The sequence below is a fragment of the Tamandua tetradactyla genome, chromosome 5 (assembly GCF_023851605.1).
Source record: "Tamandua tetradactyla isolate mTamTet1 chromosome 5, mTamTet1.pri, whole genome shotgun sequence".
NCBI lineage: Eukaryota > Metazoa > Chordata > Mammalia > Pilosa > Myrmecophagidae > Tamandua > Tamandua tetradactyla.
Genome location: NC_135331.1, coordinates 61,679,363 through 61,751,451, shown reverse-complemented (window position 1 = coordinate 61,751,451; position 72,089 = coordinate 61,679,363). Strand labels below are relative to the sequence as shown.

Genomic DNA, 72,089 nt, shown 5'->3' with positions numbered 1-72,089 from the left:
GTCACATATTGCTCTCAAAAATAATGAGCTAAGAATTCAGAGTTCTAATTTCACAATTTTAATTTTCCTAATCAATTATATCTTTTACTGTAGAGAAAATTGAACCACATCAGTAACCATTTCATAATTATATCACTCTAGGTTCAAAATTCAGAGGGTGTGCAACTAAATCTGGGTAAGATGAGATACTACAAGTAATACTTTAAATTTTTGTTGATATTTTAATTCCCTTATTCTATTGAACCTATTACTTGTCAACTGCAAGACATTGTTATTTTAATTATGAAGAAAGAACAAAAAGTCCATCAATTACAATAGTTCTAAGGGTTAAATTTGTTTGTCAATTTGACTAGGTTATGGTGTCCAGTTTTTTTGATCAAGGAAACACTGGTCTGATTGTTCTGTGAAGGTATGCCATGTATTTAAATAATTACTCAGTTGATTGCCTCTATGACTGACTGTATCTACATTTAACAAAGGAGAGTGCCTTCAACAATGAGAGAAGTCTCATCTAATAAGTTAAAGGCCATGAAGGGAGAACTGTTCATTTCAGCATTCAGAAAGAACTTCTATCTTTACTTCAACCAGACAGATTTTCCTGGGGAATTCACTGAAACTTTTATGGAGTTCCCAGTTTGTGGCCTGTCCTGTGGAATTTGGACTTGCCAATCCCCATCATTCTTTGAGCCAATTCTTATCATAAATCTCATAATACTTACAAAATATATTTCTTCTATTGGTTCTAATTCCCTTGAGAACCTGGCTAATAATATAGTAAAATATCACTGATTATAGAATATATTCTGATTTCAAAGTCAAATCATGAGAAAAATGTGTGACTTAAAGTTGATGAAATACAATTTCATGAGTGAGTAAGGCTATGCTCAAGCATTATACAAAAAGTTCTCCCTTATTGGTTAAAAATCAAACAACTCCTGTTGAAATGTGTTATCCATATTCTACAATTAAAGATATGCACAATTTACTTCAATAAAAAATCAAAACAATTATTTCTAGTAAACTAGTGAGTATCCTTTCAATGTTATGATACTAGGATGATATTTAAGCTTTATGTTTGAAATACTCAATTTTCTTAAATTGATATCCTTTACAGTGATGCAAAATTAAGTATGAAAATAGAAAAGTAGGTAAGTAGTAAATAAATACGTACATAAATGCCAGTCTGTCAATATCTACTGAAATGACAAAGGGCATACTTCAGTAGTAGGTGATTGTGATATACAAGAATGGAAGGAATTGACATTCACATCTTTAACACATATTAAATGAAAATGGAAAAGAGGAAAGCAATTTATTCTCAAAATAAACATTATAATGTAGATATTGAAGTTGTCTTATTTTTTTTCCCTTCAGGGTTGAGCAATCTCAATTATATGCTTGTCAGATCAAACATTAATTTAATTTACTTCAGCACATTATATTTCCACAAAATCATTTGCTCTATGTATTTTCATTTATTTAATGATTATCTAGTCAAAATAGTTTGTATATATCTGAATGCCTCTTGAACATGATTCTGGAAATATTCAATTACACCTAAAAAAATGAAGTGCACTGTTTATTGAAAACTATTACTTTTAGGGACTAGTTAGAAGTATATACAAAAACCTTAAATAGAAAAATCACTTTTTTGGGGGTCAGGGGCATGGACAGGCTGTGTGAATCAAACCCAGGTCTCCGACATGGCAGGTGAGAATTCTAACACTGAGCCACCATTGCACCACCTGAGAATCAATTTTTAAATCTGGTCATTTAATTAATATATTAGTTTCAAGTTTTGATTAGTACTTTTTTTTTGTTTATTGTAACAACATACTATGAGCCATATCTTTAATCAAATTGACTCAATGAGTAAGAGAAAAGAGCTGATAGAATGGAATGTGGTACCTATTCATTTTCTTTCTACAAAATATACCTCACGTGAATTCCAAAATTTTGTAGAAAAGAATGGGAGCAGAATTAGAAATTTTTGGTCCAGATGATCCTTTTTATCCCTAATTGGCCCTTTCTCTATTCTTGTTTCATCAAAGCTATTGATACTACACGTAAGAATTGACTCACAGCATTGTGTTGATAATTTTGCATCTGTACATATCTCTCTGATAAAATAGGAAAAGCAGTTGCTTCTATGTAGAATTTCCAGTTGCAATTTTGGAAATGTTTTAAATATCCACTTCTATATTTCATCTTTTTATCCTCATCTGAACAAATATCCATATTTATACCATGGAAAATTGAAATTGTGACTTCCTATGCTCAATAAATCGTATATAAGTTTCTTGAGAATGGAAGTAAAATATAACACAAGACTAGCAAAATGGAATTAAACTTTATCTTCCTTTCAGAAGTGACTTCATAACACTTCCTCCCCTCACATCAGTTTTCCTCAACTTAATTGAATTCTCAATTTTAGCTCTCTTCTAGGCACTGCATGGTGTACATTAAACAAATCAGAGTTGCTTATACTTTAAAAAGTCTAATTTTTTTATTAAAAAGGTTAAATATAATGTGTAATAATGTATACATTATTATATGTATAAAATACATATTATTTATACATATACATATAATATACATATTATATATACATATGTATATATAATAATGCTCATGTATAATAATGAGCAAAAATACCGGACAGTACATAATCAAAGACTGGGAAATAGTATATATTTGCAGGCAAGTGACAAGGAAGCTGGAAGATGAGGAGGTCCTTGAGAAGCTAACAGATGATTCATCCAAATCCCTTCCCAACATGCTCATTGTCATTCTGCCTTTCCTTGGGACTGCTCCACAGACACAGATCTTCACAAGATCTTCCAACGATAGCAAGATGTTGCATGAAGTCATGGAGCATCAAGAAGAAGTATGCAGAGGCCTGAAGTAGCATCCTGGATGCACTTGGTCTGAGGAGGAACAGGTTAAATCCATTCTCTCATATCCCTCAGCACCTTCAATGTTATACTTCGTTATAGAGAGAAGGCTGTGGATAGAGGGAACTGCACTGACCTATCTGTATAGTAATGTCTCATTCCCATTTTACACTGCTCTTGAACCCCTCTCCTTCCAATGATAGGTGAATTGATAAAGACTCTTCCAGATCAATAGAAATGGCAAAAGTTAAGGGCAAAAAATGAGTTGGGGCCCTACAAATGTTGCAGTGGACGTTTGTGTCCTTGTCAGTAAAGACTGTACCTTTAATAACACTATATCACAGATGACTTTTTTTGTGAAAAATAATGTATATGAAAAAAAAACCCATGGGCCACGGTGGCTCAGCAGGCAAGAATGCTTGCCTGCAATGCCAGAGGACCTGGGTTCAATTCCCAGTGCCTGCCCATGTGAAAAAAAAAAAAAAAACAATACATTTCAAAGCATATCACAACAATTAGTTGTAGAACAGATTTTAGAGTTTGGTATGGGTTACAATTCCACAATTTTAAGTTTTATTTCTAGCTGCTCTAAGATACTGGAGACTAAAAGAAATATCAATATAATGATTCAGCAATAATACTCATTTGTTAAACCCTATCTTCTCTGCATAATTCCACCTTCACCTTTGACCTTTCTCTCACTCATAAGGGGTATTTGGGCTATGGCCATTCTAACCTCTCCATGTTGAAAGGGGCTGTCAATAATATGGGGTTGGGAGATGAATCTAGCTCATGTTCTGGAGAGTATGGCTCCTCTAGATTTCAAGACTTAGCTTGTCCAGGGACCGATCTGGAGGTTGTAGGTTTCTGGAAAGTTACCCTAGTGCATGGAACCCTTGTAGAATCTTATATATTGCCCTAGGTGTTCTTTAGGATTGGCTGAAATGGTTTTGGTTGGGGTTTGGCAAGTTATGATAAGTAGCAATGTCTAACTGAAACTTGCATAAAAGTGACCTCCAGAGTAACTTCTCAACTCTATTTGAACTCTATCAGCCACTGATACCTTATATTTATTACACTTTTACCCCCTTTTGATCAGGATGGCATTGTTGATTGTGTCCTGAAGGAAGAAGGATATGCGATATCGGTTCTCACTTCCAGGCTCTGCCACACACATTGTTAATCTTTTATCTTATTAGGACAAAGTTCGTATACCCATTGATTTCATTATGTTAGAGACGCATGATTAAAGCTCAACTTTCACAATCTTTGGACTATGCAGGTCTTAATTTTTCAGCTCAATTCTGAAATTAAGAAAAATTTGCATATTATTCTGGAGGGTTTGCTTTAACTTTGAAACAGTAGATCAATATTTATGATTAATATTAATCACATCTTGCACTGTAAAAATGGAGTATAGGGATTTTCCAGTATTAAAAGTAGAGTTCAGGAATCATACTTAGCACGTATTTGTGACAGGTAATTCCATCAAAGGTAGTAAATAAGGACAAAAAATCCATTCAGTACTACAGAGAATTTCAGCCTCAGTATAAAATTATGAAGGTCCTGAATAATGGTGATAACACATGAAACAGATGAAATCTCAACAAAAGGGAAGGTAAAGTAGAGAAGAGAGACCCCAAAGGGCCCTGGTAATGAACATTTATATATTTATAAGGCATTTAATAAAGTTTGCTATTAGTTAACAATGCCAAGGATTTCTTGAGAACATACCATGACTTTGATCTTGTAATAGAAAATGCCTTTCCAAATAAGATTGCAATGAAATTACAAAGCATGACTATAATTAATTCTGACAACAATTTAAAATGTACAAAACATTTCAGATAGTATTTGTTGGTGAGCACTGTATTGGTATTTTTGCAGGAAGTCTGTACTTCAGATTATTGATGATGGCTACAAGCCTCCATGGCATTACTTCTTTCCACCTCATTACTGAACTTTCATTTTATCACAAAGCTAGAGGAGTAGTTTTATTGATCGACCAACTATAACTTCACATATTTGGTGACATATTCTTCAATGTAATATTTTTAAATTAATTACTTTAAGAGAGAAGTTGTGGATTTACAGAATAATTTTACATAAAATACAGGATTCCCCACCACTCTACCACCAATACTAACATTGGTATGGGAAAAGATTTTACAATTGATGATAACAATATTTTCTAGTATAATTCTACTATTTTTAACAGTAGTTGCATTTGTTAAATTGATGGAAAATTATTCAAGTTATCATTATAACTACTGTCCTTAGTTTGTGTAGGAATATTTTCTCACATATTCCTGACATTATTATTGTTATTATTAATATTTTCATGTATATCATTATTTTCTTACTCAGCTACCCATACACTGGATAAAGAAAGTGCTAGTCATAAGATTTTTACAATCACATACTTACATCATGAAAACTATTTAATTACATATTCATTACCAAAGATCAAGGCTACTGCATTACAGTTCAACAGCTTCAGGTATTTTCTTCTAACTATTCAAATACACCAGAAATTAAAAAGAAATAATATATAATGGGTCAGGAGTCATAATCTTTTGTTTAATCCTAATTTTTCTAGTAAACCTCTGTCTCATTTGATCATTCTCTCAATCTTCAGGGACATTTAGGCAATGACCATTTTAACTTCTTCATGCTGAAAGGGGTGTTGACCTTATGGGGTGGAGGAATGAAGCTGATGTTCTTGGAGAGATGGGTACCTATGTGTTTCAGGGCCTATCTGGCATAGGAACAATCAGGAGGCCTAAAGTTTCTGAAAAAATAAACTTACTTAGTAAAACTTTTATAGAATAGCGTTTATCGAATCATATACAAAACTATGGTATTCTTGAGGGTTTTCAGGAATACTTGTTGATTGGGGATTGGCATACTGTGGCAATTTGCAATATCTGGTTGAAGATTGCATAGGATTAACCTCCAGAATGACCTCTTGACTAATTTAAAATCTCTTAGCTATGGAAACTTGCATTCTTTTCATTTATTTTCTCCCTCTTTGTCAACAAAACATTCTCACTCCCAGGATGCCAGGGGCAGGTACATTCCTGGGAGTTATGGCCCACATTTCCACACCACTGTGAGTTATATCTCATGTAAGGGGCAGGGTGATGAGTTTATGTGCAGATGTTGTACATCTGAGCAACAAAAGAGGCTCTCTGGGGGTGACACTTACTCATACTTATAAGTGGGCTTTGCTTTGCCACTGCAAGAATATGTTTCATAAGGGCAAGCCTCAAGATGTTTTGAGGGCTTGGCTTATTAAATTGGGAGTCCCTAATGCCTGAGGGAATATCAGGAATTCAGTGGGGAAATTTGATAGTTCCACATTTTTCCCCATTTCCTCAAGAGGATTTTGCAAACACTTGTTTTATTTTTTGCTCAAAATACTCTAGAAAGTATCAGGATATTACATCAACCTACACAGAATAACGAGATTAATTTCCTATCCTAGGTTCCATTTAATTAGGTTGTTTAAATAAACTCAGCAGACAGGTTAAATTAGTGTGTGTTCTAGCTTGCTAGCTGTCAGAATGCAATATACCAGAAATGGAATGGCTTTTAAAAGGGGGAATTTAATAAGTTGCTAGTTTACAGCTCTAAGGCCGAGAAAATGTCCCAATTAAAACAAATCCATAGAAATGTCCAGTCAAAGACATCCAGGGAGATACCTTGGTTCAAGAAGACCGATGAAGTTCAGAGTCTCTCTCTCAAGTGAGAAGGCACATGGCAAACAGTCAGGGCTTCTCTCTCAGCTGGAAGGGCACATGGCAAACACAGCGTCATCTGCTAGCATCTTTTCCTGGCTTCCTGTTTCATGAAGCTCCCCGGGAGGCATTTTCCTTCTTCATCTCCAAAGGTCACTGGCTAGTGGACTCTCTGCTTCGTGGTGCTGCAGCATTCTCTGCTCTCTCTGAATCTCTCTCCCCAAAATGTTTCCTCTTTTATAGGACTTCAGAAACTAATCAAGACCCACTCAAATGGGTGGAGACATGTCGTCACCTAATCCAACTTAACAACCATTCTTGACTAAATCACATCAACCAGGGAGATGATCTCATTACAGTTTCAAAAATATAGTATTGAATAGGGATTATTCTACCTTTATGAAATGAGATTTGTATTAAAACATGGCTTTTCTTAGGGGACATGCTTCTTTTCAAACCAGCACAGTGTGCTACAGAAAACTATAATTTTTTGACCAAATAAATATCTCTTCCTTTAGCTTCACATTAAAATTTGATTATATTGAGTGAAATAAGCCAGAAATGAAAAGACAAATATTGTATCATCTGTAGAATACAATTTTATCCTTTACCCTGTACTCTAATTTACCTTAACCTAAACAGATCTGCCTAATTTGTAGTTCTAACTGAAGTCTGATCACTTTTTCATCTTCTTTTTAACAGTTCCTATATGGAAGAATGTTGCCTTTTAGAGCTTCTAAGCTCTAACTCTGAGACTCAGGTGTCACATAGGATGCCTAAAGATCCAGGGAACTATGAGGTTATACACAAAGAGCACAGCATCTCAGAATTTAGAAATAGCAGTTAAAACTTAGAAACAAATGTGACTGCTATAAGAACTTACAATCTAGGAACCTTTACAACAAGCCTTATTGAATATTCTACACTCATTAATTATCTATTGCCCAATATCTTCCCACTTGCTATGCCCTGATAATCTATGCTCTCAAATTCAACTCTCATAACTTTCCTCATTATAGTTACTTTATATTAGTTAGATGATACAATATTTGTCTTTTCACTTTTGACTTATTTCACTCAACATGATGTCTTCACTCATCTATTTGCATTCCTCAGAACTTCATTCCTTCCAGTAGCCACTCAATATTGCATTGTTTATGTACATCACAGCTCATTCTTCCATTTATCAGTTATCAACCCACATAGGTCACCTCCTTCCATTGGCAATAATGAATAATGTTGCCATAAACACGGGTGTGCAAATGTGTAACCAGTATCAGGGTTTGCTGGGGTTGAAACCCAGAAGGTTGCTAGCCTTTCTCAAGAAGGCTCTTAACTCTATGCTTTTCCTATCTTGCCCAGCAGATGGCCCTTGTCAGCCTGCTGCTCCCCACAGGCCTAAAGTTACTGTGCCTTTAATTCTCAGTAGATCCAGTCCCTGCCAGGGGCGTGGTTGAGACAGAGGCTGATGCTGATGGCTGGCTTAAAGTGTTTCTGTTTTCCAGCTTTTGGGGCCTGACTTCTCTAAATAACAGTCACTGTCTGTGCTTTGCCTTGTCTCTCTCTATTTTGGGAGGGGTTGGAAGAGCCACTCTTCAACCCCCTGTTTCCTGCATGCTGGAAATCTTAAAGATCTATCAAGCAGCTTCCCTTTCTCCTCTTCCAGGAGCATGTTAGAGACAGGCTGTGCTCCACTTTTTGTAGGTTGAAACTGTTGCACATTTGACACAGGCCAGGATCTGCTTTCTGTAGGTTGAGACTATTGCTGATATCCCAGACCCTTGGGTCTAAATTTTCTGAATTAGAATCGTCACTTGGGCTGCACACTACAACCCCACTTTTCATAGGGAACGTGCTTTAGGTTACTTATCTCCTCCACCTGATCAATTACATTGTCTCTTAGTCACTCCTTAGGTCCACCCTTACCTAGGGCAGACCTGAAAATCAAGAATACCTACTACTTTCTATAATGTGCTCCTAAAAAAAAAGTCCTTCTCAAAGCCAGTCCCCACCTTCCTGGGTTCTTCAACTAAAAGCTAGAGTTGGTACCTGGCTCTATGTGACCCTTTTCTTTGGTTACAGCCCTTTTCCAGTATTCTGAGTTTAATCAACTCCAGAAACCTCTGTTTTGTTTTGTTTCTTACTTTCATCAGCCTTGCTTTCATTTTACTCGAATTGGTATTGCCATATTTAGGTCTGCCAGTTTCTTTCTTGTTTGCATTGTCAATTTATCTGTGCTTCGAGCTGGTATCGGGCAGTCCAAATTTGTCAATCAAATCTGCAATTGGATCTTGATTGAGCTCTTCTTCCCTTGCTTCTAGTAGAGAGTCTTCTGTTTCCCACCAGGAAGAGACCCTGAGTCAGCCTGCTGTGCCAACGGGAGAGGGTTACCTGCCTCCACAGCATGGAAGAATTTATACTTATAGCTTGGTGATGCCATCTTGACCCTTGCATTCATTCCAGGCTGGTTTATGATGTACATTTGGTCATGGAATTCCCCTAAACAATTGTTCTAGATGGTTCCTGACTATTTACTAGCAGCCCTAGAGGTCAGACTAAATCCCACACTTCCATAGTTCGCCACCTTGCCCCCTTATGTAATCTTAACAAGCCTGGATTCTGTTAAAGTCTCCATTCCCTTATTTTTGTTTGGTTCCTTTTTTTTGGAAATTGAGATCTGGATTTGTCTTTGAAAGTAATGAAAAATATGAGACATGACAAATATAAAGAGTGAGACTTTGAAAGATATTAGAGTGATAATGTCTAAGATTTGGATATAGCCTTTGCATGGTAGTAGACAAAGCAGGAAAACAATTGATATTTGTTTTCCTCAAATATCAATTAGCTAAAGTGAAGTTAGGTTGTGGTAACAAGCTGTAAAAATCTCATAGCTTAGGTTATTCAACTATGTTGTCATCTCACACATAATTCAACTCTACTCCAGAAACTCTCTCTTAAACACTGTGAATCCTGGAAAAAAAGAATGGAGAATGTACTAAACTATGCCTTGGCCTTTAGCATTTTTTCCTGGAAGACATTTCTGCCTACCTTTTCTTTTCTAAAGCAAGTTACATGTCATAAGCTGATATTGAAGGGGTGTAGATATATAATTTTCCTTTGGAGCAGGGAATAAAGTGTTTACAAACAATAATCCAATCAATCACAGCCCATTCTATGGGTCTTAAATATACCTTCATCCCCTTCTCGCAGGGAAAATATAAAATGAAATAACACAAAATTTCTACCTAACCACTAAATAGAGGTTCTCCTGTTGCTCTGAGGAACTGAATATAAATATTTTAAAAAACACTTAAAAACTCATTTTCCACAACACATACAGCTAAAAAGACAATGTTAAGAGAAACAGGATAAATAAGAAAAGGTGCCTGTTGCAAAGGGAAAGAATGGAAGGTCACTAACATGGTAATTATAAGATCCCTTGGTCAGTAAAGGTGTTGGGACTTGGGAATATTTTTTATGTCCCATTTCTGCTCCATGGAAATAGTTACCTATAAATCGTCCTGTATTCTTAGCTCTTCCTTAAAGGATATATTTCCAAATATATTTCTTGGTCACCTGAATGTCTTTCATGGGGACTGCACACATTTGTCATTAGGCATTAACGGTTGTTAGGCATTTGTCTTAGGTAGTAACAGTTGAGGTCCAAGGTGTGTGTTAAGTCCTGAAGAGGCACAGTCTCCATCAGAGCAGTCAGGAGGCTCTTGTGGAAGTATACCTCTCTTCAAAATGAACTGAGATCCTTATCTATCAGATTCTATCATTTCTGCATTCCAATAGCTACACCCACGATTGTCTTGGAAACATGCCTGTCTCCCTCCAGCCTTAATTCAGTGGATGTTTAGTCATACAAGAGCCACGTCCTTTGTCACTTTTACTTGAACCATTTTATAAAACTGGAAAGATTCATTGCTAACTGGTTTAATTGCTTTTGATATTTTTGCCATGAATTAAATTGACCTGTTTTTGCTCAAAGTTCTTCTTGGTTTTATATTTTACAGGATGGAGAGGAGATTCATTTCCATCTTCCAACCTTCCACATTTCTCTAATTTTTCAAATTCCAATTTTCTTTGATTTTTTTCTTTGTTGCAATTTGTTTGCTCTTTTCTTTCTTGTTATTCCTTGGCAAATGCAACCTAGACACAGTCCTACTATCTTGTTCCCCAACTTCTTTGAATAAAGTAAAAAAACAAAACAAAACAAACTTATTCAGAATATCGTCTCTCTTCCAAGTAATAAAAAGTAGCATTTTTGCAAAGTGTTTTGCCACTGTGTAATACAAATTGCAGTCCTTCCAGCCTCCAATAACAGTTTCTTTACCATCCACCACCCAACTATGAAACTAAAACCATATATTTGTTTTTAGACACTATTTGTTTCAATTAGCCCACATATATTGTGTCGGTTTTAAAATATTACGTACCCCCGGAAAAGCCGTGTTTGAATTCTAATCAATCATGTAGAGGCAGCCATTTCTTTTCTCCTAATTTAATAACACAGGTTGGAATCTTTTGATTAGATTATCTTCATGGAGATGTGGCACATCCAATTGTGGATATTGAATTTTTATTAGATGGAGATATAACTCCACCTATTTTGGTGGGTCTTGATTAGATTACTAGAGTCTTTAAAAGGGGAAACATTTTGGAGAAATGACAGAAAGGACAGAGCTTAGAGTAAAGGTAGAAGCCTCAGAGCCAACAGAAACTTAGCAGCAGAGCTGACACAAATGCAGACATGTGGAGAATAGAAACACTCCTGTTTGGAGATGCTTGGCGACCAGCAGACATTGCCATGAGATGCTAAGCAAGCCAGAACCTGGAGGGAGTCAAGGGAAGCCAAAAGATGAAAACCAGCCCTGGAGAAGTAAAGTGCATAACTCCACATGAAGAAAAGCTGAAAGCAACAGAGGCCAGGAGAGAAGGACCAGCCAGGAGAGGTGGATGTCAGCCACATGACTACCCAACTGACAGAGGTGTTCCTTTTCTTGAGCGAAAGTAACTTTTTGTTGTTTCTTTCATTTGCACTTTTACTTCCTTAGAACTATAAACTTGTAATTTATTAAATTCCTCTTTTAAAATCCATTTGAGTTCTAGTATATCGCGTTCCAGCAGCTTGCAAACTAACACATATATAATCTACTTACTGCTTTATTAGAATCTACACTTTCCCAAATGAAGTAAAAACATTTCCTTATGTAATCCAACATAACAATAACTCAGCAGAGTGTGTTTGCCTTGCTATTTTCTTGGCACATCTTTTCCCTCAGAGTTCTTAAAACACTGACTGGTCAATGCCCTGGTTTATTATCATCTTAATCTCACACCAACATTTAAAAGAGTGTTAAATTTGTCAATAGATTGTGTGCTAATGACTCGAGGGAAAGTCTAAATTTGTGCATACAATAAAGAATAAAACACAGTTTAATGAAATGGTGTGCACCTTAATTTTGAAAACTTAAAAATAAGGTTGGAGATACTTTAAATATATTTTAAAATTAATTTTTTTATTTTGAATTCAAGATTTTAGAAATCCATGAGACAGATATTTAGTTTGCTTCTCTTAATTAGTTTTCTAACTACTTATTAATATAAGACCATACCATCTGTCTACTTTGTAAAATAATTTCATATTAAATGAATTAATTGATTCTTGTATTAGAACTATAAATGTACAAGTATTTAAAAGTAAAGGATGTCCCACATTTTACTCTCTGATGCCAATAGAAAATATATATCTCTCATAGTTTTCTCCTGCCCACGATAAAACAACATACCAATATTAGCTAAAACATAAAGAAATCTATCTACCTATCTATAGGTTTATTTATATAACTTTAAGTTTATACATATACATATGTATATATGTAAACCAACTCATTTAATTTCACAACAATCCTCTGAGTTAGAAATTGTTATTATTACTGCTCCAGTTGAATGGATGAGTTAAATTGAGGCACAGAAAATTCAGTTTTGTGCACATAAATAAATAAGAAAGTCTGGATTTTGAAAGCAGACTGTTTGGCTCAAGAATTTGTGTTTTTAACCAAGCCATTATCCTGCATTGCCATTTAAATATATTAATAGACAACATATTATTTTCCTATAATCATGAAAAAATTAAGTGAACAATAATCAAGTGACAGTTATACATACACCACAGATCTTTACTTTTTATATCACCTAATTATCCCAAAACCTAACAGAGCATTTTGGTCTTTGTTTGTATCCAATAAATGAAGATTACATGAATCCATGTATGAAGGATTACAATATAAGGAAAAAATGCATTAATGATTTTTAACATTTTTCATTTCCTGTATCTGATATTTTTAGGAAAACTTGTTTGTTTGTGTTAGGATTGTTTATAATGAAGTAAATGAGACATTAAAGTAATGAAAAGCTGATATTTCAAACTCAGAAGTTGTCCTGAATGGAAAAAAAAGAACTGATTTTTTTTTTATTGCTTAAAATAAATGAATTCAATTGAATTTTGTAATTTGCATAGTTAATTTTGACAAAATAACTAGAAATTATTTTTTTGGATCTCCTGTGAATTTGATATTTTAACCTAAGTAAAATTATTGTTGTAATTGTCTTGTAAAGCTCATCCAGTTATCTGACTAATAATGACTTTGTTTCAGATTGAAAAGTGTCAGTAGGTAGCAACAGAAAATGACAGATTGATACAATGAATAATTAAATGACTCCAAAAGACTCTGGTTTGCTTTGAATCATCCATCTATGGTGCCGCATTATTCAGAAATGAATGAAATTCTATAAATGAATAATGGTTTAAGTGCACTCAATTGTTATTGCACAAGCATTTCCCCTTCCATGTAATCAGAAAAATTGATGTGGCTAAAGCTAGACTCATGTTCTTCCTTTAAAGTTACACTGAACAGATGCTGAAAACAAAGAAGCTAAAAAAAAGCTTTTTGCAGTATACAATGTATCAAGTAAATTAATGACAATCCTTAAGCTTTCCAAGCCTGATGTTATGAATATGATAAATCGAATACTTTAGGGTTTGTAAGGTTGTGTGTATCTGGATAAAGCCACTATTAAATATGATAAAACTGATTATGTTAGGCATAATATATAATTTATACACAAAAGGATTTTAAACAAGTACAAAATTCATCCTTTTTTCATGGTTAATTAAAAGACAAAAAAGCAAATAAGAAGTCAGACAGATCCCAATTAAGTGCAATTTAGGACAAAAACCTGGAGCATTTTCTATAATGTTGACACGATTCATCAAATGTCTATGAGAAACCTAATCTTTGTGAGACCGTACAAGGTACAGGCGATACAGAAGTAAAAAGTAAACAATTTATCATTGAGGAATTTACTATCTCAGAGAGTCTGAAAAATTAAAAAATAAATACATGCAGCACAGTGAGATTATGCGTACATGGTCAGATTGTGTGTAAGGTACCACAAAAGCATAAGGAGATCCAACTTTTCTGGCTTTTGGAAGAAAAGGGTGGTCACTGGATTATGGTAACTGTGTATCTGTGCATTTAGCCTACCTAATCTTCAGGTTTATTTGGGTATCTTCCTGTGGTTCTGCGACACTGTCAGTTACTATGTTTCTCTATACCTATGAGTGAGCCTGTGCCCCAGGGAGGCCATGAGTGTACCTCCATCAGTGGCCATTGTATTGGGGTCTGGGATGGCCAGACCTGCCCAGGTGTTCTCTGGGATTGAAATTGATATATGGACATTGGGAAGAGTTTACATTACTAAAATCTCGAGGGTGTGAATCTGCGTTTGAACATAGGCATATCACTTACAGAGGATGAAACCTAGTGGAGGCCAACAAAGCCAAACAGTCCAGAGGGAGAGATTTCTGATTACATTGGTTAAGCCCTTACTTTCATTCATGAATGGAACCAAGAAGGAACAAGTTGTAAAAGAAAATCGACAAAGTTCTAAAAATTTGAGCCTCTGATTCTACATGTACTAAATTCAGCTACACATCTGAAAGTATATGATAAAATGATACTTCATCCTGTTTTTATGAGCTAGCTCAGGCTGTGATTAAATTACTTGGAACTGAAATTGCATTGGCAAACCTTACGGATAAAGATTAAAAAGATAGTGAGGAAAATTTTGGACAGATGGAGATATTTAAGCTAAATACTGAAAGATGTGTAGGAGTGAATGAACTGATGATGGTGGAGTGGGGGTGGGGTGGTTGCGGTGTTCTCTATAACTGAATAAAAATGAAAGTCCTGGCAAATGAGCAAATCAGAAAAAGTACAGTGCATCCAGGAATGTGTGAATATGGCTAAAGCAACTGAGGCACGTGGCGGTATTCCAGGAAAAAGTGGGTAGTCAGGGTCCCACTCTGAGACAACTGTAATATTTTGAGGATTTAGGTTTTATGTTGAAATTATTGGAAAGATCTTAAAGGATTTAGACAGAGGGTTTAAGTTATGAAAATTGTTATTTTACATTGATATCACTGGAGCATGATGGGGAGGGATATTGGACACGGGAACTACTCACAAGTCTGATGTAATTCAGGTGAGAAATAACAAAGGCTTAAACTAGAACATTTGTCAAGATGTTTTGGTAGGGAGATTCCGTTAGTGCCGGCACTCTTTGTAGATTGAGAAGAGCTCATCAATGAGTCTAGTATGATTGGCTTGGGCAATGGAGTAGCTGATAATGCCATTATACTGAGATAAGTATAACCAGAATGATATAGATAGATAGATAGACAGATATGTTTAATATATACATATGCTATATATATCACATATATAATGAAATAATATGAAAGAATAATATATATTATGTATAATGAAGTGTTATGTATTACGTATATAATGAAAAATTGGACATTTCAAGTGACATATATATAGATAGATATGTTTAATATATATATATGCTATATATATCACATATATAATGAAATAATGTGAAAGAATAATATATATATTATATATAATGAAGTGTTATGTATTATGTATATAATGAAAAATTGGATATTTCAAGCTATATATAGATAGATATGTTTAATATATATATATATGCTATGAAAGGATAACATATACATTATATAAAATGAAGTGCTATATATTGTGTATATAATGAAAAATTGGACATTTCAAGTGATATATATGTAGATAGATATGTTTAATATATATGCTATATATATCACACATATAATGAAACAATATGAAAGAATAATATATATATTATATATAATGAAGTGTTATATATTATTTATATGATGAAAAATTGGACATTTCAAGTGATATATCAGCTAAAATGAAATTTATGTTTCCGTGATTCCTTTAGCCACCCACCATAGCAAACCCTATATTTCCCCATTCTAAACAAATTTGGCATTTCTCAAACGTTTACACCTCAGTTAGCACACTTTCGACCTCTTTTTCCCCTAAATTTTCCCCTTTGCTCTCTTCCATTGGGTATTCCATAACATTGAGCATGGCTTCTATTTTGGGATGTAAAAACTTCCTGCCAGGTTCAGATATTGTGATTTCCTAGCATATATAACTTTTTTCTGCCAGTCATCTCTTTTGCTTCCTCTGAAGAATGCTGAATCTTTCCAGAGTTTGCCAACCCTCATTGAACACTTCTGTTACTGCCAATGCTCTGGAGTTCTCTGGGTATTGATTGAAACAATGATTTTGTAAAAAAAACCGTGCTCTATTTAGTGCAGAAGTAGAGGCCGATTATTCTCCCTCATGAACTTTCTTCCTTCACTTGCTCATCAAAAGAGGGTTGCTTATAGCACTGATGTCTTACAAAAGACTTTCCGTTTGTACTTACCTAGCTCCCTTTTCCCCAAACCTGGGTTATGATACAGTTTTGGATATCAGCCACTAATTTGCACCCTTTTAATGTTGGGGACATCCTTAGTTAATCAGCTGATCTGCTTGAATTTCTCTGCTTTAAAGACTAATTCTCATATATGCCCCTCAAACAAGTGAACTGACTTTGTCAATTTGCCAGAGGAGCCCACAACTCTCTAAATATACCATTGAATCGATGGGAAGACTGACTTTTATGTGTTTCCATGTTACATAAAATCATGCAAAGTACTTTTCCCCAAGTGGCCTGAAGGCATTCCTGATAAATGAGTTAAAGACAACTTGAATGCTTAGATGATTAAACTCTTAGATCACTGCAGATATGACTGTGGCTTTTGTAGGTTTAAAAATGCCATAGAATCCTAGATAGTACTTTTCCCAGAGGAGATCTGAATAAATTCCTGATAAATTTGGTTTTATTTTAATACAATAATTTTGTTTTCTTAAATTATTTAACGAGAGTTGTATGAACTTCTCCTTGCAGGATTTCTCCTATATTTTAAACACCAAATATGAGTACACAATGAGGATTTTATTTTGAAAATTATTGAGAATGACAGGGTAAGTCACCCTGCATAGTCTATTGATTTAGCTCATAAATATTAAGTGCATACTATCTTAAAAGCACTCTTCAAGCACTGGGAACAGAGCAAGTGAACAAAACAATAATTTATGAAGAATTATTGTTATTATTGCTAATAATTATTATTTATTATTGTTATTTGTTACTATAACAATTAATAATTGTTATTATTGTTAATTTGTGAAGAATTATTTTAATCACTGAAAATGGTTAATGAATAAGAAAGATACGAAATTTCATTCATAAATTTTTCCAGCTGTGAGGAAGGTGGGCTTTTAAATTGTAAATTAGTTATCACAAGGCAGTATAACATTCTGGAATCATTCATGATTTTGCAAAGATAATTGCAAATATCTAGAAACAGAAAAAATATGTCAATCTAAATTGGATACAGTTTTTGATAAGATCACTGTGCAAATAGATTCAAATAATGCTGTATATATAGTGCACATGTTATTCAGGACTATTTAGTAATATTTTATACCATATTTTAGGTATTGACGGAGAATTGTGATCTGATGGGATTTTACTAATTTAAAAAATTACACTTATAGGGTACCAATTAAAGATTTAAAATAAATTTGAACATTGCATTATAGTGTCCCTTTTGTTCTGGTTTAGATTTCTAATTTTAATATTTGGCAAATAAAATTACTTTCAATCTAGAAAGCAGAATGAATATGTTGGACATGAAAATCAATTGAAAGAATAGAAATATGTGTATTATTAAGAATTTTTAGTTTAATGAATGAAAATAAGACTATAAATATTATATGGAATTTTGAATATAACAGAATTCCTCCACGTCCTGTTTGTGGTGGTGGTTACATAAATCCGTACATGAGTTAAAATTTGAAGCTGCACACCAAAAAACTGAATTTTGCTTTATGTAAATTAATGAAAGTATAAATAATAAATTAAAAATATCTTTAAATTAAAAAAAATAGACTAAGTCCTCTGCAGCTACACTTTACTAATTGTTTTTCAAATTTAGTCTTTAGAGGCTTTAATGAATAGGCATATTTTGTTTGAGGAAGCGTTAACACTTACACTTTCAAATACTTTGTGAGTGAAAAAGGAACATACAATTTTAAAGATGATCCTGAAACTGTATGAACATTGAATTTAGCCCAAGTGATGAGATTTTAGTATAAGCCGATTTACCTTTATAGATGTTGAAGTTGCTATATTGTGGTAACTCACTTGTCGGTTATAGCAGATTGACCTGAAGCATATTTTATCTATACGGTAGTGCTAATCTGAATGAAATACCTAGTGACTAAAGAAAAATAATTTCATTTTGCTTACAAAACCAATTTCCCATAATTTATAGCTGCTACCATAAATAATAAATAGATGGAGTTCTTTATTCTCTAAATTGTCTAGATAATCTTCTCTTTCTGAATATCCAAATGAAGATACGCATACCAAATAAACATTCAATAATGTTTTCAATATTAAATAAATGTTGCTTATTGTTACACAACATGTTTTATTTTAGTTAAACATTTCTTCTAAAGTAGTATAAACTGTTCCAACTCAATTTTCCTAATGAATTTCCAGGCCAAAACTAATATATCCTAAATTTTCTTGATTTTCCATTGTATAATGAACTGAATATTGGAAATGGATATTTCCGGCTTTATATTTCCAGACAGTTATCAATTTCTAACTATAGATAATTTTCGTATGGCAAACAAAGTTCATAAAACTTCAATATACTATTTTTATATTTGATCCCCAAGAATGATTTGTGGAAGAAATTCAAGAATACTATTTCCTTTCTTAATCAAATTGCATTCTTTGTTTGCCCCCTTACTTTGAAACAGTAATTTGGCTCCTGTATTCTTGGAGCCTTGGAAAACATCAATCACTTTTGCAGTTGTAGTAGGCATAGCGTTCTAAGATAATACAGTTTAAAGCACAATCCTTCTCCTATAATTCAATTTTTTCATTAGACAACATTTTTAGGATACACTAAGAAGTTGTTAAATTGATTTCAGTTGGAATGGGAGTCGAGTTCAGAGCCTCTCAATTAAGCATTAGGGGTTTCTTCTGGAAACTACTCAGGTATTAAAGAAAATTACATTTCTGCACTATAGAGTCACAATATTCAACCTGGCTGCCCAGTGACAATTGGTATCTTCTTGGCCTACTTTTGACATTTATTTTCCTCTAGCTTATATTTAGAATAGAGAGAATTTAGTTGTATTTGAGGGAAGGAGCCAATGGGAAAGGCTGTGAAAAACCCTGGCATGTGCGTGGAGTGGCATACAATATCCAGAGTACACAGGGAGATGAGCCAAACATTTCCTAGACATAGATGATTTTTGCAGTGGTATGCTGACTTATTTATCCCATCAAAGCTGGTTATACATTTCCATATCTGTGTCATGGTGTGGGTGGTCTTATGTTGAAGAGTTAACTGGTGGAATTAGTTGCTTGTGACTTATACATATGTGAAACACTTACAGATCCTATTGCACGTAAAGGCATTTAGTGGAAACCCAGACTTGAATCAAACTGCTGGTTTCCTTAAAGGAGCCAGTCCTGGAGGTTAACATTATGCAGTATATAGAAAGTTTCCCAGAGTCCTGACTAGGTATTGCTACCTTTTCCCATGGTGTTGGATAAAACTTTCCCACTCCTTTTTGTCAGAAGGGTCTCCTTTCTAGCATACAGCTCTCTCCATTCACTTTTGTCTCTATACTATTTCCTTCCCAAAGGCTACTCTTGGGATTTATTCTCATATTAGCTGGCTGTGCTGGGCACAGTCTAGGAGAGATGGCCACCTAAGTGACTTCATATCCCTTGATTTCCTACTCTTTTCTATGGAACATAATTGGAAATCTTTTCTCATTTTTACTTTGGTTACTTTTCTTGTTTTTAATTCTGATAATCTGGTGGATACAATTTTCTGCCTTAAGATGTAGATCATTGTCAAGAAAGTTCAAATTTGAAATAGGCTTTGGCATAAGATTACTCATGCCCTGACACAGCTCCATAAGTGTGATGCTTTGGGGCTGAATGCATCCCAAAGAAGATCATGTTTTTAAAGGTAACCCATTCCTGTGGGTGTGACCCATTTTGAGAACGTTCTTAACTTGAGATATGAACCGCCTCATTCAGAGTGGATCTTAATCCTTTATAAGAGGATAAAATACAGAGAGAAGACACAAAAAAAGGCCCCAGAGATGCTAAGAGAGACAGAAGACAGTGAAAGGACACAAAAGTTGAGAGACAAAGCCATGGAAGCAAGAAGCTGAAAGTGACAGAACCTAGAAGAGAAGGGAGAGACTAGCAGACAATGCCATGTGCCTGGCCATGTGCCAGAGGAGCTGAGGATTGCAGATACCAGTCTTTGGGGAGGAAGTTTCACTTGTCAATGCCTTGATTTGGACATTTTCATGGTCTAAGAACTGTACGTTTGTAAATTAATAAATTCCCATTGTTAGAAGCCAGCCCATTTCTGGTATATTGCATTTCATCAACTTCAGCAAACTGAAACAATAAGCGTAAAAATATCTCCCAAATTACTGTAAGCAAGCCTGTGTTCCTCTTTATAGATTCTCCTGAAAACAGTCTTCCCAAACTGCCATCCTTGCACCAGCAGCAGCAGCATCCATGCAAATGCAGGTCCTTGCTCTGGACCTACTGAAGCCGAAATGTCAAGTCTGGGGCTCAACAAACGGAGTTTTCGTAAGCCAGCCAGGTGATTCTGATACAAACTCAAATTTGAGACCCTCTCTACTAGGATGTCAAAGAGAATACTGATATAAATAGCATACATTTTATAAGAAAGATAGAGAGTTCAATTAAAATCACCATAATTATTGGGAAATGCAAGCAACTACTAGGGCCTAAGGGACCAATTCATTAATTCAAAGATATTCATTAAGCCTCTGTGATGTTCAAGCCACTAGGACTGTGAGATAAGTATATAGTCATGAGAAAAGTAGATATGTTGCCTGTGCTCTTGATTATAACACAGTGGAGAAGAGCTACACCAAGTACAAATACCTTATAAGAATTTTTTATGTATAAGCAGTACAGGGTACCATGAAAGAGTTTATGATAAAAATGTAATTTAGACTCATGGGTCAAAGAATGGCTTTCTGAGGAATTCATACTCCAATGTGACTTGTGAAGGGGACCACAACTTCTCAGGCAATGGAGCAGGGTAAAGGTAGAAGAGAGCATTCTAGGCTAAAGGAACAGATGAATCCCTGAGAAAGCCCTGAGTTGGAAAGGATGTGGGTCTGTTTGGACAAACGTGATGTACATGTGCTGTGGAGCACTGTCTAGCCTCTCCATCAAGAGGAGACCCATGCCCAGCCATCTTGCCCCAAATTGGGTCAAGTCTGAGGGGCCATCTGAGCCCCAGAGTTTCCAGTGAGACCATCAGAGCTTTGGTTGCAACTGCAGATCCTTTCAATGTCTCTCTCTGTGCAAGCCCACTTCCTTCACGTCCTTGCATTTCCAGTAGGACTCCATAATGAACCTCCTGCACACGTGTCTTTATTCCAGAGTCTGTGATCAGGGAGCCAAACCCAAGACCGTGAAAGGGACATTGAGACTGAAGGATCATCTCACAGTAGCAGAGAGCAGTGTGAGATGGACCAGGACATTCAGGTAGAAGAAAGATGCAAGCTTATGTTAAGGAGAATGGATTTTGTTCTGAATGCAATAAAATGCAGTTAATCCAAATATGATTTTAAAGGCTTTCTCTGGTGACTGTATGGCAATAGAATGGAAAAATATTTTGCATGCCTGTTGATGTAAAATAAAGGAATTGGCATGTTTTCCTTCCCCCGATGATATTCTGCTTTTATCCTATATTCTCTTACACATTTAGACTTCTCTCTATTGGCTTTCATTAAACAAGAATAAAATTATTTCATAAAATGAGGTAGATATTTTAAGTTTTCTGGAAGAAGGCCTGAGTTTTTTTTAACTCTCAGGAGTAACTAACATGATTCTGAATACATGGTAAATGCTCAGTATTGAAGTTTAAATAAAAATTTACCTTGGGCACAAGGATTGCAAGAAAGGCATTGGCTCTCCCCAGTCTCATCTGAACTCATTATTTCTGAGTGTTCCCTGCGGCAGCCTGCAGTCAGTTCTTTAGCTTTGGCAAGCACAAGGACTGGATATATCAACACACTAAGAATAGGTCTAACTCCTGAGAGCAGACTAACATTAACTAAGCCTCTAGAGACAGATGTTCAAGTCCTGACCTTAAGGATGAATCAGCACATTTTCATCTTTCTGTAAGCCACACCAGAGGCCGAAATACAACTAAGATGCTGTCTGTTCATGTGTTAGACTAAAAGACAAATTACAATCAGAAATATGTTTGATAAGCACAGAATCAGGACAAAGCAAGCCACTATGAAATTAGAATGTTTGAAGGCATCATTCTACAGTTTGATTCATTCACATCCAAAATGTGTGTTTTTCTGCCATTAAGACTAGACAGTAAGTATCCTGGCGCTTACATGAGCATGCCCCAAATTGTCTTTCCTGATGTTTCCAGAGGGAAGCAGACCCTTCATCAAAGAAACATAATTTTTATTACCTAATGGAATTACTTTAATGAGATTTTAATCAACCCTTGTTAGAATCATTTTTCTAACCATTTTCTAATCATTTCTCCAGAATGATTTTTCTCCTGTCTTTGCCCTGATTCTTTTTAAAAATTTAATAGTTTAGCTCAAAATGAATACTCTTACCTCCATTATGTAAAGGAGGCATCTGATTAGTTGGTAGGGTCTCATTTTTATCAATTTTCACCACTGGCGCATTAACTAGTATAAGAATTCTGATTGTATAATAAAAAGTACTTTTTGAAATGACTACATTGTGTGGACTAATGAAAGATAACTTGATAATTAATTCTTAAATAGGTCAAAAGTGGAAGTGAAGAAAATAACTTTTCTATACAATAATAATATTTATTGAATGCTAATTATCTGAATTTATTTGTTAAGACAGCACAGAACAACTTCTGCTATGACATAGTGGTATATGTAGCTTAGAAATAGAGCTCCCAGGCAAAATTTTGAAAATTTTGCAGTGGATATTCTTTACTCCTAATTTCCCTTTTTTCTTCACAAAGATAAGGGAAATCAACAGGTTATTTAGTAGTGTATATGTTTACTTTGTATAACAACTAAATTATATAGTCCTTTTGCTCCCAAGTTGTACATTTGTACATTAAGTCCATCTCCCAAGTTGTGTATTAAGAATGTCATCCACTTAAACTTAGACAAAAATTTTTTATTGGATAGGTGTAGTATTTTAGTGACAAATTTTAGTTCTGACCAGAGATTAAAGGAGGAAAATAAGTCTGCTGGAGAAGACATGGACATGCTCCAGTGACCATATCTCCATCCTTGCCTGTCCCACCTCCTTTTCTTTTTGTGTACATGTTTCATATGCTTCCACTGCATAACCTGGAAGAGACATTATGTCTAATGGAGCAGCCTGTCTGTACCTTAAACTCAAAACTGGAAACAAGCAGCCCCAGATGCTTACCTGGACAGAAAATCTCAGTGGCAGGGTCTCCTCCCCTGGGTTGTATAAATGCCCTGCCCTTGGGCAGCACAGATCTGTCTCTCCTTTCTGACGTAAATTGGGGCCTAAAAGACAACATCCACTGAATTTCACCCAAGCATTTGGCTTCCCCACGAGAGCAGTCATGATGGAATCTTTTTGACCCTTTGTTCTCTATAGGTGATGAAGCAGTCTTTTGCTGAAAGTTTCTGTTGTGCCTTCTGTGTTCTCACAACGCCCAGTGTAGCAACTCACTCCACAAAGCCTTGAGTGAAAGCAAAGCATTAGAAGGAACAGCAGTATTGTGGAGTAAAATAAATGGGGACTTAAAAGACCTGCGTTTTATAGTGATTGACTATAGTCAATCCAGTACCCAGTATCTCTAATTATTAGATTATTTTTCTATAAAATGAAGATAATAGCATGTGCCCTGTATTAGTTTTCTAACTGTTAAAAGATGTGTCACACAATCGCTTGCCTTAAACAGTGGGGGTTTAATGGCTCATGGTTTTGAGACTAGAAAAGTCCAAAGTCAAAGTGTTGTTCTCTCCCTGAAGACTGGAATTCTGGGGCTAGCTGTCTGTGATCCTTGGTTCTTAGTTTTTTGCCACATAAACATGCACACGATGGCTTTTTTTCCTTTCTCTTCTGGCTTCTGGCTGCCCCATGTAGGGCTTCTTTCTATTTCTAGTTTCCTGCTTATAAGCACATCAGCCATATTGGATTCAGTTTGGGTTCATCTTACCTAATAATATCTTCAAAGGTCCTATTTACAATGTGTTTATATCCGCAGGACCAGGGGCTGGGACATGATGAAATCCCCAACATGCTTCCACAAAACAACTTGCTTATTAAAGCTAATTGAAATCATGGTGTAAAACTAGAACCTTACCCAAATGCTAGTGGATAGTATTAGTAGTAGTGACACCATATAAAGTATTGCTAATATAATATTTATACTCAAAATCTTATTAATAATAATCGTAGTAAAATATGAACCTATTTATGTCCAGGAGAGTGAGGTACATAAAAGGAATTAAGTGTTTATTAGTTTACATTTCAATTTTCATCAAAACAAACATGTTAACAAATATATTTATGATGAATGGACAGAATGTTTATGGCTCGTTACTTTTGTCAGTTTGTTTCAGTTTTAGTTTTTTTGTTTTAAGATTAAGATTCAGGAACACCTTTTTCTTCTTTGGCCTGCATTCTCTGCAGACCCAGGCACACTGATGTCAACCTTAATATAAATGTGGAACAAATTTGTTTTATATAGCTTTGCTACCAAGCAGTGGATACAAAGCCTTTCCTTCTTGGTTCACTGTTTATGTATAATGCAAATGCTATGATAGCTCAGCAAGATATCATAAAGCATAAATGTCAGATTGATTCAATTGATAGTATTTGTAATGTCGGATTTTTTGCATTTGAAAGCATAGATGATGAGATATTCAAAACATGGCTGAGTCAAGCAGCAACCTCAAATAGAAATCCTTCCATCAACAGTGCCATGTAATTATTCCTCTAGTGCCATCTCACAACTACTGCCAAAATAAACTTTATAAACACATTTTATCCTGCCAATCTGCAACTCAAGGAGCTGCAATTGATCCACACTACTTATCATTTTAAGTTACAAATACATCTTTCACTTATTTATTGACTCAACAAATTTTCATTGGGTTCCTACTATAGAGAAGAAACTATTCTAAGGGCTAGAAATACAATGGTGATTAGCTCAGAAAAATCATCAACAGTCTTTCATTTTATTTATCAAAGTTGCTATAATCTTTACCTCATTTATCTAAGTCAATTCTACTAATGGCTATTCCATTCTATGCTTTTCATTTATAAACTTTGGACTTTTAATTTTTTTTCCCTTTCAACTTGCTTTTAAACTTTATCTGAAATGCCTATTTCACTTTCTTCAGCCCATTCAAATTTTTATGATTATTTAAAAGCCTATTTTTTTCCCGACTGGGCTCATTTTTGGTTTCTCTACATCACACCCTTATGGTTGAATCACTGACACAGTTTATTACCTAAGTATTTAGTATGTTCACATCTTTAAATTTTCTTTTACTATTTAGATTACTGACTGCTAATAAGCAGTAATATGATCATATCACTCTGATGGATTCATCCCAATGCTTGCTTAATTTCTAAGTATTTACCATCTAATGAATATCAGATTGACCTTTAGAAACAGCAGACACTTTCAATGAGCCATGCTAACAGAATTAAGATTAAAACATCTTATTAAATATTAAAAAAATTAGAAAATACATTTTACACTTTGGGATTTTCTGCCATGATATTTTAATCATTTATAATGAATCTCAGAAATAAATGTGCCTTCATCGGCAACTTTACTATTCAGGTTGAAAATCTATATTTAACATTTAATATTTACAATATTAAAATTCCTCTTTGCATCATGAACTAATGAATACATGGTGTGCGGTGCTTAATTATACCGAGAAATTTGTGTTTTCCCATTCTCCGTTTTTAGTTGTTTGTTTTTTAAAAAAATTGAAAAGTCAGATTCAGGGACAATATCTGCAATGCATGCAATAGTGAAGAGATATCTCAGCACAAGAAAAATGGCACATGTAAAACTACATTCCGCTTAAGAACATTTCTTTCTCCCAGTAGTTCCCTGGCATGCAGTTTTGTTTTAACCTACATGCATATGTATTTTGGTTTTTAAAATAGAATATGTAAATGTATAAAATGTGTAAGTGTCCTTGGTAGGAATGGCTAGACAAAATAATTTCTTTCTCAGAGTTTTGAATATTTCATTTGGCATTTAGAAGAAAACAATAAGCAATTGTTTTGAAAATTGAAGTTCTGACTTAGTTTCGATATTTATATTTTATGAAAATAATTAAAGTATATTTCTAGGCAAAAATGGGCATTTGCTTCTTGACAGCTATAATATACCCTTGTATTACCAAAGATAAAGTGAATTCGAAAAAATAGTTCTGGTAATTTTTGAATATAGTGTTGCATTTGAAAAGACTAAAGTTTCCCAGTGTGATTAATGACCATTTTATAATATTCATTGCATTTCTTTCTTTATGAATAACATCTATTTCAACATATGGTGAAACTGAAACTTTCCTCCAAATTGAGTCACTAGGCAGATATTAGCTACAGAAGAAAGTAGAAAAGTGGCAAGAAAATAAAGAATGTTGTGGAGTTAATTTCCCATAGAATCCTTTATCAGTAGAAGATTGCCAGCCTAAAAGACATACTAACTTTCCTAATGGTATGGTTCAAGGGTTTTATTCCATTGTTCTTTTAAAAACTTTGCTTGGAGCATTTATAGTGCATTTCATCTTCAAAATACTTTAAAACTGTCAACTAGCTAGTCCTCACAACACCCCTTTGAGGCAGGTAACCATTATTATTCTCATTTTGGATTTGGGGGAAAAAATAGTACAGTGGTAAAAAAGAATGTTTAATGACTCAGCCAGAATCCTGAAGCTAAATTCTAGACTATCACCATGGCTTATACTCAACCAAAATTCTCTTTCATATCTACTCTTATAGTTATGTAGGTGTGGTTTATGCAAATATTCAGCAGATAGTAATTGAACAGTAACTCCACACAACACTTAATTTCTAGATAAAATTGACCCTGAGTCAACAGAGAACTCATAAACTTACTTACACACATACAGATATATAGATTTAGATAGACATCTAGAGGTTGGTAATGTGAAATGTAAAGAAATAATTATCATTCCATGAAATATGTTTTTAATTGCCTGAGCAAGATTCTGTTATTGAAAAGAGAAAATTCCTTGTACCTAAAAAATGATCAGTGAACCCTCAAGGAACAGGTTAGATTTAAAGCAACCCTTAAATATATATCAATTGTAAATTTCTTCCCCTTTTTCATGCAGCCTTAGAACTCTAGGAAGATGCCTAAATTTTTTCTCCCAAATGTTCTATCTACTACTAGAGTCAATACCCTTGAATTCTTCCTTTTTGTTTGCATGCCAAAATGATTTTCTCACGTCCAGATTTGAGTGTGTACCTTTAGTTTTCTTTGAAGCTTCATTAACACAAAATCTCCATGTCCAGGGAATTGAGAAAGTCTATTTTTCTCAAGGAACTTGGACATTTTTATTATTAGACAGATTTAGAAAAATGTAGCTTGAAGAACAAAATCTAACTTCTTTTCATTAAACAAGATCTCCCTGTTTTTGTTTTGCTTTTTTTTTGTTTGTTTGTTTGTTTCTGCCGTCACTGATCCTCAGCCACCTGACAGCAGCAGACGTTCTTGTAAAATTCTTTTACATACTTCATCATAGTTCTGGACATGATCTGCTGGAATTATTGTATATTACTTTGTTTCCCCTCTATGTGTCAGCCAGATACCCTCACACTATCTGTACATGTAGTAATGGAATAAATGCCAACTTATTGTTACCCACAGGATAAACGGTCAGATGAATGCACAATTTCTGTGCATTCCAAGGTGTAGGCAGTGTCTCAAATAAACATTCCCGGTGATAAAAATTCCTTGATGTGATTTTTTAAAAACACAGAAGTCTAGGAAAAGCACTGAGTTTTGTTAGAAGAGAGGGCAGGAGAGATTATTTGGGATCAGATCATAGAGAATTTTGCACACTGGTGATTATTCTGTTTCCCGTTTTTCCTATGATTCATTCTCTCCTTTTCTTTGGTCAAAGTCACACGTCTTAATTTTTCACATTCAATCAAGCATCAGTTATTGCTCCCAGTTCAATCCCATCTATACAGATTTGGACATTGTTGTAAAATTATTTCCCGACAGGTAATTAGTAACTGATTCTCACTTCTGCAAACATCCATTTATCCTGTACACACCCAGACAATTAGATTGATCTTTCCACAATAGATCTTTTATCTTATCATTCCTTACTCTAAAAACTTCAATGACTCTTCACTATCTATACAATGCAGGTAGGACTAATTGATGTCTTCTCTTTCTTTGCTTTTATATACATTTGTTTGAAAAAAAAAAAAAAGGCCTACAAACTTTGTCAGAGAAATATAGCTATAGAGTGTAATCATTTGTAAAAACAATGTTTAGTTTTTCTAAAGGACATTGACTCCCCACTCCAAACTAGTTCAGGACATATGGCAAAGAAGGCAGTGTTTATGAAGACAAAATATAATGCTATAAACCTATGTATTAAAAATCTTGTTCAGAGATTATTTAACTTCCTGATGCTCTTTGGAGCTAAGACTCATTATTGGGAGCACATGGTCCATTTCTTTCTTTGGCACAAATAATGTGAATTGTTTTAACCTATTTTAACCATAAGCTAAATTTTAAAAGAGCAGTTTGGGAGTTGTAGAAAGTATTAAGGATAGACAGATTTTTAAAGTATCCTCAAGAAAAATTTGAACTGTACTGAGAGTTGAAGCCACTATTAAATTATCCATTCATACGTGTTTGTGTGTGTTCAACCATACATTCGTTCATTTTATTTTATTTTTTTATTTTTTAAAAGAGAAACTTCCCTGAGTTAAGTGCTGGAGATAACAATAAACCAGATACTACCACCCTAACTTCCATGATACTAGCAAATTATTGTGACTTTGGTAATTATTTTGACTCTATAAATTGACTTTGACTTAAAGAATCTCTTAAATTAGAGACAGAACCTTTATAAAAGATGAAAAGATGTATTAAGAAAATATACTACTTCAGAGTCAGATAGACAAGTTTAAATTTCACACCTGTAATTTAATAATTATATGAACTTGAACAAAGAAAACAATTTGTTTCTATTTAATTGTGGGACAATTGGTAAAACTAAGGACAGTTACATAGTACATCTTTCTTTTTAAAACTCTCATTTATATTAATGTACAGAAGATTATGAAAATTCTTTCAGTCAAGATTTCAGTTTATCTTTAATTAAGACAGTATTTTCTCAAATTATTTAATCAACGATACCTTAATCCACAAAAGATTCTGTGAAATTAAGTATTCTAGTGAATATATTATGGGAAATGCTGACTTAGAAAATAGGTGGTAAGTAAAATTATTTTGAAGGGTAGAAGTAGGTTTTAGAAATAGGCTTCTAAATGAAATGTAGGACAAGGACATCTAGGGGAAAGAAGAGGGTAGAGTTTTTGTAGTAGTAAAAGAGTGGGACAATATGATGATCAACCTACTGGATTGTATCTGAGTATCAGGTGAATGTACCCAAGGGGTAGAAAAGGTGGTTGGCAATGGGGAAGGGAGAATGGTAGGTGGAACTGAAGAAATACCACTAGATTTAATACCAAATTTAGCTTAGCATCCAAGCTATCTGTGCTGGTTTGAAAGGAAGTGTGCCCCCTAGAAAGGCCGTGTTTTAATCAAAATCCCATTTCATAAAGGTAGAATAATCCCTATTTAACACTGTATGTTTGAAACTATAATCAGATCATCTCCCTGGATGATGTGATTTAGTCAAGAGTGGTTGTTAAACTGGATTAGGTGACGACACGTCTCCACCCATTTGGGTGCGTCTTGATTGGTTTATTGGAGTCCTATAAAAGAGGAAACATTTTGAAGAATGGGAGATTTGGAGAGAGCAGAGAATGCTGCAGCACCACAAAGCAGAGAGTCCACGAGCCAGCAATCTTTGGAGATGAAGAAGGAAAATGCCTCCTGGGGAGCTTCATGAAACAGGAAGCCAGAATAGAAACTTGCAGATGACACCGTGTTCACCACATGCCCTTCTAGCTGAGAGAGAAATCCTGAACTCCATCGGCATTCTTGAACCAAGGTATCTTTCCCTGGATGGATGTCTTTGATTGGACATTTCTATAGATTTGTTTTAATTGGGACATTTTCTCAGCCTTAGACTGTAAATTAGCAAGTTATTAAATTCCCCCTTTTAAATGCCATTATGTTTCTGGTATTTTGCTTTCCAGCAGTTAGCAAACTAGAACACTATCCAATGGAAGAGCCATTAGAAAGTGGATCTCCATGAGCCCAGGACTTTTTTGCCTATTTAGTTCATGGAAATACCAAGAGCATAAAACAGGACCTGGTGCACTGTGGGTGTTTATTGTTATTTGTTGAATAAATTCATTGACTGAATGAATAAGGAAGTCAGAAGTTGTCAAACAGGGAAATTATAGTGAAAGGGACTTCATAAGAGCCTATGAGCTTTTGTACATCCCTGTGTGTAATTTTTGTTTTAACCTTCATGTTACTTCTTGAAAGTGCAAAAATCCTGTGTACTTCCTTTGGAAATGTTTTGAAGCACCCAAAGGATGGAATTCTTCTCTGTAATCTAGTCATTTTCAAAACACTTTAAAATCACCTGGGTTAGTGTTGCTTTTTTTTTTTTTGTATGCTGTATGGCAGGGTCACATTTCACTCTTTTTCCATGTGAGTATCCTGTTATTGCAGCACCGCTTGCTGAAATTTTGCTTGTTTGTTGCATTTTGGTTGTTTGTTTTTGGGAAGTGCATGGACCTGGAGTCAAACCCAGGTCTCCTGCAGGGCAGGCGAGAATTCTACCACTGAACTACCCTTGCACCCCCTGGGTTTAGTGTTTTAATGCTAGTGGTGCCCCTAACCACCTCCAGTCAATTAAGTAAGAATGTCAGGGGCTGGGGCTGGGCATTGCACTTCTAAAATTCCATTCAAGTGATTTTGATTTGCAATGAGGATTGAGAACTACATGAATAAAAATGAAAGTAGAGAGGGATTTACCAGTAAACAGAGGGAATAAAAGAAAGATCAACCTTTTAGGATTATACAAGTAAGAAGATGGATTTGGGAGGCCAATGTAGTCTGAAATGTAGCATAAGTATTTAGATAATATAACAACAGCCACCACTTAAGTACTTTTTTATTTTATTGCCACTAAATAAGCCCCTTTAAGTAAATAATCTCTAATTTTCAAATCAATAAAGCAAAGTAGGTATTATCATCAGAATCTCATAGTTGAAAGCACCGATACTAAGAGAGATTAGAAAACTGGCTAGGGCAAACAAGCCAAGTTTTCAAAGGCTGTGCTCTTTCACTACAAGATCACATAAAATGACTAGGTTGTATGGCAGCCTTCAAATGTTATCATCAACAAACACTTATTATATTGAATGTGTGCATCAGTCATTGCTAAAGCAGCCCACAATAAGTAAGTTCTTATTGTCCTGTCTCAAGAAACTCACAGTTTGAGTAGACAGAGGGTGAGGGCGTAGACAGAACACTGAGTGAAGAGCCTGGAAATAATGAACCTAAACATCGTTTTGTAATTTGGGCAAACCACCAAGGGCTCTCAACAGTTTAAGATCTTAAAATCCCAATTTCTAAAATAAAGGATGGTTGTAAAAATGAATTAATTTGTTTATATTTTACATTTATAAAATGTATATATTTTTTAATGCTGACAACTAATTTAAAAGTTTAGGGACTGTATGGGCCCATCAAATTCATCTATTACTTGGACTTGGCCATGAGCTACTAGTTTGAATCTTGGTGTAATGATTAACAGCACTCTCCTTCATAGCAGACACTGCTTATTTTTACTTGTCTATATTATTTTAATTAAACATTCGAAAGAGATTAAAAACATATAATATTTATGGAGAGTATAAGGCATAATAGAGTGAATACACATGAAACCAGTCTATGGTTTACACAATGTCAATAATGTTTATCTGCTTATTTTTCCTTCTCTGTCCATTCCCTTGCCTCCTACCCCCAGAAGGAAGCACTGTCCTCAGCTTTGTGTTAATGATTTTCCTTTTTAATAGTTATATATATGTTAAATATATATATATATATATTTCTAAACTTTATTGTATTTTTCATTTTCTTTTTTGATTCTAAAATTTCCATTCGGTTTTCTTTTCTAGTTTCTGTTTCCCTGTTGCTATTAATTTCCTATTGTTGACTAGTTATCATCATATTTTGCTCCAATTTATTAAACATAATTATATCAACCTCTAAATACATCTGTGTCCACCCAGATTCAGTTTCTGTTTGCTTTATTTATTCCTGAATATGGGCTACATTTCCCTATGCCCTTGGATGTCTTGTGATATTTTATTGAAAACTGGCCATTTTAGATTAATAAAATCCAGATATTACATCTGGATTCTTGTTTATTTTCTTATGTTTTAAATAAGTTCACTTACACTCAAACGTAAACATCTTCTCTCTTACACAGTGTAGCTACTAATGTCTGCGCTCAGCTTCTTCCTCCTCCTCCTCTTCCTCCTATAATTTTATTATTAAAATAGTATTATTATTAATTGTTATTTGCTTTTTCTGGCTTACTGATGGCTTCATAACTTAGTGGGCAGTCATTGATTTGTGCAGAACTTAGGCTCCAACACCTCAGGCCTGTAAGGCTTCTACCACCTGTTTATTGATTGGTATGTGGATGTGGTTAGAGGGGCTCATTCAAACATACCTCAGTTCTCAAGTTTCCTTTGGTTACCTTTGGTGTGCTGTGATCTCGTGGGTTTCTCCTGTGCATATGATAGAGTGAGAGACATGTGTAAGCCCTTTTGGGGGCTCTTTTATTTTCAGGATCACCAAATTTCTGTTGGTCTGTTGCTTACTTCAAGTGGAACGCTACCTTGGGCTAGCAAAGCTATGGGCTTTTCTCGTTCAGTGTTTATTAAGTTTGACAGTTTTAACTGGCAAAGCTGAATGTGGCAAATGAACTAGGGGGTGTTATGAGAGCATCTTCATGCAAGTTGGAAGCAGAGCACTGTTCTTAACCAAAGCTCTAATAGTTTTTCAAGAATACACTCTTCTCAATTTATTATCAGCCTTTAGCCATTGTCAAAGTCTGAAAGGATGGAATTTGGCACTTTTGTACAGTTTTCTACTTTATTATTATATTTTGCAGGCAGAATTCCCTAGCTTCATCATGCTTTCTCATTGGAAAATCATTATCCAAGACTCAGGAGCAACCAGAGATCAGGGCTCAGAGGACCCTCCCCCTCCACATGATTCCCCTTAGAGATTAAATAAAAATCATGCATATTTTAACTTCAGAATCTGTTGTACTTGACATTGAATATTATTTTCTTAGGACAGATAAACGTTTGCTAAACTATATGTTCTAGTTTTCTGACTGCTAGTATGCAATAGATCAGAAACAGAACAGCTTTTAAAAAGGGGAGCTTATTAAGTTGCAAGCTTGCAGTTCTAAGGCCATGAAAATGTCGCAATAGAAGCAAGTCTATAAAAATGCCCAAATTAAGGCACCAAAAAGAGATTACCTTCACTCAAGAAAGGCCGCTAAAACTCAGGGCTTCTCTCTCAACTGGAAAGGCACGTGAACATGGCAACATCTGTTAGGTTTCTCTCCAGGCTTCTTATTTCATGAAGCTCCCTTGGGAGTGGTTTCCTTCTTCAACTCCGAAGGTCTGGCTGCATGGGCTTTCGTGGTTCTTGTGGCTCTGCTGCTCTTTCACAAAATATTTCCTCTTCTAAAAGATTCCAGTAAACTAATCTAGATCCATCTGTAATGAGGGGAGTCATATCTTCCTCTAATCAAAGGTTATACCCACAATTAGGTCAGTCACACCTCTGTGGAGATAATCTAATCACGTTTCTGACCTACGGTGCTGAATGGGTATTAAAAGAATTGGCTGCCTCCAGGAGATGGATCAGGATTAAAACATGCTTTTCTAGGGTACATAATCCTTTTAAATCAGCACACTATATGAAACATAAAAGTCATCCAGCATAACAACTACAGCTAAAGTTATTGCAAGCTATATCTGATAATTGATTAGTAATAACTCATCACAGAAATTTAGCTTAAAGCATAAGCCTGATCTAATTGAGGTAATGTTCTGATTATCCATTCATTATATGAGTTGCTCATTTATAACAGATACCAGATTTTAGCCACTAAGAAATCTGTATGTTAACTCTATGTCAAATATATCATGTAAATAAGCATTTTTGGTAGTGCATAATAATGAGTATCTATTGATCACAAAAATGTCTATGAATAGGTTGGAACTTGATAAGAACTGAAAATACAAAACATATCATTCTAAATGACAAACAAGACGATTTAGCATTGCATTCTTTTTTGATTTATAACTTTTGCCTAGAGAATTTATACTTAAGAAAGTCAAGAAATGTCCATCTTTACTTTTTTATATAAATTCAATTTCTATTTGGAAAGTGACAAATAATTTTACAGGAGATTAAAGTTTTAGCAAAAGTGATGCTAGCAAGGGATATGATCATTTAGTATTTTTATATAAGATATGTATTAGATTGTTTATTTAATATTATATAATCAAATGTTCCATATACTTTCATGAACTCATTTTTAAATTTATTTATTTTGATACATTTCATATTATTTAAATAATAATGTCAGCAATGAAAATTCACATTTATAAGCAAATTTGGGGATATATATATGAATACCTCTTATTTGTATAGATATATAGCAAAAATGTGCTTCTCCATACCTTTTAGGGTTAAATTAATAATCCATATCAGATTCAGAAATTACAAGCAAAGCTAAATTAATAGTTGTTTGGTTTTTTAGACTAAATACCGCACTATGAATGGTCTAAAGATAAAGCAAAAAGCTTAATAAAAAATATTTGGCTTCAAATTATCTACATCTTTGCAGTAGGAGGTTTAATGCTTTGTTTTGCATTCTGATGTCTTAGATTAAAGACCTCAGGAAACTCTATATATGAACCAAATTCAATATGTCTATTTAAGATATTATTCTTCAATTAGACCATAGCAATGTCAACTTTCTTGCCCTCACCAACACTAGATAGACTCTCCTTTAGAGAAAATATATTATCAAGAAAAATTACTGGGATAAACTTTTAGCATTATTTAAGCGATGAACATATCAATATTTTTCCTATTTAACATCTCTAAAATCAACAGTTGTACTGTAATGCAAAGTGTCTTAAAATTTTAATTGGCAGCCTTTCCTCTCAATGGTGAAAGACAAACATTCCATATAGTCAGTGGAAATTTAGATTAAGCATAGATCAAATAAAGTATGTCTCCAGTTATGAGTCAGTGGGAAATAAAAAACAGTATGTGGTATAGCTCAACTCCTCTGCACAGCTCTATGTCCCTCTGCCACTTTGTCCATGCACTCCATCTTGTTCTTAAGTGTTCAGTCATGTGGCTTGACATAGAACAGAGTAGGCCAGCCTCATGCCACAGTTCCTGGGGCCCCTCTGATCCCCCACCAGCCTGGCCACATTTGATGGGTGGTGACCCAGGGTGGGGTCATTGCTGGGGCTGCCAACCTGGCTTCTGCTTTCCAGGTTTGATGAGAGGCAGGATATTAGGAGGTGAGGAGAGCTGTGAATATTCTTAGAGAAGCGGCGACACCCTATTCATTCCCGTCTTTGTGAAAGACCCTGAAGAAAAGAAACTGAAGTGAAAATGAAGAAATTTTGTGAAGTTCTTCATCAGAAGATATACTTTCTCAATGATTCATCTAAGGATAAGAAAAACTTATATGAAAATCATCTAGAGACTCAGGTTAAATATGATGGGCAGTTTATCTTTGTTTTCTCCTGAAAACCCCACTAAAATTTCAATCAAGGAATGGAAAAAAAATACGAAATAAACATGAACCCCAAAGACAATGAGAGTAGAAGCATAGCAAAAGTATCAGTATTTGAAGCTATGGAGTGGGAAGAGCAAGTGGTAACTGACAGGCTAGAGAAAAGTGAAAATCAAGTCTGTAAATTACCAGAAACAAGCAGCAACAGATGACATCCACCTTAATAATAGCAGGGTGGGGCTGAAAAAAAGCATAATCCTTTGAAAGGATTATACCTTTGAATTTTTACCCCACCTTGGTGGAAAACTGAAACTTTACTTTCTGGATTTGGGTTATCAGGTATAGATGAGAGAAAGGGTGAGCTGCAATACTGAAAAGAGTAAAGTTAAGTGTAAGTCAACATAAATGATGGTGGAAGTCCTCACTACCCTTTCCACTTTGGCTCCCAGACTGCTAGTATCCAGAATTATACTCCCAGGGAATAAAATTCTGCTGGGATGTTAGGTTTGTAGATTCACATTAAAAAGAAAACCACTCTTGTATAAAGACCTTCTAATCAGTATTTTAGTGCCTCACTCTTTAGTGGACATCCCAATATCACCGGATATTTGAGAAAAGCCTCTAGCATCAAAGGCAGAGACAAAGTACTGCAAACAAGAAAGAAGATATTGAAAGAGTTGGTGAAAATGTAGGGAGCAGAAGAAAAAGTATGTTCCTTAAAAAAAATAATCCCAAACTGATAAAGCAAAAAATAGCCAAACCAACAAACAAACCCAAAATATAATCTATGAGATAAAAAGATGGAAAACAGAAATAATAAAAAAATTAATCTAGGGGGTCTTAAATGCATATAATAAAAGTTCCAGTGAAATAAAATAGAAACAAATAGAAGAGAGGAAGCTTTCAAAGAAGTAAAAGTTTCACAGAAATGAAGGAAATACATTTCTACGTTATGAAGTTCCACTGAGTATATAGGAGAATGTATTTTAAAAGATCTATGTCTAAACAAATAATTTTGAAATTTCAGAACATCAGTTACAAAGAGAAACCTGGAGAGATTCCTAAAACATAAACTATCTCATCTATAGAGCATGGATCAGGAAGTCACAGGCTTCTATGTCACAACATTGGAATCTAGACGCTGTCATGACAATACATGTCAGTTCTGAATGTGTCTGTATGTATATCCAGCAAATTATCAACACACTGTAAAAGTAGAATAAAGACATTCTCAGACATGCAAGATGACTTCTCAAATAACTTATCTTTTAGTCACACTTAGAAAAATACTGAGGGAATGCAATGCTATCATCAAAACAAGGTAGTACAAAAAAAAAAAGAAGGAACGAGAACACAATAGGATGCAGGGAAAAATGATTTAATTTGGGAAGAAGCAATGGAAATTTTTAAAAGGATGTGAAGGAAGGTCCATATAAAGGCTCATGCAGTTTTTCCTGCGAGGCAATTAGTACAGATGGGACAAAGGCGATTGATCATCCACGAAAGATGTTTCTGAGAAGGGGAAGGGGATTAGATACACTAATAATATATATATATATATATATATGTAGTTTATCTGCATATAGTGAAGATGCATTTTTAGCTTTGTTGGAAAGAATTAGGAATGACTTAGACATAGGTACATAAAAAATTACAAAATGGAAGAAAACATGTGAATATTAAATTTTTCCAGGAAAAGCTAAAATAATTACAATAAAAGAAAATGTAATCTTAGTTAGCTTGTTGGCTTAGATGTGAAGAATATTTAGTCATAATAATAAACATGCTGAATGCCAACTTAATAGAGAGGACCGTATGAAGGGAATGGAAGGATGAGAGGAGATGTGTGACTTTTTTCGGTGTATGTGACCATGGGAGTAAGTGGAGTAGCTGTAAGGGAATTAAATCTGTATCTTGTCTAGTAACTTGTCATGTCCATAGGATAATTATAAAACTGAAAAATTAAGGATTGGATGAATAAGAAAATTATTTATAAGGTAAATGCCAGGGGAAATGACTAGGTGTTGAAAGTAGTTTTGAGGAACAGTAATCAGGAATGAATAGACCTAGTAAAGGGAAATGTTTTTCATTATAAGTCATCATTCTTCAATTTATAAAACTGGAAGCAGGTGTTATTTTACAACAAAACAAAGGACAAAACTGTTTGATAAAATATTTAGAATTGTTTATGTGGAAAGAGCAATTCATTTTCGCTAACATACGTAGTAAAATTTGTAGACACAGAAAGGTTGACCAACCTTCTTTACATTCTTTGCTCCTTCATTGGTTCCTCACTTCCTTCCTGTCTTTATTTGTTCATTTTTGGATGACAATGAGGTATGATGTTTGGATCCATATTTAGGTTAATGCTATGGTTTGGATAAAATGACTACTGAAGGATGTGGAATAGAGAACAATAAATCAGTGGAGTCAGGATGTAGAAGCCTAAAATTACCTTGATAATTTAACTCTTGAGAATTTACAGAAATCTTGGGAAGGGTTTATGAGTTCTCATGAGGTTTCAAAAGGATGTTCTAGGGTGCTTGGGTGGTTCAGTAGTAAGCTGTTCAGCCTCAACGTGATATTTTATAAATATTTATTTTAAAAGAAATATTTTATTTATTTATAAAATAAAATAGAAGGATGTTTGAGCCTTATTAACAGCAAACAGATATTAGAAAACAACTGGGTTACTGAACCCAGTTCAGTAGGCCTTAATTGTCTGTGAAAATGAAAATTAATAGAATTTCACTTCATTCAACCCAAAGAATTAAACTAAAGAAAAACATTGGTTTCTGTTTAGCATTCTCTTGAGTAATAGGGGATAAGAAGGTGGACACTTTCATTTAATACTTGTTATTCTAATCACATGATATTAAAATTAATACATGACACAGAGCAGAGAAATACAGTGTGTTCTAAGAGACAGACTGGGTCTGAAGACCAAAGTAATTGAATTTAAGCTCTTCAATGAATTTATATAAAAATAAAAGGATGGTTGATTAGCCATGGAAGCATAAAGAAATTGATTCACAAAGGTAAATATTGATGATACCTTGAAACCCTGACTAGGATAGAAGCTGTGGTTAAGTAGAACTGAGTATAATGGTTTCCTGGTTGATGAGGGTGTTTTAAACCACCACAATTAAGAGAAACAGCTTAATATGATCTTAATCCTAATATTTTGATGGCATGCTCAGAAAATATATTTTTGAGAGTTTGGATTCTCACACAATTTGTGTGGCAGGAAGTGCTCTGAACAATATGATAGACAAGATTCTCCCTGCAGAAAAAATGGCTTCTTCTTGTTTTCGGTTATGGAATTAGACAGAGGATATAATTTGCATATTAAATTAATAAACTGTTGTTCTGGTTTGTAAAGATTTATACATATTGCTTAGTATTTTGCTGTTGAGGAGCATAAACACAGTTATTTTCTTTGTTTCAGAATATCAGATTTCTGAGCTTGCAGAGCCAAATGAGGACCAAACATAAGAATTTGGTGAATCAAAAATGAAAAAAAAGTTACATCTTGTCACATTCTGCTACTGAAGCCAGTTGACCTCCTAATTCAGGGTAAAATCAAATGGAAAAGTTTTCTTTCACCTCTCTCTACCCTCTGGTGTTTTGGAAGCTTTGGTAGTGAAAGCTTTGGGAAATTGAGATGCACATTCACTTCAGTGGTGGCAATTTTCCTACCTCCACCCACATATTTCCTTCTTCTCATGCTCTGCTCGTTCATTGAGACACGAAAGTACAATGTATAAAACTGAATTTTTGTGTCTGTTGTTAATAGAGGAATAATGAAAGCAGGGGACAACTTCCATAAAGGAGAAAAGGAAGATCACAAAAATTTTCTTCTTCTCACCAGTTTGGAACCCAGTTATATGCAGTTGGGTACTGGAATCATGGATTTCCAAAGGAATCTAAAAATATTCCCTGTACAATGATATTAACTTTTTTCCTAAAGATAAAGCAATGCTTTCTAAGCCAGAAACCCTCTCACTGCTACCTTGTCCTACCTCGACCAATAGGGTGACATAAAGAGAAAGCAGTAAAACAAGGCCCTGGGGATTGTGTTCCAAACGAGACATTTGTTTAACCTATTTCTGGGAATGCTACTGATGTGTTTTATATCTGTTTTAAAGGCAATAAAAAAGAAGGCAGTTATGCTTTGTCTTTTATTTATGTATATCATAGATACATAGACTATGCATATTGGATAGAATTTTAGAAATCACCTAGTTCATTGCATCATTTGGTATAGAAGGTATTTGTGTGACACCAAAGGTTATCTATTTATAGACCCACAACATCCTCTCCAAAATTCCAAAATCTGAAATAAAAAGTGTTCTGAAATGAGGTTTTCATAACCATCAGATGACCATTCCCTCCCTGAACCAACATGCAAAAATTCATCACATTTTTTTTATCCCGTTTTGTGTGATTGTTTTAATCTTTGTGAATAATTAGTTCAGGAGTGTGAACCACTTATTGCCAATTAAAATTGAAGAAATGTACACTGGTTGTCTCCTGAGAAATTTTTCTTTGTCCCAAGAAGGAGACGCAAGCAAAAAAAGTTTGTGTAAGGGGAAAATAAGGCAAAGTGGAGAAATGGAATCTATATCCTTGATGCCATCACCATATGAGCCATCTTTGGATCACAGCCATAATCCTGGACTTCTTGTCAAACAGGATAATACATTATGATATTTTTAAGTGAGCTTGATTCATAATTATCATGTTTTTAAAGGATAAATTATTTAAATTTTTATGATAATTTTAATGTCAATTTTTTTGCTCATTCTTATACCATATGGGATATGCTTAGTTGAGTGTGTGCCAAACTTAAAGGCTGAGTAAATTAAATATTAGAATTTGCTTGCAAATCATACATTGGAAAAATGCATTTTCCATCAAGCTTTATATTTGGTTTTGTCCTGTTGGTATACTCAGATGAATGTGACAGGTTTAGAAACATACATCATTGGGAAAGATGAATGCCAAAAGAAAAGGTTGTTTTAGGACATTTAGAAGTAATTCACTGGCAAGAATTTAAAGCAATTGAGCTCTTTTAAAAGTATAATTACCTTATATTAGTATTACAAATGTTTTGATAAAGATAAGCTCAAGAGCCTGTAAAGTATCTGAACACATTACATGTCAAATTTTTTAAAAGGTAATTTTAACAGCATGTACTCCAGGCATTAAAAAGATTGTTCTAATATATTCCCAGAATCAAACAACTTAGAGGCATTAGTACTCATTTAGTACAGGGACAAGCAATTCAAAGGTCTTAAGGGCCAAGCAAGTGTATAAACCAATGAAGTGGGTGGGGTAAAGGCAATGGGATTTTTGGGTAATTTATGGCCCATTAAAAAGAAACATAGCTGCTATGTAGTTTAAGCAGAGATTTCAATTTCCCCAAGGGCATCCTGTAAGCTATTTAGTAACTCCCAAGTAAGCACACTTTCTGCTATTCATGCTCCCACAATGACTCTGATATTTGCTGTTACGACACGCTTTGACCAATGGGATACGTACAAGTACAATGCAAGTGGAGCCTTGATAAATGATAAGTGCTTGGACACTGAGGTTTGTTCTCTTACAATATTTTCTTTTGGAACCACACCACTATCATATAAGGCCACCCAATCAGCCACATGAAGAGTTCCACATAAAACAATCTCAAGACATCCAGCCAATAACCTCAGCCGAGCCCCAATCTCACCTCCACATCATTTCAGCTTTACTGGCTTCTCATCCAACACCAAGTAGAGAGAAAACTATACTTATTGAAAGAGGGGATCATAAGAGATAGTACATTTCTATTCTAATTCACTAAGCTCTGTGAGGACCGTAGAAAGCGACAATGAGATGAGTCTCATGTCAGATTTTGTGACCTCTTTTTTTTGTAAATTACTTTGTTCTAACACTATGCATGAAAAACATGATACATTTGGAAATCTGTAACCACTAATCTAGTGCAGACTGTACACTTTACTGAAGAAATTGATGTTCAGGAGGTCAGGTAGTGTGTTTTCATAATTAACAATAGAGCCAGGCTGTCACAGGAGTCTCAATCACCAAATATCATGGGATTGCCTACAGGTTTCAGATGCTGTAATTAGGCTGGATGGATTCACAAACCAGTCACAAAATGGTCTTTTGCGGCCCTCCTGTGAAGCTGAAAGATATGCAGACCAACAATTACTGTGAGCTATGTTATGTGCCACACTAAACATATTGTGAGTCCTCCCATTATCCAGTCCGACCTACTTAAGAGGAGCTTTCTCTGCTTGTTTTTCAGTAAAAGAAAAAAAATTCTTGGTGGAATGCTGGAGTCAGTCCTAAAATAGAAAGATGGTTTCTTTATGTTACATTAAATAGAAGATATTCCTAAAAACACTGAGGGTTCGTTTCATTTAGAATACATCCTTTTCATTTTATGAGGTAAACTGCATTTCTTCTTCCTTAAATAGTGAAAAAAAAAAATTGTGTACAATTGTGTACACTTTTTTAAGGAAATATTTTAAGGAAAAAATACCACCCAGAATCTCAATTTTAAAACAGACTCTACCATTTTTTCCGTATGTACATTTTGTTTCCAGCATCTTCCTTGTCAACCAGATGTAAATAGTTCTAAATTCTTCTCCTCCTCACTGCGTTATGAATAGCGGCTTAGAGTAGTCTGACTGTCTGAATAAAATTTTTAAAAAAACTGCTATAAAAGCCACAGATATGAGACACATAAGAGATTAAAACACAGCCCTGTCAGTCTGCAGAAAAAGAATATGTTGCTCATAGCTGGTTATTTTTTTACAGGACAATGAACTTGGCAGTAAAATCAGTAGAAGTAAATGGCAGAGGCATGGAACTGGCAGGGATATGGCAGCCCCTGTGGAGAGACTGTCTACAGATGACATAACAATAACCATAGGATCTGCAGGGCTACTGCATGCTTACTGACTTTGCTGGAGAAACTAATCAATTGGTAATAAAGTTTTAAGTTTTCAAAATACAGCTGCTTGGTTGCTCAGAAATACGGGGGTGATTTGAGGCAGGATATTCAATAAAATGTATAGAGATGTGTAACTGAGGCCTAATAAAAAATAAATTTTTAATAGACAAAACAAACTCATCCTTTTATTATTGAAGTTGATTATAAAAAGAAATAATTTTCCCTCCTTAGATTGCTAGAATGTATTTTTGGTGATTATTAGTTCTTCTATTGTTCATTTTAATGATTACCTTAGGCTTTTTAAACATTTTATGTATTAGTTATTTTATTTCTTTTATATTATATTATTTATCTCAACTAGATTTTTTTGAAATAGTCTGTTTCTAAATATTTGGATAAGAACTGATGTGCTGGTTGGAAGGGATTCATGTCCCCTAGAGAAGCCATGTTTCAATCAAAATTCCATTTCATAAAGGCAGAATAATCCCTATTCAATACTGAAGCTATAGTCAGATCGTCTCCCTAGAGATGTAATTTAATCAAGAGTGATTGTTAAACTGGATTAGGTGATGACATGTCTCCACCCATTTGGGTGGGTCTTGATGAGTTTCTGGAGTCCTGTAAAAGGGGAAACATTCTGGAGAGGGAAGGAGATTCAGAGAGAGCAGAACAGAATGTCATAGCCATGAGAAGCAGAGTCCACCAGCCAACGACCTTTTGAGATGAAGAGGAAAATGCCTCCTGGGGAGTTTCATGAAACAGGAAACCAGGAGAGAAAGCTAGCAGATGACGCTGTGCTTGCCATGTGCCCTTCCAGCTGAAGAAGAAACCATGATTGGATTTGCCATGTGCTTTCTTGGATGAGAGAGAAACCCTGAACTTCATCAGCTTTCTTGAATCAAGGTATCTTTCCCTGGATACCTTTGATTGGACATTTCTATAGACTTGTTTTAATTGGGACATTTTCTCGGCCTTAGAATTGTAAAGTAGCAACTCATTAAATTTCCCTTTTTAAAAGCCATTCCATTTCTGGTTTATTGTATTCTAGCAGGTAGCAAAATAGAACAACTAACTTAAAGAGTTATTTGAACTACAGTGTCTGGCCAACAAATACCACTTCCCATCAAAATATATCTATACAATAATATGAAGCCTACTATGAAAGTAACAATGAAGTGACATGCTAGAGCATATGCATTTGTACTCTACAGACCTGGGTGTAAGTTCTGAGGTTCTACTCATTCTCATCTTTTATTTGCATACAGTTAGCATTTGCACTTTTAAATACTGTGCAAATAATATGGCATTTTGAAGATGATTTATTTACTTCTCTAAATTGCATAAATTAATTTTAAATTTGGCACAAGCTATGATATTTTAATATGGCCTCATTTACCTTTCCAACAGTTTAAACTGCTGTCATATGGTAACTCACTTCTCAATTTTAGCTGTATGTAAAGACAGCAATGTTTCATGACTAAATAGGGTTTATTCCAGGACTGCACAGCTGATCCAACCTCTGGCCACCAATTAATGCAATCCACCATATCAGCAGATGTATTAGTTAGGGTTCTCTAGAGAAACAGAATCAACAGGGAACACTTGCAAATATAAAGTTTATAAAAGTGTCTCACGTGACCGCAGGAACGCAGAGTCCAAATCCACAGGGTAGGCTGTGAAGCCGACGACTCCGATGGAGGGTCTGGATGAACTCCGCAGGAGAGGCTCACCAGCAGAAACAAGAAGAACCTGTCTCTTCTGAATCCTCCTTAAAAGGCTTCCAGTGATTAGATTAAGCATCACTCATTGCAGGAGACACTCCCCTTGGCTGATTACAAATGGAATCAGCTGTGGATGCAGCTGATGTGATCATGATCTAATCCTTTGAAATGTCCTCATTGCAACAGACAGGCCAGTACTTGCCCAATCAGATAAACAGCTACCACAACTTGGCCAAGTCGACACATGTCCCTAACCATGACAGCAGAGAAAACAAGAAAACATTGAGGGGATATCAATAGATTCAGAAAATTCATTCGAGAAAATTCAACACTTGTTTGTAACAAAAACTCTCAAGAGACTAGGACTATAAGGGAGCATTCTCAAACTGATACAGTGTACCTATAAAACACTTTCAGCTAAAATCATATGTAATGGTAAAAGATTCAATGCTTTCTTCCAAAAACCATGAATAAAGCAATAATTTCTACCCTCACCACTTCTATCCAACATCTAGCTGGTGCAAAAAGGCAAGAAATATATGGGCATCTGTGGTGGTTTGAAGCAGAAAAGGCCATGCTTTTTAAATCCATACCTCTGGGTGTAGATCTTCTGAAGGTCGGACCTTTTGGTTAAGTAATTTCAACTGAGTTGTGATTTGTATAGAATTATGAAGTACCTAGATAGGCAAAACAACTTTGTAAAGAAAAGTAAGTGTTCAGGACTTATACTACCTGATTTTAAGACTTATTTTAAAGCTATAGTAAGCAAGACTCTCTAGTTTGGTATAAAGAAAGATAATTAGACCAATAGAACACAGTAGAGAGCCTTAAAATGTAACCACACACCTAATACCCTCCTAATGAGAATTGACATAAATGGTCAATTGATTGTTAACAAAACTGCCAAAGCCACTCAATGAGGATGTTATAATCTTAGTGACTGTGGTAGTTTGAAGGTGTATGTACCCCAGATAAGGTCATTTTCTTTTGATCTACCACTGTGGGTGTAGACCTATTGTGGGTGGGACTTCTTGATTCAAGGTTACTTCAATTGAGATATGACCTACTTCGGTGAAGATGGACTTTAATCCTCTCCCTGGAGTCCTTTATAAAATGATAAAACACCTATAGAAGCTAAGAGAGAAAATTCAGAGAAACATCCAGAGAAGGTGAGAGATGGGGCCTCAGAATTGTAAATTTGCAAGTTGATAAATCCTCCATTGTGAATGCCAACCCATTTCTTATATATTGCATTTTGTCAGCTTTATAAAACTAGGACATTGACAAAAACTGTAGAAAACTTGTGTACCATATGCTTTACTTCTCTAGGCTGCTCAAAGCAAATACCATGAAATGGGTTGGCCTAAACAGTGAGGATTTATTAGTTTGCAGTTTGAGGCTGAGAAAATATCCAAATAGTGGCATCATCAAGGTGATGCTTTCTTCCTGAAGACCAGTTGTTGGTGATCTTTGGCTCCTCTGCCACATGTCAACTAACATGGCAGCATCAGCTGATTTCTCCCTTCTCTTCTGAGTTTCATTGCACTCAGCTTTTTTTCTTTTAACAATTAGAATTTTATTTTATTTCAGAATAAGTTTGCATTTGAAAAAAGGTATTTATTAAAGTCACAACATTATTCATATGGGCAAAATTTTTATAGCAAAATATAATAAATAAATAATGCAAAATTTTATAGCAAAATTTTGTTATACGAGCATCAAGAATTTGAATAAAACATGGATATATAAGGTATTTAAGAAATAGAAATGATGTATTCCAAAGGCTGTAATAGGCACAATATAAATGCTTGTACTAGGTCTGCAAGCATTGTGCTGTGCTTCACTTCATGTAATCCAAGAAGTTGCAGATTTTTCAGCACTTTGGACTGAAAAAATACAAAGGAGTATCCTAGTTACTCTTTTGTTGTAAAAGCATATACTATCCAGACTACAGAACTGGAGCAGGAAGTCAAACCAATGAATACTTCCTTAGGTTTTGGAAGAAATAATACAGCTGTGGCTTTCTCATGTTCAGTTTTGAGACTGGTTAGCAAGTCTGGCAAGTGGAGAAGAAATTAGTTTATGATACCAATAAAGACATCATTTACAAAGCATCTGATATTTAACCCATTCAAAATTGAAAAACAAAATTGAGCATGATCTTAGAGCAAAATTGTGAGGTATTGCATCGATACATTAATAAAAAGGCTTCTTCCCATAGACCTTCGGCATCAAATCTTTGTGCATAAACGTAAGTTTCCAAGTGATGGAGAAAAGAATAAAAGATTAATAATTGAATTTACTTTTTATTGTCAGTAACTATAAAGAATATAGATCTTCCATGGATGAAGAAACTAAATTTGGCCTCTAATAGAGCATTTTCTTATGTTAAAAAGAAATGCATCTTGAAGTATGATACTTTATTCATGCTGATAAAGGTTGTTCTAGTTTGCTAGCTTCCAGAATGCAACATACCAGAGACAGATTGGCTTTCAATAAAAGGGGATTTATTTAGTTAACATAGTTCTTCAGAGGAAAGGCAGCTAACTTTTTTTTTTTTTTTATTAACTGAAAGAAAAAAAAAGAAATTAACACAACATTTAGAAATCATACCATTCTACATATGCACTCAGTAATTCTTAATATCATCACATAGATGCATGATCATCGTTTCTTAGTACATTTGCATCAGTTTAGAGGAACTAGCAACACAACAGAAAAAGATATAAAATGTTAATATAGAGAAAAGAAATAAAAGTAGTAATAATAGTAAAACAAAACAAAACAAACAAACAAACAAAAAAACCCTATAGCTCAGATGCAGCTTCATTCAGTGTTTTAACATGATTACTTTATAATTAGGTATTATTGTGCTGTCCATTTTTGAGTTTTTGTATCTAGTCCTGTTGCACAGTCTGTATGCCTTCAGCTTCAATTACTCATTGTCTTACCCTGTTTCTAACTCCTGCTGGACTCTGTTACCAATGACATATTTCAAGTTTATTCTCGAATGTCCATTCACATCAGTGGGACCATACAGCATTTGTCCTTTAGTTTTTCATTTGCACACCAATGTTTATAGCAGCATTATTTACAATTGCAAAGAGATGGAAACAGCCAAAATGTCCATCAACAGAAGAATGGCTAACCAAACTGTGGTATATACATATGATGGAATATTATGCAGCTTTAAGACAAGATAAACTTATGAAACATGTAATAACGTGGATGGACTAGAGAATATTATGCTGAGGGAGTCCAGCCAAAAACTAAAGGGCAGCTAACTTTTAACTGAGGTTCTTTCTTTCATGGGAAGGCACAGGACAATCTCTCCTGGCCTTCTCTCCAGGCCTCTGGGTTCCAACAACTTTCCCCCTGGCAATTCCTTTCTGCATCTCGAAAGGCCTGGGCTGAGTGTGAGCTGTGAGTGCTGAGATGAGGTGTGCTGAGCTGCTTTGGCTGGGCTATATTGAGCTCTCCCTTTAAGCACCAGGCAATTAAATCAAACATTATTCATTGCAAGAGGCACACCTCCTAGCCGACTGCAGATGTAATCAGCAACAGATGAGGCTCACATACCATTGACTCATGTCCATAGCAATAGAACTAGACACCTTCACCTAGCCAAGTTGACACCTAAACCTAACTACCATAAAGGTGAACAAGGTCAGGTGACAAGAAAAAAGCATACATTGTTCAGGGCACACTGTTACTATCATAATGAAATTGTCTAAAAGGGAAAAATGAACATCTTAGATTCTCAAATGTTTTATTCTTCTACTAAGCAGTTAACAAAAATGTGAAAGTGAGTCATGCAATGTTTTGAGGGGAATAGGTTTAAGGGGAATAGAATTCTTTTTTCGCCCTTTATATCTGTAATAGTCACCAGTCCTTATATAGAACTAAAGTCACACACAAAGACAAATCATGAAGAAACAGTAAATACTTCAAAATGCCCAATAAGCATGCCAGAACTGACTCTGTTTCTATAGCATGGCACAATTGGAGACCCAAACGAAAGCAGTATGTGATACTACAACTTCTAAGTCTTTAATGCTTTTTAAAAAATACTTGCTTTCTTTAATATGGGGGATTTAGCAGGTCAACGGATTTGACCCTGGAGGTTAGCCCAATTTCCGCACATTCAGTGACCAACTTCAATTCATTGCATGCTATTTTGAACTGCTCAGGAATGGGAAATTCTCTCTGATCACCATCTTGAGGGATAAGTATATTCATTTCAGATGATTGGGCACTTTCATTTGCACAATCTATGGCAACTTCACTGAAGTTATATGTGGCATCCTTCTGTCTTATTAATTAAAATTGTTGGTACTTTCCCCATAACCTGAATTTGAATGTCCATGGAATTGATCACTTCCACAATGCCCACCATCTTATCAAATACAAGGCCAAACTTCTTGTGGTTGTCAGTTGTAATGGAATTTATTTTTCCTTTCATCGGTCAAGTAGATTTGCTGCATTTGAAAATATAGGCCACGTGCTTCAGTTCAGTGTCTGAAAGCACAAGGTCCACTCCCCATTTTTTAACTCCCAATTCAAACACTGGAGTATGTGTCTGTGGAGGATAGAATCTGGGAGAAGTGGAGCCTGGAGAGTGACTTTTGGTTGGAGATCAAGCTTGCCCTTGAGTTCTTAGGTTGGGATTTTTGCATGTCTTCTGATCATTTCTGACATGCCAGAAACCTTTAGTAATTGCTTCACCCTGGTTGAGCTGAGCAAATAAAGTTGAGCATGAAGGAGAGGACTCCTTTTTTATGCCTTCATTATCAAAAAGCAGAGGTAGCCTTGGAGGAGGAGGAGCATGAGGATGAGGAGGAGGGGAGGAGAGCCAGGCCCAGGGAGAGGACAGACAGTACCAATGCAGTTGAGCAAAAAACCTGTTTTGCTCTAAGTAAGGCCTGTGGTGTAATGTTCCTTGATATATGTTTGAAGCTCAGTCCAAATGGTCAAACATGACTTCACCCAATTGACATGGTGTAAGTCACTGTGTTGGTAGTCCTTTAACATCCTGTGAGTGTAAAAGGTGGCAGCATCATTCATCTCTTTGACATAAGGAACAGGTTTGGGGGACACACCTTTCCACCCAAGGGTAGGGATACTTTTGCTGACAGCTGAGAGGGGACCGAATATGGTACACCCCGGTTTCTCTCTCTGAAAGTTTGGATGTCCTGAATCTTTTCAGATGTTGGTTTCAGAAGTAGAGCCACATCATTCTCTTGAAGTTGTTGTATTGAGAGACTATCAGAAGAAAAGTCTGGGGCCTGGAAAGCGCTGTGCACCATTTTTGTGTGAGTCTCCCTGTCACCAGCAAGAATCCTACTGTTCTTCAAAAGCTCAGGCACCATGCCATTCATCAGCTTATCAAAGGCTTCCATGGAGGGCACCATGCCTCTGTGGACACTGTCACGCTCCCTGCGGTTCCCAGGAGGTCTTTGTGACCCTGAAGACAGCAACTTCAGCCTGAGGACTGCTTCTCTCCAGTTTTTGTTGTTTTGTTTTGTTTTATCAGTCCCTGAATCTCTGCCATTCTGCCTCCGGGCCTTGGGGTCTCCTCCAGGGCAATGAAAATCTGTGTGCAGCCCCTTGCTTCCACATCCCACGTTCCCTCTCCCTTTGCACTCAGCTTTTTGCTTCCATGAACTTACCTTTTTTTGTCTGAATTTCATTCTCTTATAAAGGATTCCAATAATAGGATTAAGATCCATTCTGAAAGATGTGTCACATCTGAACTGAAGTAACCTCATCAAAACGTCTTTACAATGAGTTCACATCTATAGGAATGGATTAAATTTAAGAACATGTTTTTCTGGATACATATAGTTTCAAACCATCATAACCATATAACAAACAAAAGCAAACAAATAAGTTTAAAAAAACACAATAAACACTTATACTTAACCTCATGCAACATACCAATACTTACTCAAAATTGCTAATGGATTTCATGTGAGCACTAAAACTGTAAACTATTTAGAAAAAAATTGGCAAAACTCTTTGTACCTTAAATTTTCCAAAAACAGAGGAAATAAAAAGTATAAAAAGTAAAGAAAAAGTCACCAAATTAGACTAACAAAATTTAAATATTTTATTTTATGCTATGAAAATACGAAATAAAGCCATTGACTTGGAAAATATATTTGCAAAATATCTACCTGACAAAAAACTTCTATCTAGAGTTTACAAATGACTTTTATATAGTTCAATAATGAGAAATGAGTCAAAAATTTGGGCAAGTATTTGATCAAAGAATATATATGTGAATATATATTAAATAAACACACAAAAAGGTACCAGTGTTGCTATTCATTAGGGAAATCCAAGTGTAAACTAAAATTATATGCCACACACACCCACTGGGATGGCTAAAATTAAAAAGACTGACCATACCAAATGTTGCTGAGAATGGGAGCAACTGGAATTTTCACATACTCCTAATGGGAATTTTAAAAGCACAATCACTTTGAAAAAATTTTGTGGTTTCTTAAAAAGTTAAATATACACCCACCATACAAACTAGCCTTTACACGAAGATTTATGCAAGAATGCTATGGAAGATTTACATCCAATAAATGAAATCATCCATATATCTATCAGTGAACAGATAAACAAATTGTGATTCAAAGGAACAAATTGAAAAGATTGATGAAATGAGGAGTTGTGAAATGAGGAGGTACTTATACTCTGTGGTTGGGAAAATTTGTTCAACCACTTTGCAACATTGCCGATATTTCTTTAAACTAAGTATACTGATACCCTATGACCCAGTAATTCAACCCCTACAGATTTACCCGAGATAGCTCATTAGGATAAAAAATGTGTGTAACAGCTTTATTGCAGCTTTATTCAGAACAGCCCCAAACTAGAAGCAATCATATGACTGAAATATGCATGCACTTTTTTATATATCATCATGAAAAGACTTGGACCCAGCTATCTGGGTGTTTCAGCATTTGGGCTGATTCATACAGTTCTTTGGTGAATGCTGACAATTGACTGAGCAAAGTGGTGGTATGTGAAGTTTTTTTAGACAGTTTCCACCACCCACCAGTGATTGAATAAGGCAGTGGTAGCTGAGTTCACAGTTTTTTGAAGGCAATCTCCAATTGATGAATGACTTGGAGTGACACTATTTCTTGGCAATGCAAGTCTCCTCTAATAGATAATCTTTGTTTTGAAGCTCCCTGTATGACTGGCTGGGATTTTGATAGGTCTGTTTAACAGTCTGATGACATCTTGCCCAATACCGCATCATCTCGTTTTCCTTCGTGTTACTGCCCAATATAACTTTTGCACATATAAATCTGCCTCAGTGTGCCTGATTCCAGAGAACCAACAAATACAAACCCATCCATCCCTTAGGAAAGAGTAGTAATATGTTCATATAATGGAATAAAAAATTAAAAATAAAAACAAACTACTATACACAAATCAACATGCACAAACTTTACAGATATTTTGTTGTGTAATTGAGCCAGACACACAATAGTACTTATGTATCATTCTACTAATACAAAATTTAACTAACCAAAGGTGAGGGAAATCAGAACAATGGATGCTGCAGAATTGGGGATGAACTGGGAAGGGACAGCTGAACACTGTTAGGAATGTCATACAAATACACATTTCAGTATAAAAACAGATTCATGATCTTCATCTTCTACTAGACATTACATCCTGCACTTGAAATCCTTACATTTCTCTATTTTTGTCTTTTGGGAATTTTCCATGAAGAATATTTAAAACATTCTCCTGGACAACAGTAGTAAAACTATCAACTCTGTTCTACACTCTTGACCAAAATATAACCTTCTCTCCAATTTCATAGAGGAAATAGAATTTATTAATGTGGGTAATATCACCAGCTTGTTTTCTATTATAGCTCTCAAAAATGTAAATTAATATGATTCTGGCATGCCAAGACATTCTAAAGGGGTAGCCTTGTTCTGTCGGTTAGTTCTCTTAGGAAGGTCCCTTTTAAGACAGTCCAAGTCTATTTAAGTTCCACAGCATCCACTTGGTCCATAGAATAATGCTTTCTTGTTCTCTAATAAAGATAAAATTTACCTATCAGTTGATTTATTTCCAATTAATTCTGTCATCAACAGTAGCCCATCAGACGTATGGACTTAAGCATGCAATGATTCATCATTCTATTTTTTTCCAGATTCCTAGGAACAATTATAAATTTCCTCAATAATTTCTTTGTGCTTTGCTCTAGTTGCAGCCTAAACAAGCTCTATGAAGTTCTGCCATTCAGCAGTGTGACAGGCCGTTCCAGAAGAGAAGATTCCAGAGCTTTATCTAGCAGACAACTCTCATATTTCTGAGTATGATGCAGCTAAAAATATTTTGAGTGAAATTTACACCCTTAAATGGTGGAATTTAAAAAACAAAGGAATACTGAAATTTCATGAGCCAAGCACCCAACTTAATAATTTGAAAACAACAAAAGAAAAATAAAAATCTTGTCAATATAAAGTAATAATATTAGGTACAAAAAGTAACAAGAAGAGCTCTAGTAGAGATGAAATGATAAGATCACATTATTAACAAATCTTTGTCAGGAAAAAGAGAAGTTCCAAGAATAATTTAACTTGCTTACATGCACTGAAAGGGACACAGAAAATCTTAAATAAAGTTTGTTAAAATAGTGCAAAACAAAGCCCTATAACATAAGTTGAATCATTAATTCCAAATGAAACACCAAAAACAAATCCCTGCCCAAAATGTAAAGAAAATCAAACAAAGTGACCATGGCCAGGAATATTTTGTGTATGAGAATTCTATGAAACATTTGAAATGTAAATAATTCTATATATTTTTAGGGGGATAGGGTGAAGGGATGGAGAATGGATAAAGAAGAAATATAATTCCAATTAATTTTTAGTATCCATGCAACAAAACTAGGAAATAGTCATCATGAAAAAAGTAAATTATAACTCAAACTAATCATATTTATAGATGCAAGAAATCACATGAAAGCATTTAAAACGTATTATTAAAAATTTTTTTTGAAGCATTACTAAACCTGGGAATGAGGGCTTGTGATTCTGGGTAGGTTGAAGTAATACAAGGGTAATCCCAGAGCATGTTGGGTAAATATTTTTAATGTATTTGCAGAGTCCCTTGAGGGATGGGAGAAAATATGGAAATATTAAACTTTATCACCAGGAAAATCTCTGATACTGTCTCAAACATTAGGGACTCTCAAGTCAGAAGAACAAGCCCTTGATCTTGAGGCTTGCCCTTGTGAAGCTTATTTATGTAGGGGAGAAGCTAAACCTGCCTATGGTTATGCCTAAGAGTTACTTCCAGAAAACTCTGAAAGGAAAATCATTACTCTACCCCCATGTGAGACATGGCATTCAAGCATGAAAGTCTTCCAGGCAATGTGGAACATGACTCCTAGGGATGAACTTGGCCCTGACACCATGGGATTGATGATGTCTTCCTGACCAAAAGGAGAAAAAGAAATGTAATAAAATAAGGAATCAGAGGCCAAAGGAGTTCAAATAGAGTAGAGAAGCTATTCCAGAGGCTGCTCTTAGGCAAGCTTCAGCTAGACATTGCTAATTACCATGTATGCTAGTTTGCAAGCTGCCAGAATGTGATATACCATAACTGGAATGGATTTTGTAAAGGGAATTTAAGTTACATGTTTAAAGTCTAAGGAAGTGAAAGTGTCTGAATAAAAGAACCAGCAAGAGGTTAACTTCATTCAGGAAAGGCCGATGGGTCAGGAACACCTCTGTCAACTGGCTGATATTTGTTGGTTCCTTGCTTCTAGGCTCCATTGCTTTCAGCCTGTGTTTCTATTGGGGTTCCTCATTTTGCGTCTCTGAGGCTAGCTTTCATCTCTTGGCTTCCTTTGGCTCTCTCCAGATTCTGGCTTGCTTAACACCTCCTGGTGATGTCTGCTGGGCTCCGAGCATCTCCAAACATCCATGTCTCTTTTCTTTGAAATTTCTGTTCTCCAAGCATCTACACCTGCTCTCTCTGTTGACTCTGAAATTGCTATTGTTTCTGTAGGCTCTGATAATTTTTGTCATTTTTGTCAGCTCTGCTGTTTCAATCCAAAATGTTTCCTCTTTTAAAGGAACCAAGTAAACTCATCAAGACGAACCTGGAATGGATGAAGTCACATCTCCATGTAATCAATAATCATACAATTGGGCATGTCACATCTTCATGGAGATAATCCAATCAAAAGTTCCAACCTACAGTGTTGAAAATGATAAAAGAAGTGGTTGCTCCAACAAGATTGGATCAGGATTAAACATGGCTTTTCTAGGGTACATAATAAAGCAGCACACCCTGGTTTGCCAAACCCCAACCAGAAACCCTTCCTGTTAACCCTAAAGAACACCTAGGGCTTGATCTGGAATTCTACAAAAGTTTCAGGCGCTAAGATTACTTTCTAGAAACCTACAATCTCCAGATGGTTCCTAGGGCAGATAAGTCCCAAAACCCAGAAGGCCATCCTCTCTAAGAACATCAAATCATTCCACTCCACTATTCCCTATTATCCCCTAAACATTGGGAGAATGATCAAAGGAGAAGAAGGAGTTATAATAGAGAGAATACAGGATTTAACAAATGAGTATGACTGCTGAATCATTACTTGATATTTCTAGAAGGGAAGCTAGAAGGAAAAATCTGAAATTCTGGAACTGTAACCCATACGAAACTCAGAAATCTGTTTTATAACTACTTGTTATGATGTATTTCAAAGTTCACTGCTTTTTTATATTATATTTCACAATATAAATGTTTTTTTAAAAAAGTATTAGTAAACCATATCCAACAATGCATGAAACTAAGCAAATACATCAAATAAAAAAAAATTGGATTATTTCTGAAGTATGATTTGATTCAAAAAAGTCTGTTTATGTCTTCACAATATTAACAGATAAAAGGAGAAACCCTTATGACTATTGATGTTGAAACAAATGGAGATAAATATTTCCTATACTTTAACGATTATTCTGAGAAAAGTTGTAATAATTTGCTTTGAATAGAAGTAAATATCCTTAAGTCAAATAACTTTAACTCAGTTAAAGATAGATAGCTACTAGAAACCCACATAAAATAGCATACTGAGTTTTGGGGAAAGTTAAAAGGATTCTCTTCTAGAAATCAGGAATAAGAAAAAATGCTATCACCTGTTTTGTTCATCATTGTACTGCTAGTTCTCACTGTCAGTATGCAAATACACATACATTCACAAATAAATAAGTGTAAGATTGGAAGAGAAGGAATAAAATTCTCATTAATTATAGATGACATTATTCATATGAATTGTATAGAAAGTTCATGGATATAAGATCAATACAAAATAACAATTCCATCTCTAGATGACAGCAAGAATTGATAAAACTAATTTACAATAGCAATAAAAGATGGTGAGTGTATCTCAAAAGTGAGCATGCTCTTTATAGAAGAAATAATATAAAAATTATTGAGACATTAACAACGACCTTTGTCAACCAAGAAATCGCAGACAGAGCTGCAAGGAAGCAAAAACGTTTATTTAGGGTCTTAGAATTTCAGTTTATGGAGCACAGGATTCAGGTAGCAACCCAAACTGTGTCCTATCTTCAAGCTTCCAAGCAGGGGTTTATTTCATTTACTTTTATTTTTTTATGGTGAAATATAATATTATACAAAAACAATACATTTCAATGCACACACTGCAACAATTAGTCGTAGAACAGATTTCAGAGTTTGGCATGGATTACAGTTCCACCAAAACTTTTGGTTTTTCCTTCTAGCTGCTCTAAGATACTGGAGCCTAAAAGAAATACCAGTATAATGATTCAGCAGTCATACTCATTTGTTAAATCCTATCTTCTGTGTCATTACTCCACCTTCTCCTTTGATCTTTCTCCTAATTTTTAGGGGTATTTGGGCAATGCCCATTCTAACTTTTTCATGTTAGAAAGGGCTGCCAATAAAATAGGATAGGAGAACAGAGCTAGTTGATGTTCTGGAGAGGCGTGTCCTTTTGCATTTCAGGACTTATCTGGCCTAGGAACTTGTCTAGAGGTTGTAGGGTTCTGGAAAGTAGTCACAGTGCATGTAACCTTTGTAGAATCTCAGATACAGCTTTCAGTGTTCCTTAGTGTTAACAGGAATGGTTTCTGGTTGGGAGTTTGGGACAAACCATGATAAATAGCAGTATCTGGCCAAAGCTTGCATGTAAGATTACCCTGCAGAGCAGCCTCTCAACTCTATTTGAAGTCTCTTAGCCACTGATGCCTGATTTGATACAATTCTTTTCCCCCATTGGTCAGGAAGGCATTGTCAATCCCATTGTACAGAGCCAACTTCATCCCTGGGAGACAGGTCCCACATTGTCAGGGAGAGTTTCACCACTGAATGTCACACATAGTGAGGAGAGCAATAATTTTACTTCCAAAGTTGGGCTAATAGACAGAAAGGTCATGTCTGAACAACAAAAGCAGTTTTATGGAAGTAACTCTTAGGCATAACCATAGGTAGTCTAAGCATCTCTGTTCTATAAATAAGTTTCACAAGAGGAAGCCTCAAGATTGATGGCTTGGTCTATTGACTTCAGAGTCCCTAATGTTTGAAACAGTATCAGGGGATTCCCCAGTGGTAAAGTTCAATAGTTCCATATTTTTTCTCCCATCCCTTAAGGGACACTGCCAGTACTTTACAATTATGTACTCAACATACTTTGGGATGCATCTGGGCATTACATTAAGCTCTACAAGATTACAAGCCCTCATTCCCATTCTCGGTTCCATGTTTTTGGCTTATTTAAATGATGCATTCAGACAGATTGAGTTAGATTATGTGCTACAGAAAATTTAGATGTTGGATAAAATAAACCTATCTTCTTTTGATCTCATAGAGTTGGCAAAGTTCTAAAATACAGACAAAGCAATCCTTCACCCTGTGTTGTCATCTATCTTTGTCCCAACCTGATCGTCTTCATTCTCACTTCTAATTGAAACCTGATCTCTTTTTCCATTTCTTTAACAGTTGTTGTATATGGTAATGCTGGCTTCCAGAACTACAGAGTGCCTACTCTGTCTTAGGTATCACCCAGGTACCCAAAGTTCCAGGGAAATACCTGGTTATACATAAATAGCACAGCCTCTCAAAATCTAGAAATAACAATTACACCTCCAGACTAAATGTAAGTGCTATAAGAGCTAAAAATCTAGGCCCCAATTTTCTTATAAGTATTTTCTAAATGCGACCATACAGTATTTGCTATTTTGTTTCTGGCTTGTTTTGCATCACATAATATCCCCAACTCATTCACTGTGGCACCTATTTCTCCGCAACCTTAAATCTGCCTAGTTGCCCCAGGAGCCCCGTCTGTACAGCCCTCTCCCCGGCAACAGACACGTCGCCCCACAAAAATTCTCTCATTGGGCCTCTACCTATCTCCTCCTCCTCCTTGCTACATTCTTGCTACACTCCAGCTGCAGGGCCACATATGAACACACAACCCCCTCTTCTTTCAACACTCCTCCTCCCCCAGCTCCTCTTTTCAAACCTATATGTAATAATCAAGCCCTCTCCTCCAATCACAGTGCCCTCGGAAAGCCACCCTCCCCTACCCTCCACCATCCCTATATAAACAAGTGTACTTCCCTGAATAAAGGTCCTTGTGCGCAGTCTTGCTAACTGTACTTGGTCCTGCGCGGTTTGATTTCGTCTTCCGCGCGCGCGCGCGCTCCAATCCCTGCCGAGCCCTCAGAGGCGTAGGCCAACGCTTCCCCCTACCGCTGGCGGCAGAAGACCCCCTCGGAGGGAGGCCTAGCAACCTCCTTCCCGCCCCTCCGTCTTCGCGCCAGCCCGGTTTGCTGAGAGACAGACCCCAAGCGGCAGCACCAGACCGGACCGGCTGCCGCAATTCACCTCATTGCATGCCTCACATCTGTGTTCCTTTTTGTAGCAGCACAATATTTTATCATATGTACCTACCACAGTTCCCCGTTCTACTTCTCCTTTAATATATTCTTGGTCCATCTCTATCCATTGGCCATCATGTATAAGGTCCAAAGTCAACAGTCCGTGTCTGCATTATCCTCACCTAGTTGTATAATCATCAGTCCTCTAAATTTTAGACAATTTTCATTGCTCCCAAGAGAAAAATAACCAATAAGCACACATTCACCAAATAGAAGTCTAGATACCCCCTTAACTCAGGTCCTCCCCCCAACCCAAATATTTACCCTTGTTATTGCTGTGGTACTGTCTCTGTCTTCCTGTTAAACATAGTCCATGGCATGCAATACTAGTTCCCCACCCCCATACCTCAATATTATTTACTCTTTGTACACTATTCATACCTTTGAAGTAATTCATGCAAGAACTTATTTATATTTCTAGTGTAAATTTTTGGGAAAACATGGGTCTACACACCTCCTCTTAATCATGTTCACTATCAATATAGCAATATTACTTACAGACTCACTAATGAACTACCTTCACTTGTATCCAATGCCTTACATTTAAGATCAACCTCATTAGCTAACTGTTCACCCATCTCTAGCTTCTGTGTGCCTCTAGGTCTCCTATATTCTGTATTATGAGCTTCTGAGTTTACCTTTTTCATGGTCATAAAAGCGAAATCATACAGTACCTATCATTTTGTGTCTGGTTTATTTCATTCATTTCATCTTACTACAACGTGATATTCCATCATACGTATATATCACATTTTGTTTATCCATTCATCCGTTGATGGGCATGTGAATTATTTACATCTTTTGACAATTGTGAATAATGCTACTATGAACATCAGTGCACAGATGTCTGTTCATGCCACTGCTTTTAGCTCTTCTGGGTATATAATGAGTGGTGGTATTGTTGGGTCATAAGACAAAGGCAATTCAGTATTTAGTTTTCAAAATAATTACGAAACTGTTTTCCACAGTGTCTGCAAGTTTATACATTCCCAGCAGCAGTGTATAAGTGTTCCATTTTCTCCACCTCTCCAACGTTTGTAGTTTCCTGTTTGTTTCTTGGCAACCATTCTTAGAGGTGTGAGGTGGTATCTCATTGAAGTCTTAATCTACATTTCCCTTATAGCCAATGAGAATGAACATCTCACCGTGTGGTTTTTTAGCCATCTGTATTCACTCTTCAGAAATATTTCTATTCATATCTTTAGCCCATTTTATAATTGGATTGTTTGTTCTTTGGTTGTTGAGTTGTATGATTTCTTTATATATACATTATAACAAGCCTTTATCCAATAAATGATTTTCAAATATTTTCTCCCATTGAATTGGCTCCCTCTTTATCTTTTTGACAAAGTCTTTTGAAGCACAAAAGTATTTGATTTTGAGGAGTTCCCATTTATCTATTTTTTTTTTAATTTTAATTTTATTGCTTTGTTTTAGGTGTAAAGTTTAGGAAGCTACTTCTATTACTATGTCTTGTAGATGTTTTCCTATATTCTTTCTAAGAATATTATGGTACTGGCTCTTATATTAAGTCTTCGATCCACTTCGAGTTAATTTTTTGTGTAGGGTATAAGGTTTGGATCTTCTTTCATTCTTTTGGCTATGGATATCCAGTTCTCCCATGCCTACTTATTGAAAAGACTATTTTGTCCCACTTCAGCAGATTTGGGAACCTTGTTGAAGACTAGTTGATGATAGATTTGGTGGTCTATTTCCATACTCTTGATTTGATTCCATTGGTCAATACTTCTCTCTTTGTATCAGTACTATGCTATTTTGACTGCTGTGGCTTTATAATAGGCTTTAAATCAGGAAGTATTAATCCTTCCACTTTGTTCCTCTTTTTCAGGATATTTTTAGCTACTCAAGGTCCCTTTCACTTCTGAATGAATTTGATAACCTGCTTTTCCAAGTCTTCCATGTAGGCTGTTGGAATTTTGATGGGTATTGCATTGAATCCGTAGATCAATTTGAGTAGAATTGACATTGTAACTACATTTAACCTTCCTATCCATGAGCAAAGTATGTCTTTCCACCTTTTTAGATCTTCTTTGATTTCTTTTAGCAAAGTTACATAGTTTTTTGTGTACTGGTCCTTTACATACCTGGTTAAGTTTATTCTTAGATAGTTAATTCTTTTAGTTGCCATTTTGAATGGAAAATTTTTGTTAATTGTCTTCTCAGTTAGGTTATTGCTTGTGTATAGAAACATTACTGATTTCTACACATTAATCTCATTTCTTGCCAGTTTGCTGAATTTGTTTATTAGCTCAAGAAGCTTTGTGGTAGACTGCTCAGGATTTTCCAAGTACCATATTATATCATCTGCAAATAATGAAGGTTTTACTTCTTCCTTTCATATTTGGATGCTTTTTATTTCCTTTCCTTGCCTAAATGCTCTACCTACAACTTTTAGTACAATGTTGAATAATAGTGGTGACAGAAGGAATCCTTGTCTCATTCTAATCTTAGGGAGAAGGCTTTCAGTTTCTCACCATTGAGTACAATGCTGGCTATGGGTTTTTCACTTATGCCCTTTATCATATTGAGGAAGTTTCCTTTGATTCCTACCTTTTGAAGTGTTTTTTTTTTTTTTTAATCAGAGAAGGATGTTGAATTCTGTCAAATGATTTTTCAGCATTAATTGAGATGATCATATCATTTTTCCCTTTTGATTTGTTAGTGTGCTGTATTACATTGATTGATTTTCCTATGCTGAACCACTCTTACATTCCTAGTATAAACCTCAATTGATTCTGGTCTATAATTTTTACAAAGTGTCATTGGATTCAGTTTGCTAGTTTTTTCTTGAGAAGTTTTACATCTATATTCATTAGGGGGATTGACCTGTAGTTTTCCATTCTTATAGCACCTCTATCCAGTTTTAGCATTAGAGTGATGTTACTGTCATAAAATGAGGTAGGTAGTGTTCCTTTTTCCTCAATTTTTTGGAAGAGTTTGAGCAAGATTGGTGTTAGCTTTTTTGGGGAATGCTTGATAAAATTATCCTATAAAGCCATCTGTTCCTGGGCTTTTCTTTGTAGAAAGATTTTTTATGACTGATTGAATTTCTTTACTTGTGATTGGTTTGTTGAGAGCTTCTATTTTTTCTTGAGTCAGTATATCTTGCTCATGTGTTTCTAGGAATTTGTCCATTTCATCTAAGTTGTCTAGTGTGTTGGCATATAGTTGTTCATAGTATTCTTATATGATTTTTTTATTTCTTCAGTGTCCATGATAATGGCCCCACTCTCATTTCTGATTTTTTTATTTGCAACCTCTCTTTTTTTTCATTGTCAACCTAGCTAGGTGTCCATTGATTTTGTTGATTTTCTCAGAGAACCAACTTTTGTTTTATTCGTTTTTTCTATTGTTCTTTTGTTCTCCAATTCATTTAATTCTGCTTTAATCTTTGTTACTTTCTTTTTCTATTTGCTTTGGGGTTAGTGCAACATTCTTTCTCTAGCTCTTCCAAGTGGGCAACTAAGTCTTTGGTTTTGGCTCTTTCTTTCTTTTTTTAATATAGGTATTTAGGACAATCAATTTCCCTCTTAGAACTGCCTTTGCTGTATCCCATAAGTTTCTGAATATGTTGTATTCTCATTTTTGTTACTCTCTAGATAGTTACTAATTCTCTAGTATTTTTTTTCTTTGACACACTGGTTGTTTAAGAGTGTGATATTTACCCCCCACATATTTGTGAAAGTTCTGGTTCTGTGGTGGTTATTGATTTTCAGCTTCATTCTGCTGTGATCAGAAAATGTGCTTTGAATAATTTCAATATTTTAAAATTCATAAAGACCTCTTTTGTGCTGCAGTATATGATCTATAAAATAGAGTGTCCCATGAGCAGTAAAAAAGAATGTTTATCTTGGTATTGTAGGGTATAATGATCTACATATGTCTATTAGTTCTAATCCATTTATCAAATAGTTCAAGTTCTCTATTTTCTTATGGATCCTCTGTCTGGTTTTTTTATCTATAGAGGAGGGTGGTGCATTGAATTATCCTACTATTATTATTGAAACATCTACTGCTCCCTTCAGTTTTGCCAATGTCTGTCTCATGTACTTTGGAACTCCTTGATTGGGAGTATAAATATTTATGATTGTTATTTCTTCTTGGTGACTTGCTCCTTTTATTATTATTTAGTGTCTTTCTTTGTCTCTTATGATGTGTTCACATTTAAAATCTATTTTGTCTGATACTAGTATAGCAACTTCTGCTTTCTTTTGTTTACAGTTTTCATAGGACATCTTTTTCCATCCTTTCACTTTCAATCATTTTTGTATCCTTGGGTCTAAGATGAGTTTCATGTAAAGCAAATATAGATGGACCATTATTTTTAATCCAGTAAGCTCAGTCAGTTAATCTTTATTTTTAATTAGTGAATTTAGTCTGTTAATATTCAAAGTTTGTAGTGTAAAAATGTTTCTTGAATCTACCATCCTATCCTTTGATTTTTATTTGTCAGTTCTATTTATATTATTTTCCATCTTTCTCTTTTTATCCTTTAAGATTACCTTTCTGGTACTCTTTAATTCTGTGCCCTCCTCCAGCTCTCTCTCTCTCCTGTGTGCTTTATTTTTCAGGTGACAGAACTCCCTTTAGTATTTCTTGTAGGCTGGTTGTGTGTCAAAATTTTTTAACACTTTTTTGTCTGTGAAAATTGTAATCTGTCCCTCAGTTTTGAAGGACAATTTGGCTAGGTAGAGAATTCTTGCCTGGCAGTCTTTTTCTTTCAGGATCTTGTATTTTTAATTTTATTATTATAATAATAATAATAATAATTATTATTATTTTGGCATGGGCAGGCTCTGGGAATTGAACCTGGGTCTCCACCATGGCAAGAAAAATTTCCACCACTGAGCCACCATTTCCTGCCCTCTTTCATGATCTTAAGTATGTTATACCTCTGCCTTCTCAATTCCATGGAATCTGTTGAGAAGTCCAAACTCAATCTTATATGGTTTCCCTTGTATGTGGTGAGATGCTTTTCTCTTGTCAGTTTCAGGGTTTTCTGCTTCTTTCAACATTTGGCAGACTGATTAGTATGCGGAGTAGGTCTATTAGGATTTCTTCTATTTGGGGTTCATTGGACTTCTTTGATTTGCATATTTATATCTTTTATAAGGGTTTGGAAAGTTTTCTCCCATTATCTCCTAAACTAAACTTCTAGTCCTTTGCTCGTCTCTTGTCCATCTGGGGCATCAATGATTCTTATACTATTGTGCTTTGTGATGTCTATCATTTCCATGAGATCCAATTCAAATTTTTCCATCTTCTTTGACATTTGTTCTTTTGTGCATTCAAAATTAATTGTCCTGTCCTCTAGTTCACATATTCTTTCCTCTGCCTCCTCAAATCTGCTGCTCCATGTCACAAGTATATTTTTACTTTGGTTTACAGTACCCTTCATCTCTGTGATATCTATTTTCCTACTTATTCTTTCAGTTCTTTATGTTCTTCTAATGTCTTCTTGATCTCTTTTATGTCACTAGCCAGCCCATAGAGTTTATTTAGTAGAGTTGTATGGACATCTCTGATTAATGGTTCCAAAGCCTGTGTCTCCTCTGGTGTTTTAATTTTGGTCATTAAGCTGGGCTATATCTGTCTGCATCTTCATATGCTTTGTGATTTTCTGTTGACTTCAAGGCATATCATTATCTTGATAGGTTTACTTTGGAAATTGATTTCCCTCAGGTGTCTAAGATTTTATATTTGAGGGATGGGCATGAAGCAGAGCAGGGACATTGGTTGGGCTGTGTTGGCAGGCATGGCACAGGGCTAGGTGTGTGGTGAGGGTACTACGCTGCTGCCCAAATGAATTGTGTGTGTGTCATGGGGTTGTGGTGAGGGATGCAAGAGGGCCATAGGTGTGGGGTGTGGCACAGGCAGGCCTCAAGTACAAGTTCAGGGTTTGGCATGAGAGACACAGAAGCAGAGCACACTAGGAGGAAGATTGTGGGAGCTCTGTGAGTATGTAGGGCATAGGGTGCAGGGTGCAGCTGTGTGAGACTAGGTGTTTGGGGGGGCAGGTTTGGGGAGTTGGGAGTGAGTTGGGAATGCTTGGGGTGCAGGTTGGCAGATCACTGGCTGCAGGGCGGGGGGAATGTCGTGTATGGGCTTGTGGGCATGGGGCATTCAAGGGGTAAGTCTTGGCTTACTTCTTCATCCCTACCTCCCTGTCCTTGCACTCCTGGGGTCTCCAGGCTTCTATTTGGAAAGGAGCATGCTAGGTTCTTTTAACTAGCCGGTTGGTCTCCAGTTTTCTGCATCTCTACTCTTCAGGTTTTTCATCTAAGAACTTCTAATGCAGTGTAGAAGACATTCTCCCATCATTTTTACCCTGGAACTGCTGTTCCACTCATTTTTCTGCCAACTCTCTAGCTGTTCCTTTGAGCAGGGGTGGATTTGGCTTATCCTATTTTCCATTTTCCAAGAATTACAAGCAAGAGTTTTTAAGAATAATAATTTGTTTGTAAAAATTATGGTTTGTGGATTATTTGGGGCCTTCCAAAGTTCCTTCAATTAAACAGTGTACTGATTTCTTTTACTTGCAGTTGGTAAATGGTATCCAGATATCCTTGAGAAATATTGTTGCTTTTGCTTTTGCATACCTTGACAGTTTGTGATATCTGGTTGAGAGGTGCATAAGGACAATTTCCTGAATGGTCTCCCAACACCATTTTAAATCTCTTAGCCATAGTAACTCCATTTGGTTTTATCTCTTTTATCACACTGGCAAACTCAGAACGCATCATGTTCATTAATAAGAAAAGTCTGTACTGTGATGAACTATGTACCCCTATAATCATCTATTGCATCAAAACAATTCCAACCAAACCACAATATTTTTTGGAGTTTTGTGGACACATTAAAATTACGGGAAAAATAGAACCAAGAATTAATATATTTTTCATAAATAAGAGGAAAAACAAGAAAGTGGATGTCACTTATCAGATATTGTCACATACCATGGCTTATTTGAAAGCTACACTGATTACGATGATATGATAATACTCAACAATCAGAGAGAGAAGAAAGAAAGAAGAGAGGGAGAATACACACACTCAAACCCACTATAGCAACTGAGGATCTTGATATGTAATAGAGCTGACTTAATATAACTATATAGGGAAAGACAGATTATTGAATAAATGGGGCTAATATAATTAGTTTTCTATAAGGATAAAATTAAATTGTATAATTACTCAAAGAATCTCTAAAAATAAATTCTGTTATATTAAAGGATAGTAAAAGGTGAAATACAAAACCTAAAAATATTTGCCATAAAGCATCAGGGAATATTTTTATAACTGTAGGGTAGAACATAATTCCGAAACTAAATCATTATTGAAAATAATTGTTCAATTCAATTTAATTGAAATTAAAAACTTCTGGTCATAACAGTGCTCCCAAACAGAGTAGAAAGACAAACCATATACTAGAACATATGCCTTTTTACTGCAAATAAAGCTAATATAGGATTGGTAATAGGAAAACAGAAGGAAATAAAAACAAAAACAAAGAATCACCTGAATCAAACAAGAAGAAAATGGAAAAGCTTCAACATCAAAATGACATTAGACTCAAATGGGCCTTCATTAAGAGATATGAGAGGACAATTTATATATGAAATGAAGATCGCCCACATTAATAAAAAGAGAAATGAAAAATAAATTTAAAATGAGATAAAATTGCATATTTAATAGGTTTGTAAAACGTAAAATTTTGAATTTTGCAATCATGAATTTTAAGTATGAATTTTAGCAAGGATGTGGCACGACATGTCCTCTCCTACGGTGGTGACAATTATACTAACTAGTACATCTACTTAGGAAGACAATCGGCATTACCTAACAAAACCGAAAAATGTGAGACCAACAGCCTGTAGTATTTTGAAGCTGTTACGTACACTAGAAAAAGGCCATGTTCTTTTAATTCATTTATGAGGGTGCAGACCTCTTATAGGTAGGGACTTTTGATTAGGTTATGTCAATTGAGATTTGACTCACTTCATTCAAGGGGAATCTTAATTCTTTTACTGGAGCCCTTTATACGAGGATAAAACACACACAGAAATGAAGATACAAAATAGAGAGAAACACCCAGAGATGTTTAGAGAAAAAGTCACAGATGGCAAAACCAGAATCTGAAGCAATGAAACCCAGGAGAGAGGGACCAGAAGACATTGCCGTTTGCCTTGCTTTCTGATAGACGATCCCAAACTCACTGGTAACTGGTTCAGAGAAGTTATTATCCTTTTAATGCCTTAATTGAGACATTTTCATTGCCTTAGAAATACAAATTTGTAAGCTAATAAATCCCCATTGTAAAAGCCATTCCATTTCTGGTATATTGCATTCTGGCAGCTTTAGCAAACCACAACATTATCCTTCTGTACAGTTTTCATTATTGACTGCCCAAAATATTTTCATTATGTTTTCTACATTTGACAGCGTTATTTTCTCCTATTTCCCAATTTAGAATCTAAAAAAACACATTTTCCCTCCTCATTTGCAGCTGGCATACTGCCACATGTCTTGTTTGTTAGATTTGGTAAACCAAATACATTTGTATACACTTTAATGTAGAAATTAGAGATCTCGGTATGTTTGTTTGGCTAGTGCAGGTTCTGGCAGCCGCAGTAGGTAAAGTGACCACTTCCCAAACTTGGCAGGGGCTGTGCCTTTTTTTAATTTTTTTAATTTTTTTATTAACGGAAAGAAAAAAAAAAGAAATTAACACAACATTTAGAAATCATACCGTTCTACATATGCACTCAGTAATTCTTAACATCATCACATAGATTCATGATCATCGTTTCTTAGTACATTTGCATCGGTTTAGAGGAACTAGCAACACAACAGAAAAAGATATAAAATGTTAATATAAAGAAAAGAAATAAAAGTAGTAATAATAGTAAAAAACAACAACAAACAAACAAACAAACAAGCAAACAAAAACAAAAAAAACCCTATAGCTCAGATGCAGCTTCATTCAGTGTTTTAAAATGATTACTTTACAATTAGGTATTATTGTGCTGTCCATTTTTGAGTTTTTGTATCTAGTCCTGTTGCACAGTCTGTATCCCTTCAGCTTCAATTACCCATTGTCTTACCCTGTTTCTAACTCCTGCTGAACTCTGTTACCAATGACATATTTCAAGTTTATTCTCAAATGTCTGTTCACATCAGTGGGACCATACAGTATTTGTCCTTTATTTTTTAGCTGGATTCACTCAGCATAATATTCTCCAGGTCCATCCATGTTATTACATGGTTCATAAGTTTATCTTGTCTTAAAGCTGCATAGTATTCCATCGTATGTATATACCACAGTTTGTTTAGCCATTCTTCTGTTGATGGACATTTTGGCTGTTTCCATCTCTTTGCTATTGTAAATAACGCTGCTATAAACATTGGTGTGCAAATGTCCGTTTGTGTCTTTGCCCTTAAGTCCTTTGAGTAGATACCTAGCAATGGTATTGCTGGGTCATATGGCAATTCTATATTCAGCTTTTTGAGGAACCGCCAAACTGCCTTCCACAGTGGTTGCACCCTTTGACATTCCCACCAACAGTGGATAAGTGTGCCTCTTTCTCTCCATCCTCTCCAGCACTTGTCATTTTCTTTTTTGTTGATAATGGCCATTCTGGTGGGTGTGAGATGATATCTCATTGTGGTTTTGATTTGCATTTCTCTAATGGCCAGGGACATTGAGCATCTCTTCATGTGCCTCTTGGCCATCCGTATTTCTTCTTCTGGTAGGTGTCTGTTCAAGTCTTTTTCCCATTTTGTAATTGGGTTGGCTGTCTTTTTGTTGTTGAGTTGAACAATCTCTTTATAAATTCTGGATACTAGACCTTTATCTGATATGTCGTTTCCAAATATTGTCTCCCATTGTGTAGGCTGTCTTTCTACTTTCTTGATGAAGTTCTTTGATGCACAAAAGTGTTTAATTTTGAGGAGCTCCCATTTATTTATTTCTTTCTTCAGGGGCTGTGCCTTTTAAGGGTTAGTGCTTCATTAGCAGCCTTCACCTGATCATGGCAGAAGCCTTGAAGTTTGTGGTGAGAAGTCCCTTGGCAGCAGATTCCTCTCCAGGCCAATTCAAAAGCAGGATTCTAAGAGTTATTCCTGGAAGTTCAACAAACAATCTGACTCTCCAACCCTCCCATTGATTCCATTAGTTGTCTAATAATCCAAAATAAAACATTCATGCCTAAATCATCTACTGAAAATTTTGGTTTGCCTGGCACTAGAAATCCACAGATGTAAACCAGTGAATCCACTCGGATTCTGAAAACATGGGCAAATATGTGTAATAAATGCTGCATTTATATTTAATTTTCACATAAAAAATTCTGTGTTTCTCAAACAAGTTAAGTTCAAGAAGTTTCATTTTAGTACTGGCACTTTAAATCTATTGTTCTCGGGGTATGATATAGTTGAGGATAAAAAAAATAAGTATATGTTGAAATGGGGGGCTGACTGTGTGGTATATATTGGAGCTGCTGTAACGTGAAATATGAGTCAGGAAACAGCAGGAAATGAGACTGAATTGGTAGACGAGGGTCAGACACAACCATTGTGTCATATCAGGGGCTTAACTTATTATTTCAGAATACCAGTAAACTACATAACTATGTCCTCATGTAGAAAATGAATCCAATATTACCAGTGCGTCACTGGAATTCATCCACCATTTATTTATTTAACAAATATTTATTCAAATAGTTCTATGTTCTAGCCATTCTTTTGTGGGTTGAGAGTATTCTGGTGAACAAAAAGCAAAAACAGTCCTTGCTCTCAGGCAGAAGAAACTCTAGTACAATTCAGGGGGTATTGTTCGAGAAATCACAGACATCTTTAAGCGACCACCACTCTGCCTTCACCTACCCCCACAGCTCTTTCTGGGGAAGTTATGAACATACAGTAAGGGCCCATTCCCCCACCCCTCCAGCTTTCCCTTACCCCCACCTCTTTTCCTATTCTGTGTCATCCCACAACCTGGGGATGATGTTAGATTTAGTAAAACCTCCCTCTCCCCGACCCCTCCTTCTGTCCTGTAATACCTTAAATCCAAACTGGATACCAGGAACACACCCCGCCCCCTCAATGCATATCAGAACAGGGATTCTCACTGGCAGTGCCCCTTCCCCTTGAGACGGATAAAAACCAAGCTCAAGCAGTATAGATCTGTCTCTCTTCTCTAGAGCAAAATGGGCCATGCGTATGGAGGCACCGTGTTCTCACAACAAGTTGGAGCAGGTTTTAGCTGTCCTAGAAGTGCAGCTATGATAGACTTCTCCCTCTGTTCTTTTAGACTCTTCGTGCTGTGTAAGTGACTGAGAGATTATTTCTCCTTTTCTGGACTCTTTATACAGTGCAAGTAATAAAGATCATTTTCGTAATCTTTCTCTTGAGCCTGAACTTGTGTTCTTATGACACCATTGTAGTAACTGGTTCCACACATATGTTAGCTAGTGGAGAGAGCGATGGTCAATGTGAAGCAGGAACATGGAAATCAGGGACTGGTAGGGGTGTGGGTTGCACTTTAAATATGGTTGTCAGAAAAAGCCTGAGACAATTATGTTTAATAGATTTGGAGAGGTAAAGGTGTGTTTGCATACCTGCAAATATTTTGTTTAAACATTTGAAAAGAATGTTTTATAAACAAAAGGAATAGCAAGTTCAAAGAGTTTCTGTGACAGGAGCTCAACTGGGGTATTTAAAGAGCAGAAAAGAGTTCACTGTGGCTGCCATACAGTGAAGGAGCTGATATAACAGACAGCAGCAGATACAAGAGGTAAAGGTGTGAGGAAGGATCCGGTTGGTACAGAATATTTACCTATCTGTCTGACTATTTATCTGTCTATTCATCCATCTATCTATCTATCTATCTATCTATCTATCTATCTATCTATCTATCTATCTAACTACCTACCTAATCACGTATGTATCATCATCTGTCTAAGGAATTAGTAACACTGAAAAAACTTCCATGTTATCAAGCCATACTGAGTGGGAAAACTTACAAAATACAACATACTCCCTGTAGTAGGGGACCATCCAGCTCAGTGTGCTGCCTTTCCCTATGACACATATAAACCCTGTACTGAGAACTGCTAGCCTACTTTCCAGGATGAGATAATAAATATGGATTGACTGCTTTCTCCTGAGTGCCTTGAGGTAAAACACATCCCCTAGCAGATAGAGAACAGCCAGCATTTTCTTTCCCCTATTTCCTTAAGTATATGTAAACATTCACTCAAAACAGTCTGGCTAAAATACTCCAACTGACAGCACTGGGCTCATCCCTACTGGTATATCAGCCAGCAGGAGAGCGGGAACATGGCCTTTCCCCTGCTACACAAGAAGTGCACAGATACCCTGTGTCTACAGCTGATCAGGACCCACTAAGCCTGGAGGATGGACACCCACTAGTGAAGCTGACCTAGTTCTGTCTCCCCTAATGAGTAAACAGTTTTCCTTTCTGTCCAGTGCCTGTGTGAGCTGTGCTTTTGCTGACTGTCCTGACACCTGTTGGGACCCTAAGACGAGTGTTCCTGGTGGTAGGCATAACTCTGCTCTTTGCCACCCTCCATGCCGTGAGACTCCTCCCCTGGTGGTGTTGTCAGGTGTCTCTCTAACTGACAGTCTGGTACAGTGAGCAGGGGGCCAACAGGTCAACAATCCCTTTGCGTTTGTTTCCCTAGAGATTTAGGTTTACTCTTATTTGATCATTTGTTACACTAGAACAACTCCTCTATTTTTATTTTATTTATTTATTTTTTTTACGAATTGTGTGGGTATAACATTAAACTCTGTTAAGGCTAAATGATATTTGGAAACTCAAAAAGCAAACATTAAAGTTCTGAATTCACTGGTTGCCTTAGTTTAAAAATAAAAAAGGAAATTTCATGATATCAAGAAGATACGGCTGATAATCATGACAGGATTTGAAAACCCTAGATTTTGCTGGGTCTGGTTTGCTACGTGAACTTTTGCTGTCCCCCTTGGGGAAACAACTCTCATACCTCTGTTAAATAAATTAACCCTGTTCACCAGATGTAACTTCATGGAATTCCGAGAGGTACCTTGCTTTCAACACATTGCTGATTCCTCTCATGACCCACCACCTTCACTACCCTTCTTTTCTTCTAGACACATGACTGGACTGAAATCCCTAGAACACCCTAAAATGTGCAGCACAAAGTGCGACCCCGAAGAAGGTGTGCTACACTCC

At 35.6% G+C, this 72,089-nt stretch overlaps 1 pseudogene; it reads right to left on the bottom strand.

Annotated features, from left to right (window-relative positions):
- Positions 1 to 48,942: 48,942 nt before the first annotated feature.
- LOC143683115 (adenylyl cyclase-associated protein 2 pseudogene) lies at positions 48,943 to 50,413 on the bottom strand (annotated as a pseudogene).
- Between the last annotated feature and the right edge of the window lie 21,676 nt (positions 50,414 to 72,089).